Raw genomic sequence first — 72,089 nt, 5'->3', positions numbered from 1 at the left:
TTGTATCCTGCATGTGTGTTGTGCATGTATTGTAATAAATTATATTTATTTATATTTTAGTATTCCGCTATGCATGTTTACAAAACGTATTTTAGCACACACTTAATCCGACATATCCCAACACTGGTATTAGAGCCAGGTTGTGCTTTGATATGATCATAAAATAGTTTATGAATGTTTATAGTTATAGTCTTATTTATTTTTGGATGATTAGGAAAAAATAGATTGGAAAAATTATTTTATGGTCTAAATTGAAAAACAGAACATTGTTGGGGTTGCAAGGTTGCAAACATAGTCCCATATTGAAAACACATGGAAAAGATCATGGGTTTATAAGAAAAAGATATCTCTATTGGCATGAGGCCTTTTGGGTAGAGCCCAAGAGCAAAACCATGAGGGCTTAGGCCCAAAGTGGACAATATCATGTCATTGTGGAGATATCTAAATTCTTTTCGATCCTACAATTGGTATCAGAGCCCGGACTGCCAGAAGGTTTAACCGTCGACTGTGCACAAGAGCTATGGTCTGATTGAACCATGTGAGTACAATATTGACCTCGAACAAAGAAAGTGGGGGCTCCTATGTTCGGATTAAGAGGACCAGACACCAGGCAGGAAGTCCTAGTAGGTCGGGTGGACCGAGGGGCAGGAAGTCCTAGTTGCGGCTAGGCAAGGAAGTCCTAGTAGGTCGGGTAGACCGAGGGGCAGGAAGTCCTAGTAGGTCGGGTAGATCGAGGGGCAGGAAGTCCTAGTAGGTCGAGTAGACCGAGGGGCAGGAAGACCTGGTGGGTCGAGGATCGGACGTGGGAAGCCCATGGTCCTTTGTTTGAGGGGGGATTGTTGGGGTTGCAAGGTTGCAAACATAGTCCCATATTGAAAACACATGGAAAAGATCATGGGTTTATAAGAAAAAGATATCTCTATTGGCATGAGGCCTTTTGGGTAGAGCCCAAGAGCAAAACCATGAGGGCTTAGGCCCAAAGTGGACAATATCATGTCATTGTGGAGATATCTAAATTCTTTTCGATCCTACAAACATAACTAATTTTAATCGATCAACCAATCGATCAAGATCATCTTGATCGATTAGCTGATCGATCCACATCAAATCACGTCAAAAATTTCCACCTGGATCGATCAATTAATTGATCCAGGAAGATAATTTGTGAACAGAAGAGAGATAGATTGATCGGCTGATCAATTGAAGTTGGCTTGATCGATCCGCTGATCGATCCAGAGACGAGAAAAATTTCCTTCATCTCTATTTGCTTCTGGATCAATCAGTCGATCAATCCAGATGCCTTGGATTGATCGATCAATCGATTCAGGCGGTGTATTTTCAACAGAGAGCTTTTGGATCGATCAGCTAATCGATTTAAATGCCTGAGATCAATCAATTGATTGATCCAGCTAATGTTTCTAAAATAGTAAGTTGAAAATTCTAATTTTGGTAATTCTGAGTTAATTAAAATAATTCTAATTATTTCTTAATTTGTTAGAAAATTATAATTAGGGAATTTATTCCCAAAATTATATTTAGGGAATTTATTTCTTAAAATTATGATTAGGGAATTTGTTTCCTAATTTAGAATTGCCTAATTAGGAATTATTTCTCTAAAGAAAATATGTAATTAGTTTTGAAAAATTTGTTTCCAAATCTAAAATTAAAAGATTCTTAATTTATGAAATCAAATCTTTTATAGGAATTTTATAATTTATAATTAAGGATTTTTTATTTATGAAATCAAATCTTTAAAATATATATTTTATAAAAATCTATAAATAATGGATCATAATTTATAAAATCAAAACCTTATACATATTTTTATATATCCAAATAAAATAATGATAACTATAAAATTAGGTATGCATCTCATGTCATGTGTATATCATATAATTGCATTTTTGTCATGCGTGTGATGTGATTGGATTATGCCATGCGTGTGATATGTCATACTATGCCATGCGTGTGACGTGCCTTGCCATCATTTATGTCATGCGTGTAATGTCATGTAGATAGAATATTTGCATGATATAGTAGATGAGACCAAAATCCCTTACACAATATTAAAATCTACACCTTTCGTTAATATAGTAAGAACCATAGTTTAAATTTTTGTTTGAGTTGTTGGCCAAAGTCAAGTTCAACTTGAAATTAAATATGTTCAAGCCATAGAGATGCAATCTCATGATTATCGGGTTTTAAACTTGAAGTGTTGATTTGTTGTGCCAAAGCCAGATCAATATGGATAGAGGTGAAGTTGGGTGATATGAATTTGATGTATACTTGTGAATGTGTAAACAATCTGATGTTTATGCGAAAATTAATTAGTTGCTAGCATAATGTGATAGTTGCGTATAACCAATATGCAATCAGTAAACTTGTTACCTACTTCTATAGCTAAAAATGACTTGTTGGCCAAAGTCAAGGTCGCTCTTATCTATAGTGGATATCAACCCACATGGAGAAAACCTACAATCATTCAAATTCAAAATAAGGTATTTGAATTTGATAAATAAGCGGACTTTTATTACATGTAAATTGTTTATATAAATAAAATCATGTCTCTTATACATTCTCATTGTAGTATTTTCAGGTTAATCATTTAATTATGACTTCTGTTAATCTACATTCAATTTTGGATTCAAACAAACTGACTGGGCTGAACTTCTTGAACTGGTTTCGAAGTTTGAGAATTGTTCTCAAAGCTGAGAAGATAGCTTATGTCCTTGAACAATCTCTTTCCACAATTCTTGATGCCGATGCAACTGCGGACCAATTGTTGACCTATCAGAAATATAAGGATGATTCTGTACTTGCTAGTTGCATCATGCTAGCTGTTATTGTAAATACGACAACAAAATAATAATTAAATAATAAGATTATTAGAAAAATAATCTTATTAGAATTTTTAGAAATTTGCTGGGAATTAATCGGAGCTCGTATGATATATTTTAAGGGGGATCAACTATTGGGCTGTAAGAAAGCCTATTTGGAATACCCAATTAAGTGGGTGTTGATTGGGAACTCAACTTAGGGTTTAATGAAATTAAACCTAAGTATAAAGCAAAACTAAACTTATTCCTCGCCGATTTCCATCTTCTTTCCCCGATCCCTAACGCCCTTTCCCCTCTCGATTCCCTTTCACGTGCCGAATCTTTCTCTTCTTCCCCTAATCTCGCCGAACTCCTCCTTCCTCTCCCCGCTCATGTTCTTCTTCCCAATTTCCTCTCCTCCACTGTGTCTCCGCCAACCTTGGTGGTGTTGGCCTCCCTGTGCCCTAGCTGTTGTCCCCTTGCCACGGGCTACGCCGCCGCCGATCAGGAGGCACACTCAGCAACGTTGGTGTTCTCTCGTGCCCTGATTCCCACTCTCCCTTCCACCTCTGCCGACCCTTGCGGCCCGACCCCGACCATCCGAGCCCTATCTCCGACACCACCATTCCCTCTTGTTGTGGTATTCTCTCTAGATTTGGAGAAGAGGGGAGCTCTAATTCCACCATTGTAGCATTTGGATTTCCGATAGAGAGGAAGCTACAAATCTAGATTAAGGTAAGGCATGTTAATCTCATATTGGTAGCAATCTGAATTCTGGTATTGGGAGGTTTGATTTGTTGCATGTAGCCATCTTCATACGCTGCTCCAGTCGATCCTTGCCTTAGCCCGAGCCTTATTTCGATTAGTTGGAATTTGACGAGCAGTGCCGTACATAGAGTCTCCTTGCTGCCACACTTAAGGTAATCAGCTAACTCTAGCTCGATGTGAGGGTTTGATTTATATCTACTACTGATTTGTGGTGTTTGTGTTAGAGATCAGCAACTCAACTGTGGGGCCAAGCATCACTGTTTGAGGATGATCCACATCTTTGGCCATAAATTCCAACAGCAAGATCTTTGGTCATGAGTTGACAGAAGGATACTTAGATTTAGGTAAGTTGTGGTTTGCTTCATACATAAGTTTAAATCAAGATTGGTTGGTGACATGGTTGGAATTGCTAATCTATGTTGAATAAGGATTTATTGGTGGTTGGTTACTGATCATGTGATGAATTATGCATGTAGGAGTCATGATGCTTAGTAGTTGGTTCAATGGATTAAACGATTGATTCATGGTTGTTATTTGGTAGTTGATTTATTTCGATGGATGCATGGTTGATGTTAGGATCATTGAATTGTTAAGTGTGTATTGATCTTAGGAAATGACCATGATTAAATTAATTAACTCATGAGTAGGATTGAAGTAAAGGAATTATGGATTGAGTTAAACCTAATTGGATTCATGAATTAGGTTAATTATTTTGATTAGGATTTTCCCTAATTAGGTTGGGAATTTTATTTAGCTATTGCTACATATGTATTAACTAAATACATTATGTGATCGCAGGAGTTTGATTCGAGGCGAGCGTCTCGACATGGGATTGGTTGGATACAATATTCATTTTGAGGCGCGTACCTTTTGACTTATCTCTTTTGATATGCATAGTAGGTTATAACAATGAACATATTTATATTTGCCTTGGTATGTAACTACTAGATCCTGTAGCTTATTTTTATTGTTGTCTGATATGCATTCATGTTTATATACTCTTGATTATTACCATGTGTGTTTTGTTCCTAGAGGTAGTGGCATACTATGCTTTACTGTGTTTAGGACTAGCTTTCTAGATTTTTATTATTTGCATAGGCCTGTTCAATCGGTCGGTTACCTGATTTATCGGTTTACCAATTCTGGTTAATTTCGATTTACCGTCGGTTATATAGAACCGGTTAACTGACCAGTATCCTTATCGGTTTACCGGTTCCGGTTGAATCGGTTTTGGTCGGTTAATCGGTTCGAACCGAGAACCGATGGGTTGAGGCCCAATGTCCAACCCATCCATCTGACTGTGCCCGATTGGTCACAACCAAACCACGCCCACAAGGACCACAAACCCAACAAGGCAACAAATCGATATATAATAATATATATTGTAAAATACCGAAAAATGACGAATAACGATAAGGGAATTTTTCAGAATTTTTAGAAATTTTCTAGGAATTTTTCGGAGACCGTATGGACAAGTTTGCGGGGGATAAAATTTGGGTCCCGGAAAAGCCTGTTTAGGCTACCCCACCGAACGAGGAAAAGTTTTATTTTTCTTTTCTTTTTATTTCCTTTATTTTCTCCGCCATTTCCTTTTCCTCTCCCGCGTGCCTGACGCCGTCTCCTCCGTGCCCTAACCGGCGACGGTTTTTTCCTTCTCCCTCGCGATTTAAGCGTGGCCGAGGGTTCTTGGCATTCCCTTCTCTTCTCCTCTGCCCGACGCAGACCTGATCCGTTCTTCATCGCGTACCCTAGATTTTTTTACCGCCGGCTGAGCCTTATTCCCGCACGAAACCAGTCCAGTGATGCCAGTCGATCGCCGGCCGCCTCCTCTGTGCTCGCGCCCTAGCTAGCCACTGGCGCCCGTCGCCCTTCGCCGTGGAGATCCCAGTGGCGCCGCCGACCTCCCCTGTTCCCTAGCGCTACTGTTTCCCTCTGATCTAGTGACGACAGCCGGCCGCAACCCACAGTGCGCCCTCTGACCATCGCCGACCATCTATTTTCTCTTCCTTTACTGTGCCGTGCCCTAGTTTTGGGTTCACAACCGCCACCGCACCTCTGCATCTTCACTGTCGCCGGCCACCAGGTTCTGCCGAGCCTCCCACTTTGACCTAGTGCCCTCACAGCCTCTGATTTACTTGCTGCCATCATCGGTGAAGAGGAAGTAGGTAAAGACTCTTGTTCACTTCCACCAGAGATGTGGATTTAGGTCAATTAGTGCTAGAATCCCTAACTAGATGGATTTGGGATTGGTATGTGCTAACTGTTTCTGGTTTCCAGCAGCAGTCACTTCATTTAGCAGCACTTTCATTGCCTGTGGATTAACAGGAGCGGCTGAGAAATAGGTAAGGTGTAGACAATTGTTTCTTTTGTTGTAGCGTGTACCGATTTGTAAGAAAATATAAGAAATGAATAGTACAGAAAATTTATTTTAGTTTAAGTTGTTTATGTGTAAATGGATTAGGTTGGAATTAATCTAATGGTGTAATTAGGGTTAATAAAGCTAACCCTAGATGGTCGGTGGATTAGGAATTTGTTTAGCTATTTGTTTATAATTAACTTAGCTAAATTGTACGATTTACTACAGGACTTTAATGCGAGACGAGTATCTCGACGTCAGATTTGGACCGGATACGATCCTTTCAATTGGAGGCGGGTACTTTGACTTTATGTCATTTGATATGCATAGAAATATTTTTAACAAATAGCAATGATTGTGTTTCTTATCTGCTTCGGTTGGTCATTACCTGATCTGTTACATGCTTGTTTGTTTATTTGTTATGCATTTCATGTTAGTACCTACCTGATTATATATGCTTATAGGGGTAGTGATACAACCATATTTTTATTATGTTCAGGACCTAGGTTTTATACCTTATCTGATCTGTATACCTTTGATTTGGTTCATTGTCCTATGGTACGCATTTTACATATATATGGATATTGCTATGCTGCTCAAGATTTTGCCATGCTTAGTGTCATCCACCATTCGCATGATTGCACATTGCATGATAGTCTGCTCCATTATTGTTGAGCACATCGCCAGTTTCATCTCTATCGGTGTTCCGCTGGTCCGCTCATGGGTAGCGTGATGCAGTGTGGTAGCACGTCAGTTTGCTTGGTGGTGCTCCGTTGGGACGCTCATGGGTAGTGTACTGCAGCGTGGTAGCACGCCGATATCCCTCCCCGTCATTGTGTATCGGGAGATGAGAGCATTGAGCTCTCCCATTTATGATTTGAGGTAGGAGGATAGGTGTACTCCTACAGCATCCCACTCGGTCACTCATCAGGAGTAGTGATATCAAAGTGCACGGTTGTCACAGCTCTATCCACTCGGTCTCACCATCGTGTGTGAGATGGCTGATTGGCGTCAGGGGTGACCAGGACCCATCATTGTCATCATATGCATTTATGCATTTTCTGATTGTGTTTGCTGCACTTATATGTTGCATTTGGATGGATGCATATATTTGACATGCATACAGGATTTTGATACCTCTCGGTCTGACGACCTTGTTATACTTATACCCTGGTCCTAGTTAGTACAGTTTTTTCCTGCTTGTTTTAGTTGCATTTATCCTTCTTGTATCAGGAGACTGCATGCATAATTAGTGCTAGTTGTTATTTTCTTTATTATGCATATCAGTTGTTACCCGCTGAGTATTGGGCTCACACCCTCCTCCGTTGCTATTTTCAGGTTGATGCTGTCCAGAGAGTTCCAGTCGCTAGTCCCCTGCAGTCCACGAGGACGTTTGTTGGTCTTTTGGTTTTTTTTATTAGACTATGTTTAGACTTGTTCTATTTTAATACTTTGGATCTTGTATGAATTTTTACTTGTCGATGGATTTTTATTCGATATGATCTTCTACATGCCTGCTTGGACGGCAGAAGAGGTAAGTTGATTTTATTTGCGTCGTTGAGTTTTTGTGCTTTATGAGTGTAGTTGAAATAGGATATCGGTTTTGTGCTTTATGAGTGTAGTTGAGTAGGATGATTTGAGATGTTTACTTATCATTTGTTTTAGTTCACTATTTAACTGTGTGGATGGTGTGATTGTTTGCTTATTTATTTGTTGTTATATACATATGTTCCGGCCGTGTATGACTATGGATGTAGAAAAGTTTCAGATTGTTACCTGTACAGGGGAGATGTTGCTGAAATTTCTTCGGACAGGGACTCCCCTGGGGCGTGACATATATACTATATTCCAGGTTGGCCCGCACTTCAAAATTGAAATCGTAATCTCATTTAGTCATTTATTTCTTACTCACAGCTCACTCTTCTGGGTAAATCATAAATGGTATTGGGTTTTTTTTAATGCAAATTAATTACCTCAACTCAAAACTCCTCCCGTGACCCTCTCTAGTCTCTCGTGACCGCGTCTCCGCCGATTCGGCAATTTCTGCCCTAGCCGACTTGGAGGCATCGCCGCACTCCAGCACACGTCGAGTCACCGATGTTGTCCAAGAGCAGTCTCTGCTACGACGCCACTCTCCATTTAGTGCTACTGTGTTGATCGGTGCGGGCGTGGGCGTGCTGCTGTGTCGCCGACATACGATGGTTGGACCTTCTTCCAAGGAGAAGGAGCAAGAAGCTCTAATCGCATCAAATCATAGGCCACCCCGCTACTGCCGGTCATCGTCACCAACTCCGTTAGAGCGCGTAGAAGCAGTCCTAGCCACACAGGTAGCACCGTTATCACTGTCTCACTGATTCACCGTAGTAGAAGAATTGAAAAAGTTGTTGCTTTCTCTTTCTGAAATTTGGACTTCAAAACAGAAGCAATGTGAAGAATTAATTGTGCTTGATATATTGCAGAATGCCCCAATGACAACTGAAGAATCTGTAACACCCCTAGAAAGCCTAGATAAGAAAGTAAGGATAATGAGAGTTTGAAGGTAGTGAAAAGAAGGTGTAAATATTCTAAGTTGAATATTAAGATGGGAAGGATTTAGATGATTAAAAACTTTATGAAAGAAAATAAAGTTGAGAATATAAAGTTCTATACATGATTTATAATGCAAGGAATTAATGTAAACAAAAGAGATATGAGATATTATATATGCATGTATGAAATATTTATGCATAATGCATATACATGAATTATTTTGTACAAAAATATGTTAGGAGAAGGATTTGATCCTTGGTTCTCTTGTGGATGCATGCATGTGTTAACTAAGTGTGATAGGAGTGAATATTGTAAAAGGAGAGATGAGAATTATAATTAAAGGAAAGAAAGGAGAGAAATTAAGAGAAAGAAAAGAGAGAAACTCAAGAAGCATTTCTCTAGCATATTCTTTCTCATTAAGAGGAGAAGTAAATGAGGAGGATGAATCAAGTCAAGTTTTCCTCCCCTCACTTTAGTATAAATAGGCATGGAGGGGGGGGCTTCATCCTCAACTCACTCTCCTCCTCTCCTCCATTTGTGCCGAGCACTCTCCCTCCCTCTTTCCTCTTGTTGCCGAGAGCAACAACTCTCCCCCTTCTTTCTTTCTTTTGTTGCCGAGCAACACAAGAGGAAGAAGCCTCCTCTTCTTCCTCCTCCTCTCCACCAAAAGACCTAGCCACTTCTTCCTCCATTGGTGCCGAGCAAAGCAAGCAAGGAAGAAAGGTCCACAAGCAAGTTCTCAACTCTAGGAAACTTAAGCAAAGAAGGTAAGCTTCCTCACCTGCGGTACAAGGCTTTCATGTGATTTTCGGATTCTTTTTCTATGCCTTGAAAGAAAGTTTTCCCTATGTTTGTATACATATATGATGCATGATCAGAGGTGTATGTAACCCTAGAATTTCAATCAAAAATATTGTAAATAGGTTAGGAAAATTATTGTCTAACCAAACTAGTGCAAGTTTCCCTCTATGAAATGCTAAGGACCTTCCTATGGTTTTCTTGCTTGGAAGTTGATTGGAACCAAAAGAACCCCACTCTCATGTTTCGGCCAAGAAAGAATTTAGGGTTAGGAGGACCTTGAATTTAAAATAACTATGCTTATATGACATGATATAAAGTTCTTAAGAGTTGTATACTTGTATGTTGAAAGAAACTCATGAACCTTACTCTTAATATTTCGGCCATGGTAAGGTGATAGTTTAGAGAAGCTTAAACAAAATTCTAATATGCTCAATGACCTCTGTGATATTATGTTATGAAAGATGATTAATGCTCTCATGTTTAATTGGAATGTAGAAAATTAGTTACATGATTTATGACATGTAAGATCACAAGAGTCCTAGCTTGTTTATGATCCAACCTTGTGTATGATGTTCTTAGTAAATCTTGCTATGAAATTTACTTAGGTTTCCCATGCTTTAGGCCACTTAAAGGAAGTTTATATTCTATGAATTTCGGCCAAGTAAGGTTTGAAGGACCTAGAGGCCTTGGAAATGAAACCTAAGGGGTTAAAAGTACTTCTTATGAAAACTTGATAATGTGAATGTGATACATGTTTGTATGACCTAAATGAATCATTATGTGTTCGGCCATGAAGGGATAGATGCCCTAGAAACCCTAGAACAAAAATTAAATATGTCTATGCCATGCTGTATGAAAATGATATGATAATAAGTTGGAATGCATGATTGCTTTAGTTACGAAATGATATGCATAATGAAGTTATATTATGAAATATGCCATGATGTGTTATAGCATAGAAAATGCTATACATAATGAAAAGAAATGAAGTTATGTTATGATATGTGATAGCATAGAAAATGCTATACATAATGAAAAGAAATGAAAAGAATAAATGCATGAAAGATTGTTAAGGACATGATATGATAGTTATGCATGATAAGTTATTTTTATGGTTTGTACCAAGGGTGGGCTCCGTAAACGCCCCGGGGTCGATGGAGTAAGACTCGGGCCTCGTCAGAATGAGCCTTTGAGTGCCCTAGGTCGATGGAGTAAGACTCGGGCCTAGTATGTATGCATGGTAGGGCTCAAGACTTGCTACCTTGGACCTACGCATTATGTATGTGGTACAAACCGGGATCCCAAATGATGATGATATTAATTTCAAGTACTATTAAGTATAAGTTTTCAAATTCACGATGCATTGCCTACATTCATATGTGCTTGAATTATATGATGATATGATATAATGTCATGTGATATTATGATATGAATATGATGCCTTGTATGTCTCATGCTTGTGATTTATTTGTTTTATGATATGATATTCATGCTTCTATGAAATGATATGTGAATAAGAAATATGCATGATATGTTTGAATAGAATGATATGTTATGTTATGATTAGTTGAGACAATGATATGTTGATCCATTCTTGATATACGATGATTCTCGGTTTTAGTGAGTAGGAAAGGAACTTACTGAGCCATGAGTGCTCATAGCTTACTTTCCTTGTACCGCAGATAAAAGAGAAAGCTGGATGTACAACGGAGCAGCAGGAGGAGCAGATAGTGATGTGTGTGGTGGTGGCTCGGCAAGAACGATTCGGACAAATTAATATTTTTAGTTATAAGTTCAATATATGCACATTTGAACAAATCAGAATATGTGATATTATGTTTAATAAATTAAATTCTTTAAAGTTTTTATTCTTCCGCTGTTATAACTAAAGCATGTACGTAAGTAGTATAAGAACGTAGCGCCACCTTTGGTTGGGTAAGAAGGGTGGGCGTTACAGAATCTAACAAGAACACTGAGAGTGATGGTAGCTCTGGCTCGCGATCGACTGAAGATATCAGAAGCAAATGAAAAAGAGCTGGAGGTGGTGTTGGTTCTCGAAAGAAGCATTTAGTCGTCTAGGAGCATTTTTATACTTATATTGATAAAGATGATGGAATTCAAAGGGCAAGGTGTTTGCATTGCAGTCACATTTACTATGCAGACCCAAGCAAAAATGGCACTACATCTCTGAGGCAACATATTCCTAAGTGTCCAAACAATCCTCTCAACAGAAAGTGATGTATGCCCAAGGGCTAAAGAAAGGAGAGATCAATTATCACTTCCGGAAGACCCAATTACAAGACTACGGGCAAAGCGTTTCAAGGAAACACTAAATGGGCTAATCAAAAAACATTGGGAGGACCATGAGCAAGGAGAAACCAACATAATCACAACTACTAGTTGTGGCCTAATCCACGTAATCGGGCATAACCATCTATGACTGGCCGCGCTTAACGGAAGAACGCTAATAAGTATGCAAAGCATGGGAATTCGTTCATGCATGAAGATTTAAGTATTTTAGATTGTTTAATGAAGCATGCAACTTGGGACTCTAATTGTGCATGCATTTATTTTGTTTTGGGTTTCTAGATAGCTTGCATGAGGCATGCAACATTGGGACTCTAATTGTGCATGTACGTATCTTGTATTTTTCCTTGTTCACTCCCATTATATAAGGGAGAGACATCTTAGTATGAAGGAACTTAGTTTTTGGTGAGATTGTGTGCTCTCTTAGTTCTTGAAAGAACTTGCTGAACTTATCGAGTCTAGTCTCGTGGCGTTCAACCCATCGAAACTTATCACCCGTAGGTGTGGCGTTTCTTTCCTTCGTAGGCTTGGTTCGTGCCAATTCTTGGTTACGGGTCAAGGCTCACACTCTTGTCGTTTAGTTCTTGGGGTTCCATCCACCTTTGTCTCGGATTCCATCACATTTTTTGGTGGGGTTCGTATCATCTGGTATCAGAGCTTCAGTTCAAAGGCAAGTGCAAATCTATCTTTACTTGTTGTTCAGCTAAAAGCAAAAAAAAAAATTGTGGAAAAAAAATTAAAAAAAGAGTGCAATGAAAAGACAAAAAAAAAAGAAGAAGAAGAAGAAAGTGCAAAAAAAAAAAAAAACCTGCTTGTGTGAATCGAAGTAAATTGTCTTCAACAATTCTTTTCTTGTTTTCCTTATTCTCAAACTTCTACTCTTTCATTTTCTCTTAAAATTCTGCCATCATAAGTTTCGGTGGTATCTTTTGAATTGCTACGTGATATTCTGATTTGTTCTAGAGTTTGATCAAGAACTGAGAGATATCATCAATTGAGAGCTACCACCCAAATGTGAGTTGAGTGCTTGTGAGGTTTTCTTTCATTTTGCAGCCATGTCCAACAACCAGGAGGATGGAGCAAATGAGGGGGGCTAGGCCACTTCCGAACCTGCAATTACAAACATTAATGGGGGAGATGCAGCGGATAATGAGGGCGGAATTAGAATCTATCCATGAGAGGTTGGATCGGGTGGAGGATGGGACACCAAGAAGACATCAACAAGACCGTATTACTAGACCACAACGAAGACATGCCCAAGGGATTGATGCCGAAGAAGATGAAGAGGTTATTGTGGAAGACTTTGATGAGAAAAACTACAATCGGGGCAGGATTGGACATCGAGGAGATAGAAACGGAACTAGAAGAAATAATGATTTAGGAGGGATTAAGATGAAAATTCCAACCTTCAAGGAAGAAATGACCCAGAAGCTTACTTGGAATGGGAAACTAAGATGGAAATGGTGTTTGACTGTCATGAATTCTCAGAGTTTAAAAAGGTGAAGTTAGCTGCCATTGAATTCGCTGATTATACTATTGTTTGGTGGGATCAAGTGGTGATGACTCGGAGAAGGAATAGAGAGCAACCTGTGTCCACTTGGGAGGAGATGAAAGTGCTCAAGAGAAGGAGGTTTGTACCCAGCCATTATTATAGAAGCTTATATCAGCGGCTTCAAAGGTTATCTCAAGGCTCCAAAAGTGTGGATGAATATTTCAAGGAGATGGAGTTGTCCATGATCCGAGCTAATATCGATGAAGATCGGGAAGCCACCATGGCCAGATTTTTACATGGTTTAAACCCAGAAATTGCTGATATTGTTGAATTACAGCATTATGTTGAGTTGTCAGACATGGTCCACCAAGCACAAAAAGTGGAAGAACAACTCAAGAGGAGAGGATTGGCTAGGAGGGGACAACCAATGACTACTCATGGCACATGGAGGACAGCTCCAAGAAAGGAGGAACAACCTCAAAATAAGCCAAAGTTTGAACCCTTCAAGAAGCCCAAACCTACACCATCTACTACTCAAGGTAATCGCGAGCCCATTTCCTCCAAAACTCATGATATCAAGTGTTTTAAATGTCAAGGGCATGGTCATATAGCTAGTCAATGTGTGAACAAAAGGGTGATGGTAATAAACGCCCAAGGTGAACTTGAGTCGGAAGATGAGGATGAGATAGTTGAAGAAGTGCCACAAAAAGAGGACAGTGATGATGAACAACATGCTGTTATCGGAGACTTATTGGTGGCCCGACGAGTTCTCAATTTACAAGATAAGGAGGAAGGAGGTAATCAAAGGGAAAACTTGTTTCATACCCGTTGCTTTGTCAATAACAAGGTTTGTAGTGTTTGTTGGGTTTTTCGGGCAGCGAAAATCGCGTTTTCGCATCACGGAAACCCTGAAAGCCCCAGCCACTGGATCCGTGCAAAGAAAAATAAAATAAAATACGAGTACGAGTTTACAAACTCTAGATCTACAATAGATAAGAGTATTACCCTCGATGCGATGCCCTTCACTATCCCGCTAGTCCAACGGCTTGCCGGATCTCAAGATCGTCAACGTAGACAATCCTCTACACGTATCCACATGAACACACTAGATGGAGAAGGACCAAACAAGGTGTGCTAGCACCTAAGGTGTTCGGCCAAGATAGGACACGGAGAGCAAGAAGAGAGAGCTCAAGGAGGAAGAAGAAGTGAATAGCCTTGAATGAGGAAAAATGAATTTCCTTCACTATGTGTGGTCGGCCACAATTGTAACTCCTATACAATTAATGTGGCCGACCACATTAAAAGGAAAGGAGGCTTGTAACCTCTATGATGTGGCACACACTTAAGTAACCATGATGATGTGGAGCATCATCATTGGTCCACATCTTGCTAACTCACCAATGAGGTGGCATAAAGTCAAGTCAAACTTGACTCTTCATCTTCCTCTCAAGTCAAGTCAAACTTGACTTAATCTCTCTCATGGTTGATCTAATCCAACCATTTAATTCAAGTCAATTTAATATAATGAATCTAATTTATTTAATTAAAATGATTCAATGAGTCATAATCTAAATTAGACTGATTGAACACATGAATTAACTTGAGTCCAACTCAATTAGCCCAATTAGGATTACTCTTAATCCAATTTGATTCATCAAATGAATCTAATCCTCTTGGTTCATCATATGAACCTAATCTCCATCTAATTGTCCTTAGTGTGTGACCCTATAGGTTCTTGTAACGTTGGCAATGCCCCTAAACCCATTTAGGAGCATAAGTAATGAGCGGTATCTAGTAACACATCATTACTACCCAAGTTACAAGAATGTTGAGATCCAACATCACCTTGTGACTATTAATTGTGACTCCTCACAATATATAACAAGTGTCCTTCTATCCTAGATATCTAGATTGATCAATGTGAGGCATAGACCGTGTCATCCTCGGATCAAACTAAATCTTGAACTCCAAGTAGACTCACTAAATCAAATGAGCTCAATATCTCATATTGACTCATTTGGGCATGGCCATGCACTTCATGGTCACACTCTATCAAGAATATCGATGTATCTCCCGTCATATAGGAGGGATAGATCCCATCTACATTACTCACATCCCTCTGCATAATTCGTTACATACCCAGTAATCGCCTTTATAGTCCACATAGTTACTGGTGATGTTTGACGAAACCAAAGTACATAACTCCTAATGTAGGGATCCATGGTGACTTCAGGTCTAAGGACTAGTAGTCATACTAATAGCCACATGAGAAAGTATATGACACTCATATAATGATCCATGATACTTTCTCATGGCGGGTCATTCAGTATACATTCTCTAATGCATACCCATGTGTCAACTTGATATCTCTATATCCATGACTTGTGAGATCAAGTCATCGAGTTGACCTACATGCTAGTCTTATTGCTTTAACATTGTCCCTGAATGTTAATACTCGACTAGGAATGATTAAGAGTAGTGTTCCCTATATCATCTTACTATCGGTTCAACTAACCGATTGATATAGGTGAGAACCTTCTACTCAAGGACGCTATTATACTTAGTTTATTTGGCACCAATACAAGTAAGTATAATAACCAAAACATATGCCTTTATTTATATAAGAATATGAAACAATAAGTCTATAATACAATCATCAAATGATTGGCTCTAGGGCTCTAACTAACAATCTCCCACTAGTACTAGTGCCAATCAGTGTAGGCTCTAAGCCCCAATGACCTAGTGTGACCATCATGCTTCCTCTGTGCCAAAGCCTTGGTCAAGGGATCTGTGATGTTAGCCTCTGTAGGTACTCTGCATATCTTCACATATCCTCTCTCGATAATCTCTCGAATGAGATGGAAGCGCCGTAGTATGTGTTTGGTCCGCTGGTGTGAGCGAGGTTCCTTCGCTTGTGCTATAGCTCCATTGTTATCACAATAGAGCTCAATAGGGTCAGCGATACTGAGAACCACCCCAAGTTCAGTGATGAACTTGAGGATCCAAACTGCCTCCTTTTCTGCCTCTGATGCAGCAATGTAATCGACCTCTGTCGTAGAATCAACTACTGTGTCCTGCTTCGAACTCTTCCAGCTCACAACACCACCATTAATGCAAAATACGAACCCTAACTGCGATCGATAATCATCCTGGTCGGTCTGGAAGCTAGCATCACTGTAACCCTTTACAGCTAGCTCTCATTGTCTCCATATATCAAGAAATATTCTTTAGTCCTTCTTAAGTACTTAAGAATATTCTTGACCGCTATTCAGTGACTTTCACCTGGATCTGACTGGTATCTGCTCGTCATGCTCAAAGCATACGAGACATCAGGTCGAGTACATAGCATGACGTACATGATAGATCCTATGGCTGAGGCATAAGGGATCTGATCCATGCGGTCTCTCTCCTCTCTAGAAGAGGGACCTTGAGTCTTCGAAAGACTCATGCCATGTGACATCGACAGAAATCCCTTCTTGGAGTTCTGAATGGCAAACTGAAGGAGTACCTTGTCAATATATGTACTCTGACTTAGGCCTAGAAATCTCTTAGATCTATCTCTATAGATCTGTATCCCTAGAATGCGGGATGGCTCACCTAAGTCCTTCATTGAGAAGCAGCTCCCTAGCAAGGTCTTGACAGACTGAAGCATAGGGATGTTCTTCCCAATGAGCAGTATGTCATCCACATACAATATGAGGAAGACAACTATATCCCCTACAACCTTCTTGTAGACACAAGGCTCATCTTCGTTCTTGATGAAACCAAACTGTTTGATAGCATCATTGAATCGAAGATTCTAGCTTCGAGAAGCTTGCTTTAGTCCATAAATGGACCTATGCAGCTTGCATACTCTGCTAGTATGCTGTGGATCTACAAAACCCTCAGGTTGTGTCATGTACACATCCTTGAGTAGGTTTCCATTCAGAAACGCGGTTTTGACATCCATCTACCATATCTTATAGTCATGGTAAGCTGTAATTGCAAGCATGATCCGAATGGACTTAAACATCGCTACTGGAGAAAAGGTTTCATCATAGTCAATACCATGAATCTGCTTGAAACCTTTAGCTACCAAGCCACCCTTATAGATAAGTCCATCCATGTCAGTCTTTCTCTTAAAGACCCACTTACACCCAATGGGTTTTACCCCTTCAGGTGGATCAACCAAAGTCCATACTTGGTTGGTGTACATGGATTCCATCTCGGATCTCATGGCCTCTAGCCATTTCTCGAAATTTCTGGTCTCATCACAACTTCCTGATAGGTGGTAGGTTCATCCTTTATGAGCACAACGTCATCATGGTCAGACAAGAGAAATGAGTATCTCTCAGGCTGACGACGTACCCTATCATACCTGCAAAGAGGTATGACTTCTTGAACTGGTTGTTCCTCAACTCTTTGTGGAACAACATTATCCACAACACTTTGTGGTTCCAGTTCAACTTCCATCGAGGCTTCAGTGCTATTGTTCGCATCTTGAACTTCTTCAAGATCGAACGTGCTCCCACTAGTCTTTCTAGAAACAAAGTTTCTTTCTAGAAAGACCCCAGTCTTTACCACAACTACCTTGTGCTGACTGGGAATGTAGAAGTAATATCCCTTAGTTTCCTTGGGATATCCAATAAAGTAGCACTTGTCGGATTTGGGTCCTAACTTGTTTGAGACTTGACGTCGAACGTAAGCCTCACAACCCCAAATCCTCATGAAAGACACCTGGGCATCTCTCCCAGTCCATATCCTATATGGTGTCTTTATCACGGCCTTGGATGGAACTCGGTTGAGTATAAAAGCTGCCGTGTCTAGAGCATAGCCCCAAAGGTATGTCGGAAGATCTGTGTGACTCATCATAGATCGTACCATATCTAATAGGGTATGATTCCTCTTTTCGGATACACCATTCCACTGTGGTGTTCCAAGAGGAGTGAGTTGGGATAGAATCCCACACTCAGCTAGGTAGTCACTAAACTCATGGCTAAGGTATTCTCCACCTCGATCTGATCGAAGTATTTTAATACTCTTGCCAAGCTGGTTCTGTACTTCATTCTTGAATTCTCTGAACTTTTCAAAGGATTCTGACTTATGTGTCATAAAGTACAAATAACCATATCTACTGAAGTCATCAGTAAATGTGATGAAGTACCTATAACCGCCTCTAGCAGCGACATTGAAAGTGCCATATACATCACTATGTATGAGTCCTAACAAATCAGTCGCTCTTTCGCTGTGCCCACTAAAGGGAGTCTTGGTCATCTTGCCTAGTAGGCATGACTCGCATGTCTCATAAGATTCAAAATCAAATGAGTCCAGCAAACCATCCTTATGGAGCTGGGATAAGCGCTTGTCATTTATATGAACTAAGCGACAGTGCCAGAGATAGGTTTGGTTCAGGTCATTTGACTTGAACCTCTTGGTATTTATGTTATAGATAGGGCTTTCAAGATCTAGAATGTAGAGTCCGTTCATCAGAGGTGCACTACAATAGAACATATCTTTTAAATAAACAGAACAACATTTGCCCATTATAATAAATGAGAAACCTATCTTGTCCAAACAAGAAACTGAAATTATGTTCTTAGTTAATGCAGGCACATAACAACATTCATCTAATTCTAATACAAGCCCAGAGGGCAGAGATAGATGATTAGTCCCTACAGCAACAGCAACAACCCGTGCTCCATTGCCTACGCGTAGGTCCACCTCGCCCTTCGCCAATGCCCTGCTATTTCTCAGCGCCTGCACATTAGTACAAATGTGAGATGCACATCCGGTATCTAATATCCATGATGAAGAAATAGATAGATTGACTTCTATAACATATATACCTGAAGTGGAAGTCTCACTTCGCTTCTTCTTAAGATCTTCTAGGTACACCTTGCAGTTCCTCTTCCAATGCCCGGTCTGACCGCAGTGGAAGCAGGTAGCATCCTTGGCGACCCCTCCTTTAGGCTTCAGTGCCTTGCCTTTGCCCTTGGCTTGGGACTTTCCTTTTCCTTAGGGCTTGCCCTTGTCCTTATGTTTCTGAACCATCAGAACAGAGTGGGCTTTGCCTTCTTAAGGTTCAGCTCAGCAGTTCTCAACATGCTAAGCAGCTCGGGCAATGGCTTGTCAATTTCGTTCATATTGACTATAGCTATCCGGCAAGGATTGCAAGATCAGGTCAGTGGCCAGCTCTTGGCCAAGCGGGAATCCCAACCTCTGTAGGTTTTCAATGTACCCAATCATTTTGAGTACATATGGGCCTACGGGAGCCCCATCTGACATCTTGCACTGAAATAGTACCCTTGAAATCTCAAATCTCTCATGCCTCGCTTGTCCTTGATACAGTTGACGAAGATGTTCTACCATATCGTAAGCGCCCATTAACTCGTGTTGCTTCTGAAGCTCAGAGTTCATGGTCGCGAACATTAGACAGGACACATCTAATGCGTCATCTTGATGCTTCTTGTAAGCATCTTTGTCTGCTCGCGTGGCATTGGCAGGAGGAGCCTCCGGAATGGGCTGCTCCAGAACGTACAGTTTACGTTCCTGGGTGAGAACTATTCTCAAGTTCCTGTACCAGTCCAGGAAATTTGCTCCGTTGAGCTTGTCCTTCTCAAGGACAGAACGCAGAGAGAAGGTGTTCATATTCGACGTTATGGTTTATCTACAACAGAAAAATACAGAAAATAAATATCATATTCTTTAAATCATTTAATTAGGCCTTTAACTAAATGATGCTCCCACTGAATTCTATAATTCATGTGGGACAAGATCCACATCATACTAACCCTTGAGTTAGCTTTGGCTAATACGCCCAAGACTTAGTATGATCGGTAGGTAATGATTTACCAATTACATCTCTATGCAAATCTTGTTTATAGGATCATTATCCGCAGTTATATTAAAACTTGAGTTAGCTTTGGCTAATACGCCCATGAATTAATATAAATGTGATTTATGTCCTATCTTTCCAACCATTGGATGAATGCCTATAGTTGTACTCGATCCAACCGAGTTAACTAGGAATACTCAATCTAATTGAGTTTGTATTTGTCCATGCGTTGATAAGCGGGACCAAGATTGTCCCTCCGTACCCTACCAAGATAATATGTATTGCTCTGCTTTGGCAGATTCAACAACACATGTGATCGAGGTAGTGATAGGTATCACGGCACGGTAGGCATTAGAGTTGACGTGATTTAGATCTAATCTAAACGATGATGCATATCATATACTCGATAGATCTAATCTAATCGAAAGGGTGCATCATGTGTACGACTTAGATCTAATCTAATCGTTAGGCACTAATTAATTACTTAATCATGCATCACATATACACAAGCAATTAATTAAACTAATTTGTGATTAGTCATGGCCTTACTATGATCTTCTCAAGCCAATGAGAAGATCGGATGGTCAACCTAGGGTCAACAACTTCTCAAGCTCCTCCCTTTGACCACCTTGTGTTGCTCGCGCCTTCCTCGTAACGTCTCGAGTGGACCTTCCACGGCTTCAATTTTGTACATTACAATTTTTGAAACTTGAGTTACATTCGAGTCTAAACTAATTTACAACAAGAATATAAAATAGAGAAAGGCACGACGCACAGGTCGCGAATAAAATACAACACACACATCAGATCACGGCACGCAGGCCGTATTATGAATTACAACACATTTATTCCAATCCAATTGAGTCTTTTGGGCCATGACTATCACAAATTATACATAATTCTAAATTATGTAATTTCCATAATTTTCTGTAATTTTAATACTATTTTTTTACAATTTTACGAGTAAAATTTCCCGACGGTCCCGTTTAGCGGTTTTCGGGCGCAATCGCGGAACGAATCCCCTTGCGGGGCTAGGGGCAGTCCCCCTACCCGCGATCTAACCATCGTGAGGGTTCCATAGCGATCCTACAGCGCCTTAGCCTGCTGTCCCAAAAAGTTTTGGGGCGAAACCAAGTCATTTTGGAAAAATCTTCCCGGTAGCCGAAGCCTACAAGTGCCGAAACACTTGTGTTTCGCTTCTACGAGAAAATTACCCATAAAAACCATAAAAAACCTAAATTTACAGAAAATCACAGAAGCTATATTTTTCATAAAAATCAAAAACAAACTCGTACAAGTCTTTGCACGTGGCTCTGATACCACTGTTGGGTTTTTCGGGCCGCGAAAACCGCGTTTTCGTGTCACGGAAACCCCGAAAGCCCCAGCCACTGGATCCGTGCAAAGAAAAATAAAATAAAATATGAGTACGAGTTTACAAACTCTAGATCGACAATAGATAAGAGTATTACCCTTGATGCGATGCCCTTTGCTATCCCGCTAGTCCAACGGCTTGCCGGATCTCAAGATTGTCAACGTAGACAATCCTCTACACGTATCCACACGAACACACTAGATGGAGAAGGACCAAACAAGGTGTGCTAGCACCTAAGGTGTTCGACCAAGATAGGAGAGGGAGAGCAAGAAGAGAGAGCTCAAGGAGGAAGAAGAAGTGAATAGCCTTGAATGAGGAAAAATGAATTTCCTTCACTATGTGTGGCCGACCACAATTGTAACTCCTCTACAATTAATGTGGCCGGCCACATTAAAAGGAAAGGAGGCTTGTAACCTCCATGATGTGGCACACACTTAAGTAACCATGATGATGTGGAGCATCATCATTGGTCCACATCTTGCAACTCACCAATGAGGTGACATAAAGTCAAGTCAAACTTGATTCTTCATCTTCCTCTCAAGTCAAGTCAAACTTGACTTAATCTCTCTCATGGTTGATCTAATCCAACCATTTAATTCAAGCCAATTTAACATAATGAATCTAATTAATTTATTTAAATTGATTCAATGAGTCATAATCTAAATTAGACTGATTGAACACATGAATTAACTTGAGTCCAACTCAATTAGCCCAATTAGGATTACTCTTAATCCAATTTGATTCATCAAATGAATCTAATTCTCTTGGTTCATCATATGAACCTAATCTCCATCTAATTATCCTTAGTGTGTGACCCTATAGGATCTTGTAATGTTGGCAATGCCCCTAAACTCATTTAGGAGCATAAGTAATGAGCGGTATCTAGCAACACATCATTACTACCCAAGTTACAAGAATGTTGAGATCCAACATCACCTTGTGACTACTAATTGTGACTCCTCACAATATATGACAAGTGTCCTTCTATCCTAGACATCTAGATTGATCAATGTGAGGCATAGACCGTGTCATCCTCTGATCAAACTAAATCTTGAACTCCAAGTAGACTCACTAAATCAAATGAGCTCAATATCTCATATTGACTCATTTGGGCATGGCCATGCACTTCGTGGTCTCACTCTATCAAGAATATCGATGTCTCTCCCGTCATATAGGAGGGATAGATCCCATCTACATCACTCACATCCCTCTACATATTTTGTTACATACCCAGTAATCGCCTTTATAGTCCACCTAGTTACGGGTGACGTTTGACGAAACCAAAGTACATAACTCCTTATGTAGGGATCCATGGTGACTTCAGGTCTAAGGACTAGTAGTCATACTAATAGCCACATGAGAAAGTATATGACACTCATATAATGATCCATGATACTTTCTCATGGCGGGTCATTCAGTATACATTCTCTAATGCATACCCATGTGTCAACTTGATATCTCTATATCCATGACTTGTGAGATCAAGTCATCGAGTTGACCTACATGCTAGTCTTATTACATTAACATTGTCCCTGAATGTTAATACTCGACTAGGATTGATTAAGAGTAGTGTTCCCTATATCATCTCACTATCGGTTCAACTAACCGATTGATATAGGTGAGAACCTTCTACTTAAGGACGCTATTATACATAGTTCATTTGACACTAATACAAGTAAGTATAATAATGAAAACACATTCCTTTATTTATATAAGAATATGATACAATAAGTCCATAATACAATCATCAAATGATTGGCTCTAGGGCTCTAACTAACAGTGTTATTATTTGTTGGGTTTTTTGGGCCGCAAAAACCGCTTTTTGCGTTGCGAAAACCCCGAAATTCCCATGCCACGGATTCGTGCAAAGATTAAAATTTCATAAAACTTCAAGTATGAGTTTTCTAACCTAGATCTAAACTAGATCTATAAAGGAGAAGAGCTTTACCCTTGATGCGAAGGCCTTCGCTTAATCCCGCTCGTCCAAAATTCGCCGGATCTCGAGAGTGTCAAAGTAGACACTCCTCTATGTGTATCGACACAAGCAAGAGATGGAGAGACCAAACAAAAGGTGTGCTAGCACCTTTTTAAGGTTCGGCCAAGGGAGGAGAGGGAGAGAAGAGAAGAGCTTGAGGAAGAAGATGACTTGAATGAAAAAAACAATTCAAGCTTGTAACTCCACCATAAGTGGCCAGCCACCTTTCAAAAAGGTTTATATACTCCATGGGATTTCAAGAGTCACTACTCTTGATCTCCCTCATGAGGTGGCACACACATGTGCTAGCCTTGATGATGTGGCATATCATAATTGGCCCACTTAATGCCAACTCACAAATGAGGTGGCAAATGGTCAAGTTAAACTTAACCCTTCATCTTCCTCTCAAGTCAAGTCAAACTTGACCACTTCTCTCCCATGGTTGATCTAATCTAACCATTGATTCAAGTCAATTTTAATTTAATGAATCTCTATTCATTGAATTAAATTGATTCAATGAGTCTAAGTCCAAATTAGACTCATCTTACACATGAACCAAATTGAGTCCAACTCAATTAGCCTAATTTGGATGACTCTTAATCCAATTTGATTCATCACATGGACCTAATCCTTTAGGTTCATCAAATGAATCTAATCTCCATCTAATTGCCCTTTGTGTGTGACCCTATAGGTTCTTGTAACGTTGGCAATGCTACTAAACCCATTTAGAAGCATAAGTAATGAGCGGTATCTAGCAACACATTATTACTACCCAAGTTACAAGAATGTTGAGATCCAACATCACCTTGTGACTACTAATTGTGTCTCCTCACAATATATGACAATGTCCTTCTATCCTAGACATCTAGATTGATCAATGTGAGGCATAGACCATGCCATCCTCTAATCAATATAAATCTTGAACTCCAAGTAGACTCACTCAATCAAATGAGCTCAATATCTCATATTGACTCATTTGGGCATGGCCATGCACTTAGTGGTCTCACTCTATCAAGAATATCAATGTCACTCCCGTCATATAGGAGGGATAGATCCCATCTACATCACTCACATCCCTCCGCATAATTTGTTACATACCCAGTAATCCCCTTTATAGTCCACCCAGTTACGGGTGACGTTTGACGAAGCCAAAGTATGAAACTCTTTATGTAGGGAACCATAGTGACTTCAGGTCCAAGGACTAGTAGTCATACTATTAGCCACATGAGAAAGTATATGACACTCATATAACGATCCATGATACTTTCTCATGGCGGGTCATTTAGTATACATTCTCCAATGCATACCCATGTGTCAACTTGATATCTCCATATCCATGACTTGTGAGATCAAGTCATCGAGTTGACCTACATGCTAGTCTCGTCGCATTAACATTGTCCCTGAATGTTAATACTCGACTAGGAATAATTAAGAGTAGTGTTCCCTATATCATCTCGCTATCGATTCAACTAATCGATTGATATAGGTAAGAACCTTCTACCCAAGGACGCTATTATACTTAGTTATTTGACACTAATACAAGTAAGTATAATAACCATAAACAAATGCCTTTATTAATATATAAGAATATAATACAATGAGTCGATACAACAATCATCAAATGATTGGCTCTAAGGCTCTAACTAACATTATTGATGGGGGGGAGTTGCACCAATGTGGTAAGTATTGATTTGGTGGAGAATTTGTCACTACCAACTCGGAAACATCCGCCACCTTATCGACTCTAATGGCTAAACGATTGCGGAGAAATCAAGGTAACAAAACAAGTCTTGGTAGCAATCTCCATTGGCAACTATGAATATGAGCTTTTGTGTGACGTGGTTCCCATGCATGCATGCCATCTATTGTTGGGAAGACCTTGGTAATTCGATCGAAAGGTAACACATGATGGCCTCACAAATAAGTATAGTTTTACTTTGAAAGGGCAACCTATTATTCTTGTACCGTTGACTCCAAGACAAGTAATGGAGGACCAGTTGAGACTACAAAAAGCAAATAAAAAGAAGAAAGAAAAAGAAATTGAGAGAAAAAAAATTGAGAAAAAAGAAGTAGAGGGAAAGAAAAATGAGAGGAAAGAAGATGAGAAGAAAGAGACAAAAGGAGTGGGCAAGGAAAAAAAAGGAGGGAGAAAGAAAAATATTTTTTATGCAAAAAAAGTGAGATTAAGCGAGCTTTGTTTTCAAATCAGCTACCCCTTATCCTTTTGTATAAGGAGGCACTCTTGAGCACTAACAACCTTAACAATTCTTTGACTAGTGTTATTGTTTCTCTCTTACAGGAATTCGAGGAGGTCTTTCCTGAAGAGGTTCCGCATGGTTTACCTCCCATTAGAGGAATTGAGCACCAAATTGACTTCATACCTGGTGCCTCCATTCCAAATCGACCTGCCTATAGAAGCAATTCAGAGGAAGCAAAGGAACTTCGGAGGCAAGTTAATGAATTATTAGAAAAGGGGTATGTTCAAGAAAGCATGAGTCCTTGCGCCGTGCCTGTGTTACTAGTTCCCAAGAAGGACGGAACATCGAGGATGTGTGTGGATTGTGGAGCCATCAACAACATCACGGTAAAGTATCGCCATCCAATTCCTAGGATTGATGATATACTTGATGAATTGCATGATTCTTGTGTGTTCACAAAAATTGATCTTAGGAATGGATATCATCAGATTAGGATGAAGGAAGGTGATGAATGGAAAACTAGTTTTAAAACTAAGCATGGCTTATATGAATGGTTAGTAATACCTTTTGGCTTAACTAATGCTCCTAGGACTTTTATGTGTTTGATGAACCAAGTTTTGAGTGCTTTCTTAGGGAAATTTGTAGTTGTGTATTTTGATGATATTTTGATTTATAGCAGAAGCTTAGAAGAGCATGTTATACATTTAAGGTTAGTTTTGAGTGTGCTAAAAGAAGAAAAGTTTTTTGCTAACCTTGTTAAATGCTCCTTTTGTACGGAGAAAGTCGTGTTTCTTGGTTTTGTTGTTAGTACTAAAGGCGTTGAGATGGATGAGGAAAATGTGAAAGCAATCCAAGAGTGGCCAACACCGACAACAATTAGCCAAGTGAGGAGTTTTCATGGTTTGGCTAGCTTCTATCGACGGTTTGTTCATGATTTTAGCAATATTGCAGCTCCTCTTACTAAAGTCATCAAGAAAAATAAGTCATTCAAGTGGGGAGAGGAGCAAGAGAGGGCCTTCAACACTTTGAAAGAAAAGCTAAGTTCTGCTCCTTTACTAATCCTACCAGATTTTTCTAAAACCTTTGAAATCGAATGTGATGCTTCTGGTGTTGGTATAGGTGCTGTGCTTATGCAGGAAATGAGACCCATTGCTTATTTCAGTGAGAAGTTGAGTGGAGTCACTCTCAACTATCCCACATATGACAAGGAAATGTATGCATTGGTGAGAGCATTGGAGACATGACAACATTACCTATGGCCAAAAGAATTCATGATTCACACAGATCATCAATCTCTAAAGCATTTGAAGAGCCAACATAAGTTGAACTGACACCATGCTAAATGGGTAGAATTCATTGAGACATTTCCTTATGTGATCAAATACAAGCAAGGAAAGGAGAACGTAGTTGCTGATGCACTATCTCGAAGGTATGCTTTACTGTCCACTTTAGATACGATATATCAAGGATTTGAATATATCAAGGATTTATATACTAACGATATTGATTTTTCTGAGGTGTTCAAAGCATGTGATAAGGTTACATTTGGTAAGTTCTATAGGCATGATGGGTTTTTATTTCGTGAAAATAGATTGTGTGTGCCTATGTGTTCGTTATGTGAATTATTCACTAGGGAAGCCCATGGTGGTGGATTGATGGGTCATTTTGGCGTTACTAAGACTTTAGGGGTTTTACAGGATCATTTCTTTTGGCCTCATATGAAACGCGACGTGGAAAGAATTTGTGAGAAGTGTATCACTTGCAAACAAGCTAAATCTAAATTGAAACCCCATGACTTGTATACTCCTTTGCCTATACCTAGTGAACCTTGGACTGATATTTCAATGGACTTTGTTTTGGTATTACCTCGGACCAAGAGGGGGAGAGATTCAATTTTTGTTGTGGTAAACAGATTCTCTAAAATGGCGCATTTCATTCCATGTCATAATACCGATGATGCATCGCATATAGCTGAATTGTTCTTTAAAGAGGTTATTAGGTTGCATGGCATGCCTAGGACCATTGTCTCTGATAGAGATGCAAAATTTTTGAGTTATTTTTGGAAGACTTTGTGGGGGAAATTAGGAACTAAATTGTTGTTCTCTACTACTTGTCACCCCCAAACTGATGGGCAAACTGAAGTGGTCAATCGAACGTTGTCCTTTTACTTTGTGCGGTCATTAATAAGAATTTGAGAATATGGGAAGATTGTCTACCTCATGTGGAATTTGCTTACAATGGGAGAATACATTCTGCGACTAAATTTTCTCCATTTGAAATTGTTTATGGTTTCAATCCTTTATCACCATTAGATTTGATTCCTTTAGCTGTAAGTGAGCATATAAAATTAGATGGTAAGCAGAAGGCCGAATTCGTAAAGAAGATTCATGAACAAGCACGACTGAATATTGAGAAAAGAACTCAGCAATACATGCAACAAGCTAACAAGGGGCACAAGAAAATTGTGTTTGAACTAGGAGAATGGGTTTCGTTGCACCTCCGAAAGGAGCGATTTCCAGACAAAACGTCGTTCTAAACTTCTACCTCGAGGGGATGCCCATTTCAAGTATTAGAGCACATCAATGATAATGCCTACAAACATGAACTACCAGGTGAGTATGGTGTACATTCTACTTTTAATGTTGCTGACTTATCCCCGTTTGATGCATGTAATGATTTGAGGACAAATCCTTTTCACGAAGGGGAGAATGATGTATGCCCAAGGGCTGAAGATAGGAGAGATCAGTTATCACTTCCGAAAGGCCCAATTACAAGACTATGGGCAAAGCGTTTCAAGGAAGCACTAAATGGGCTAATAAAAAAACATTGGGAGGACCATGAGCAAGGAGAAACCAAGATAATCGCAACTGCTAGTCGTGGCCTAATCCACGTAATCGGGCATAACCATCCATGACTAACCGCACTTAACGGAAGAACGCTAATAAGCATGCAAAGTATGAGAATTCGTTCATGCATGAAGACTTAAGTATTTTAGATTGTTTAATGATGCATGTAACTTGGGACTCTAATTGTGCATGCATTTATTTTGTTTTGCGTTTCTAGATAGCTTGCATGAGCCAAGCAACATTGGGACTCTAATTGTGCATGTACTTATCTTGTATTTTTCCTTGTTCACTCCCATTATATAAGGGAGGGACATCTTAGTATGAAGGAACTTAGTTTTTGGTGAGATTGTGTGCTCTCTTAGTTCTTGAAAGAACTTGCTGAACTTATCGAGTCTACTCTCGTGGCGTTCAACCCATCGAAACTTATCACCCCTAGGTGTGGCGTTTCTTTCCTTTGTAGGCTTGGTTCGTGCCAATTCTTGGTTATGGGTCAATGCTCACACTCTTGTCATTTAGTTCTTGGGGTTCCATCCACCTTTGTCTCAGGTTCCATCACATTTGTTGGTGGGGTTCGTATCAGAAGGGACTTAAAGATAATACAAAGTCAATTAACTTTTGTTGTAAGACAAGTTGATGAGGTGTCTGGCAAAGTAAAAGCCAATTTATAGGCTTGGAAATTTGATCAAACTACAATTAGAAATGTTGTTTCTTATATGATCATAGTAGATGAGTTGCCTTTTAGATTTGTGGAGGGTAAGGGTTTTCAATACTTAATGAGTGTGGCTTGCCCTTCATTTTTTGTTCCATCTCAGTCTACTGTTACTAGGGATTGTTATAAGTTATATATGGATGAAAAGGCTAAATTGAAGTCCTTTATTAAAAATGAAAGTGGTAGGATTTGTTTGATAACTGATACTTGGACTTCAAAACAAAAGGAATGCTATATGTGCCTAACTACCCATTTTATTGATACTGACTTTAAGATGCATAAGCGAATTTTGAATTTTTGTCCTGTCTCTAGTCATAAAGGCAATGATATTGGTGAATTGATTTATAAATGCTTGCTAGATTGGGACATTAATAATGTATTCACCGTGACAGTTGACAATGCAAGTTCAAATGACACAACAATTCTGTATTTGAAAAGAAAATTTATGAATTAGCCTAATTGCATATTAGGGGGGCAGATGTCTCATGTTTGGTGTTTAGCACATATTCTTAATTTGATTGTCAAAGATGGGTTGAAAATAACAGATGAATCAGTTGAGAACATAAGGGCAACCATAAAGTATATTAAAATGTCTCCTGCTAGGATTGGAAAATTCAAAGAAATAGCTTTACTTGAAAAGATTGAGTGCAAGAAGCACCTTGCTTTGGATGTTCCAACTAGATGGAACTCCACATACATCATGCTTTCCTCATCTTTAAATTATATTCGAGTTTTTCAATCTTATGCTGAGAAGCATGGTGATATGGTAGTAGCTCTAAAAGCAGATGATCATAATATGCATTCTAATAAGGATTGGGATAATGCAAAGAACTTATGTGATTATTTGGAATGTTTTTATCATGTCACTAATGAAGTTTCTGCCAGCAAGTATGTCACTTCAAATGATTTTGTGTCTCATATTAGTGAAATTGATGGTTTGATAAAAGAGTTGAAGAAGAGTCTTGATCTTAACACAAGTGCAATGACATATTGTATGGGTGAGAAATTTGACAAGTATTGGGGGGATGTATCAAAGATGAACAAAGTTGTTTTTATGACTGTTGTTATGGATCTAAGACGAAAGTTGGGATACTTTTCTTTCATGCTTACAAATATGTATGAGAAGGATATAGGTGGAACCTTATTTGATAGTGTAAAACGAGCCATGGAGGAGATGTATGATGATTACAAGAGATTGGATGGGTCAGGAGATTCTTCTATGATTTCATCATCACCTTCTGTTTTTTCAAGTTCACGAGATGTTCCTGTTTCAGATGCAATATATTCTTATATTTGTGAAAGGAATAGAGAAAATGTCAGACATTGATTGGAAATGCAGTATCAGAAATCGAAAGTCAATGTTGTAACTGAATCAACTTCAGAATTGCAAAGGTATTTAGCTGAGCCAGACCATCCATATACAAAAGTATTTGATATCTTATCTTGGTGGAGGAATAATAAGGCAAGATTTCCTATACTTTCTGAGATGGCTCGCGATTTGCTTGCAATACCAATTTCTACGGTAGCCTCAGAATCAACATTTAGCACTTGAGGTAGGGTATTAGATTTTTTTAGGAGTTCTTTAACTCCTAGAATCATGCAAGCGTTGATTTGTGCTCAAGATTGGTTTCGGGCTACTAGGTCTCCAATGACAGTTGAGGAAAATATATTAGAGTTACAAAAATTTGAAGCAGGTATTATGTTTGACTATTTTAGTTTTTGTAATATTTGATTTAAATGAAATAAAGTGTTAACACATATTTTTGATTGTAGAATTGAACCCATCAGAAAAGGATTGTACTTTCTTCGATAATTTGTAGCAGCTTCTCTCTATCAAGATCATTATGCAGAATTGAGAAGTGATTAAGCGAATCAAGTGAAAGGCAAGTTTTATCTAAAAATGCTTATTTTACGTATTCTATTGTCAATCATTGCTTATCGTCAATTCATTGAAGGTTTTGTAGTATCTATCAACACTTAAAAAATTCTAAATTTGTGATGCTCAAGTTTAGATGATAGTTTGCTTACTTTAATCAATCAACGAGTTGTGGTTTACACTTCATAAATTTTTAACCAAGAGTTCCTTTATAAATTATAAATTGTGTAGGAAGAAGGGTTTTAATTTATGTGACTAGATAAATATTGGTACTGGGTTATATATGTTTTGGACAATTAATTTCATTTTGTGTAGCTGGAATATTGACTTTTCCAACAAATATATAAGTTGGTTTGCTATTGAACTTGCAGTACACCCTTGCTATCGATATTTGGAGCATTGGCTACATCTTTGCTGAGGTGCTGACCTGGAAGCCACTTTGCATGTGGTTCATCATTGAAGAGTGCAGAGTTCAATTTTAAATCCTTTAGAAATTTTGAATTTGTGTTAGACAAAAACTCAAAAAGACAATGTTTGATGTGTAGCATGTGTTGTGTTGAACTATTGATGTATTTTTAAGATATTTTTAAATGGATAAATTTTAGTTATGATGGTTAATGGTTATGTGGTAGATGAACTGTTGTGTTGAACTGAGATTTCCGCTTCCTTCTCATCGATCTGAATTCTCCTTTAGGGTTTGGACTTTGCTGTAATTTTTTCGTTAAACTTGGATTTTTTAGCCTTTAAACTCCTGGATCTTTCTAGAGAAGTGCTTCCCTGGAGGGGGTCCTGTGTACCATGTGCGGGTTTAAAGGGTTTGGTAGATTGGTCTTCTGAGTTCTGATGATGCTGATTTGCATTTCATTCTTGGCCAAGTACTCTATGATCTTTTGAAAGCATGTTTAATACAGAAACTATTTTAATTTGTGAGTTGGTTGTATACACTGTCGATAGATAAGAGGGTATTTTCTGTCTATAGATAATGTTCTATACTATAAATGGAGAGAAGTGAGCCTGCATTGGTTCCACAATGGTACAAGTTAGCAAATGGGAGCAGTTCAAACAACACCCTGCGGATCAGCACTTCCAAACGTCCAGGTACTTCTTTTTCTACATTGTTTGTGATTCTCATTGTTATTTCTTTCAAGTGTTGAGACAACAAATTTTTATCATAGTCATCCATCATTCCTGTAGGTTATAATTGTATGGCGTTTGGATAAAGGATAAATTAATCAGAGACCAAGATAGGAATTTAAGGAGTTTGACTGTTTGAGTTCTAACAGCTTCTACTATTAATCGGGATAGAACTTAGAAGTGGCTTTATTAAACCACAGACTTACCTAAAACTAAAAGAGAGGAATTTCCATAACTTCAAATTAAAAGGAGGCAGAGCTTTTCAGATGCAGATGCCGAACTATCTATGGGTCCTAAAACTACTATCCACAGTCTTCAGGTTGCCACTCCTCTCATACTTGGAACCTCAGCTCTAGCAGAAGCACCTGTAAAATTTGAAAGTTGAAATTAATGAAATTAACGTAGCATCTGCAACTAAAAGCACTATGGCAGAGACATTAGCACATACTCCATCACTAGTTGCCAGCTTTTGCAAGATAAAAGACGATTTTAAAGTTTGATTCGAAATAGCTAGACCGGTTAACCGGTTTTAAACGGTTCCGGTTAATCGGTTAATCGATTTACTGGTTAAATCAGTAAAAAAAAACTCAGACCGGAATCGGAACCGGAATCGATAAATCGATGGAAACCGATTAACCCGAACTGTTTAAAATCGGTTAACCGGTTAACCGGAACCGGTAAGCTACCGGTTCCGGTCCAATTTTCAGTTTCCTGATTTTTTTGCACAACCCTAATCTGGCATGTGTATCTAGGTTTGTGATACCTAGATCATTGTTATGGGATTCCTTTTCCTTTTTGGTACATATTATTTAGAAATGGTTATGATCATGATTTACATGCTTAGTGTCATGCACCATCTTATATGATTGTATGCTATGCGATTATCTACTCTATCATTGTTGAACACATCGCCAGTTACATGATTTGCACACACATCCACTCATGGGTTAGTGGCACATCAGTCAGGGTGTGTGCAGTTGCTCTGTCAGGCTCTGTTGGTTCGCTCATGGGTAGTGTGATGCAGCGTGGTAGCGGACAGGGATCCCTCATCTTGACTATAATACAGGGAGATGAGAGCATTGCACTCCCCCACTTTGTTTGGGGTAGGAGGATAGGTGTACTCCAACAACATCTTGTCCACTCGGTCAATCAGGAGCAGTGATGGCAGAGTGCACAGTTATCATAGCCCTTACCCACTCGGTCTCACCATCGCGTGTGAGATGGTTGACTAGCGTCAGGGGTGACACATGTCATTTTTACATCATATGCATTGGATTGCATTTATGGTTTATGTTTGCTGCACTTTGTTTGCTGCATTTTGGTGGTTACATATGCTTAACATGCATACAGGAGACATGAGGTGTTTGGTCTGACGACCGTATGTTCGGATAGGAGGTTATGGTGAGTACAACTTCTTCTGTTGTCCTTCAGTTCGTATTTCCTTTTATTGAACAGGAGACTATTTCCATGATTATTACTAGTATTGTTGAACTCACACCGTTGATATTTTTTTTATTTCAGACATCAGGTAGATATATGTGGAGTCGCTTGGAGTATCCTTTCTGCCGGTTCCCACGTCACATCCGAAGACCTATTTTTTGGTTTCGTTTGTACTTATTTGGTTTATGTATTTGGTGTACCTAGCATTGTATATTCCGGTTTTGTTTTTGGATTGTTGTGATGTGGTGTCATGTATTGTTTTGTTGTGTGGTGTAAGTCTAGCCAGCTAGCAGTCCTTGCTTTTGGTTTGTGATGGTTTCTATCATTTTCCGTTGTGTTCTTGTTTTTGTAAGGAATGTTAGTTAGAGCCCTAGAGCCAATCATATGATGATTGTTGTATGGACTCGATGTATCATATTCCTATATATTTATAAAGACATTTCTGTATGGTTATTATACTTACTTGTATTGGTACCAAATAACTAAGTATAATAGCGTCCTTGAGTAGAAGGTTCTTATCTATATCAATCGATTGGTTGAATTGATAGTGAGATGATATAGAGAACACTACTCTTAATCATTACTAGTCAAGTATTAACATTCAGGGACAATGTTAATGCGATGAGACTAGCATGTAGGTCAACTCGATGACTTGATCTCACAAGTCATGGATATAGAGATATCAAGTAGACACATGGGTATGCATTGGAGAATGTATACTGAATGACCCGCCATGAGAAAGTATCATGGATCGTTATATGAGTGTCATATACTTTTTCATGTGACTATTAGTATGACTATCAGTCCTTGGACCTGAAGTCACCATGGTTCCCTACATAAAGAGTTGCATACTTTGGCTTTGTTAAACGTCACCCGTAACTGGGTGGACTATAAAGGCGATTACTGGGTATGTAACAAATTATGAGGAGGGATGTGAGTGATGTAGATGGGATCTATCCCTCCTATATGACGGGAGAGACATCATGATTCTTGATAGAGTAAGACCACTAAGTGCATGGTCATGCCCAAATGAGTTAATATGAGATATTGAGCTCATTTGATTAGAGTGAGTCTACTTGGAGTTCAAGATATAAATTGATTAGAGGATGACACGGTCTATGCCTCATTTGATCAATTTAGATGTCAACGATAGAAGGATATTGTCACATATTGTGAGAGTCACAATTAGTAGTCACAAAGGTGATGTTGGATCTCAACATTCTTGTAACTTCAGTAGTAATGATGTGTTGCTAGATACTGCTCATTACTTATGCTCCTAATGGGTTTAGGAGCATTGCCAATGTTACAAGAACCTATAGGTCACACACAAAGGGAAATTAGATAGAGAATAGGTTCATATGATGGACTAAGAGGATTAGGTTCATATGACGAACCAAATTGGATTAAGAGTAATCCAAATTAGACTAATTGAGTTGGACTCAATTTGATTCATGTATTGAATGAGTCTAATTTAGATTATGACTCATTGAATCAATTTAATTTAATGAATAGAGATTCATTAAATCCCTAAGCCATGACTCTTAGTATTACATGGAGTTATATAGCACTCAATGTGTGGCCGACCAAATTAAGTGTTGCATTCACTCTTTCTTCTTCCTCCTCTCTTCTTTCTTGATCTCCCTCTCCTCCATTGCCATGACTCCTTTGGGGTGCTATCACACTCTAAGGTGTTTTCTCCATTTTCTTATCCGTGTGGATACGTATAGAGGAGTGTACGCTTGACACTCTTGAGATTCGGCAACCTTTTGGACGAGTGGGATAAGCGAAGGGCTTCGCAACAAGGGTAACACTTCTTGTTCATGTAGATCTAAGGTAGATCTAGGTTAGAAACATGTACATGATTTATTTTATATATCTTTACATGGATCTGTGGCAAGACTTCAAGGTTTCCGCAACGCAAAAAGCGGTTTTTGCGGCTCAAAAGTCTCAACAGTGGTATCAGAGCCACGTGCGAAGCATGTACAAGTTTATATTTTAGTTTTATGAAAATATTTTAGATCTGTAAGTTTCTATAAGTTTGCTATTTTTTTAGATTTTGTGAGTATTTTTCTCGTAGAAGCGAAGCAACAAGTGCTTGGACACTTGTAGGCTTTGACTACCGAGAAAAACCTTCCGAAATGGCAAGGTCTCGTCCAAATTGTTTTGGGACAGCAGCTTAAGGCGCTGTTAGATCAAGATGGGACACTCGCGATATTCATTTCATGAGAAGGGGCACTGCCCCTAACCCCGCAAGGGGCATTGTCCCATGATCACGCTCTAAATACTGCTAAACGGGACCGCCGGGAAGTTGTGACTCATAAAATCAATAAAATTAGTAGTAAAATTATAGAAATTTATGTAAAATACATAATTTAGAATTATGTGTGATTTTGTGATGGTCATGACCCAAAAACCCCAATATGATTGGTTAAAATGTATTGTAATTCATAATATGGCCTGCGTGCCATTTTTGTATTGTGCGTGTTGTATATGTTGTATGCGATGTAACACCCCGCCCCTTCCTGCTTAAGCTGACGGGGGTTACTTATCATTTCTTCTTAAAACAGCGGAAGTCTTATCTATAGTATATATTTTTTTTCTTTAAACTTTTCCTTTACTTTTCAAATCATCATCACTAACTACCTATCATATGAGTCACATAACATGCTTAACATAAATTTTAAACTATAATACTAAAGAGCATGATGAAGGGTCGTAGAGTCATAAAAGAACAACATGAACATAATTCTTATTAACTAGAAGCAGGTCTTTCTCTTTAGCCGAGTCACTACTACACATGTCCTCCTTGCCCCCCTCCTGCTGCTCCCTTAGTACATCCATTCCTTGCCCTTATCTGTGGTACAAGGAAAGTAAGCTGTGAGCACTCAAGGCTCAGTAAGATCCTTTCCTACTCACAAAAACCATATAGCATAAATAAAACTCCAAGGCATAAAGCGTAAAGACAACTCATCATATCATGTATAGAAGCATCATAACATAACATAATCGTAAAGTTCATCCTAACATAACATAACATAATCATAAGCATTATGACATATCATGATAAAACCATAAGGTGCATTCTAACATAACATAATCATGATCATAACATATCATAACATAATCATAAAGTTCATCCTAACATAACATAACATAATCATAGGCATTATGACATATCATGATAAAATCATAAGGTGCATTCTAACATAACATAATCATGAACATAACATATCATAACATAATCATAAAGTTCATCCTAACATAACATATCATAATCATAAGCATCATGGTATATCGTAACATAATCATAAAGTGTTATGCGAGATGACTTTCAAAAACATGATTCATGCAATAATATATGCAACATGTCCTTTGAAAACTTATTACTTACATACTTAAACATAATCATAACATGATTGGGGGCCCCGGCTTGTACCACATACATAAATGCGCGCGTCCTATGTAGGTCCAAGGTAGCAAGTCTTGAACCCTACAAGGCATACATACTAGGCCCGTTTCTTAGTCCATCGACCTAGGGGCACTTAGGAGCCCATCCCTAACGAGGCCCGTTTCTTAGTCCATCGACCCCGGGGCGCTTATGGAGAGCCCACCCTTGGTACAAGCCATACAAAATAAAGTAGCATGTCTTACATATCATGGTTCTTATTATTTCATGCACATCATATTTCTTATCATATCATACCATATAGAATTTGGGCACACAACTCATCATAATGGTATGTAAAATTTGGGCACACAGCACATCATAAATACATACATAGTTTGGGTACACAGCTCATCATAAATCGCATGCATAATTTGGGCACACAGCTCATCATAAATAGCATGCATAAATTGGGCACACAACTCATCATAAATAGCATGCATAACTTGGGCACATAGCACAACATAAGGGTTACTATCATACATAGATCATAAGTTCACATAATTAAACATAGAAACATAGCAAGTTCTTACCACATCTTAAAACATTGCATGTGAGATACATGGAAATCATATTTAGATTTCTAACCCTAATGTCATATGGTAGCCGAAACATATAGTTGTGATTTAGGTAAAAAAACCACATACAAGCATGTGAACCCTAAGCCAATATCATATCATATACCATAAGGAAACATCATGAGCATGTTTAGGTAGGGTTCTAGGTTTCCTAAGCTTATATACTCATCTTGGCTGAAACTTAACAAGCATTACATTGGGTTAAAAATTATCATTCAGCATGTGAACCCTAAACCAATTCCGTAGTAAATATTACAAGGAACATCATGAGCATATTTAGGTTAGGTTCTAAGTTTCCTAAGCCCTTAAACATGTTGTGGCCGAGACTTATAAGGCTTGAATCTAGGGTTCAAGTGTCATAAAAGCATGAGAACCCTAAACAAAATTTCATAGCATTTATTTCAAGGAACAACATGAGCATAATTAGATTGGGTTCTAAGTTTCCTAAGCCCTTAAACATGATTGTGGCCGAAACTTGTAAGGCTTGAATCTAGGGTTCAAGTGTCATAAAAGCATGAGAACCCTAACAAATTTCATAGCAATTATTTCAAGGAACAACATGAGCATAATTAGATTAGGTTCTAAGTTTCCTAAGCCCTTAAACATGATTGTGGCCGAAACTTGTAAGGCTTGAATCTAGGGTTCAAGTGTCATAAAAGCATGAGAACCCTAAACAAATTTCATAGCAATTATTTCAAGGAACAACATAAGCATAATTAGGTTAGATTCTAAGTTTTCTAGGCCCTTAAACATGTTGTGGCCGAAAGTTCATGGAGCATGAAAACAAGTTCTAACCTCACTACAACATGAGTATGTCATATTAATTTCATAACTTGTCTTAAGGAGGATCATGGCATGGTTAGTTTAGGTTTAACAATTTTTCTAGGCCCCTAATCTTACCATGGCTGAATACTTAGGAGCATGGAATAAAATTTATTCATCATATAGGCATGAGCATATCATGTTAACAACTTTCTCATCATGAAGTACTTATCATAAAACAAAAAGGAGCATGCTTGGTTTGAGTCTCAATTTACCTATCTCCTTTGTTCATGTTTGGCCGAGAGTCTAAAGGTATGACTCTAAGTTCCAATCAAACATTCTAGCATATGAACATTAAATAAATCCCTACCTTAAGATACATGTTACAAGAAACATATTGAGCATGTTAAAATTTAGGTCTTTATATTCCTAGGTCCTTCTTTTTGGTCTTGTCTTGGACGAAATTTTTCATGAAGTTAACTTGGGTTTTTATGTAACCAAATCTCATAGAAAACACACAAGCTATTGTACCACAGGTGAGGGAAACTTACATCCTTTCGCTTGTGATTTTTCTTAAGAAGAAAAGTATCCTAAGTGCCAAGGAAGGAGAAAGCTTCTTCTTCTTGTACCTCCTTTTGCTTCTCTTGCTTGGAAGGGATAGATCTTGAAGGTTTCCTCTCTAAATTTAGTTTTCTTGAAGAGGAACTTAGCTTAGCTTTTGGAATGAGGAGAGGGAAGGGGTCCTTGGTTCGGTGAAGAATGAAGAAGAAGAAGGAAGGAGGAAGAAAAGAAATTTAATCTCTTGTTTTTATTCTCCCAATCTATTTATTCCTTTGCCAATGAAACATGTCTTCATTCATTCCCTCAACTCCTCTTTTCCCCCACTCCTTTAATTCCCATGAAAAATAGAGAGAGGGAGGGAAGTAGGCAATTTACCTTTTGCTTGCTTCTTCTCTTAACCAAGAGGAAGAGGAGCTAAGCCACTTGGTTTTCTCTTGCTCTTTTGCTTAGTTTCCTTTTATTTTCTTCTCACCTTTAACTAAATTTTCATTCCTTTCTATCCAAATATTATTCATTATCCTAGTGGTTATCATACATCAATTTATCTCTATTATTTGTGGGAGGTTCAAGGTTCAATCCTTGACCTCACCTCTTCTTATTCTATTTTTATTTCTATTTTCCCTTTTTCTCTTATTCTTCTTATTTCTATGCTCTAAAGAAAATAATACTCATATACTTATTCTTTTTTGTGCGACCTGTGCGTTGTACCTTTCTTTTTTATTCTTGTTGTAAATAGATTTTAGACTCGAATGTAACTCGAGTTTCACATTTGTAATGTACAAAATAAAGCGGTGGAAGGTCCACTCAAGAAGGAGTTACGAGGAGGGTGATTTCAACACATGGTGGTCAAAGGGAGGCGCTTGAAGAAGTCGTTGACCCTAGGTTGACCATCCGATCTTTTCATTGGCTTGAAAAGATCGTTGTAGGGCCATGACCTCATCACAAAATAATTAATTATCTATCATTGCTTATATATGTGATGCATGATAATGTAGGGTAATTAGTGGCTTGATGCGTATATGATACACATTCACGATTAGATTAGATCTTAATCATGTCAACTCGAAATGCCTACCAAGTTTTGATACCCATCACTACCTCGATTATTTGTTGTTGTTGTTGAATCTGCCAAAGCAGAGTAACTCATATTATCTTGGTAGGGTGCGGAGGGACAACCTTGGTCCCGCCTATCAACGCTTGGGTGAGTACAAACTCAATTAGATTGAGCATAACTAGTTAACTCAATTGGATCAGGTAAAACTATAGACATTTTCCAACGATTGGACGATAGGATAAAAATCACATTTATACTAAATCTTGGGCGATTTAGCCAAATTTAACTCAAGTTGTAATATAAATGAGAGTTTTGATCCTATATACAAGAGTTGCATAGAGATGTAATTGATAAATTCATTATCTACTGATCATACTAAGTCTTGGGCGATTTAGCCAAAGCTAGCTCAAGTCATAGTATGATGTGGATCTTGTCCCATGAAAATTATAGCTAATTGGTATGAATCTAGTAGTGTGCTTTGACCACATTCATGACTTGATTCTACAAAAGCTCTATAATTCAGTGGGAGTATCATTTAGTTAAAGACCTAATTAAATGATAAATGGAATATGATATTTACTTTCTGCATTATTTCTGTTGTAGATTGCCATGTCGACAAACACGAACACCTTCTCCCTGCATTCTGTCCTTGACAAGGACAAGCTCAATGGAGCTAATTCCTGGACTGGTACAGGAATCTGAGAATCGTTCTCACACAAGAAAGAAAATTATACGTCCTGGAGCAACCCATTCCCGAGGCACCTCCTGCCACTGCCACGCGAGCTGACAGAGATGCTTATAAGAAGTATCAAGATGATGCATTAGATGTGTCATGTCTCATGCTCGCGACCATGAACTCTGAGCTTTAGAAGCAACACGAGTTGATGTCTGCTTATGATATGGTTGAACATCTTCGTCAACTATATCAAGGAGAAGCGAGGCACGAGAGATTCGAGATCTCCAAGGCACTGTTTCAGTGCAAGATGCAAGATGGGACCCCCGTAGGTCCGTATGTGCTCAAAATGATTGGGTACATAGAAAACCTACAGAGGTTGGGATTCCCACTTGGCCAAGAGCTAGCCACAGACTTAATCTTGCAATCCTTGCCAGAGAGCTACAATCAATTTGTCATGAATTATAACATGAACAAAATTGACAAGCCAATGCCTGAGCTGCTAAGCATGTTGAGAACTGCTGAGGTCAACCTTAAGAAGGTAAAGCCCAACTCCATTTTGATGGTGCAAAAGTATAAAGGTAAGGGCAAGCCTAAAGGTAAGGGAAAGTCTCAAGCCAAGGGTAAAGGCAAGATAATGAAACCGACAGGAGGGGTTGCCAAGGATGCTACCTGCTTCCGCTGCGGTCAGACCGGGCATTGGAAGAGGAACTACAAAGTTTATCTGGAAGATCTTAAGAAAAAATAAAGTGAGACTTCTACTTCAGGTATATATGTTATAGAAGTCAATTTATCTATTTCTGCATCGTGGGTATTGGATACCGGATGTGCTTCTCATATTTGTACTAATGTGCAGGCGTTGAGAAATAGCAGGGCATTGACGAAGGGTGAGGTGGATCTACGAGTAGGCAATGGAGCACGGGTTGCTGCTGTTGCTGTAGGAACTTACTATCTATCTCTGCCCTCTGGGCTTGTACTAGAATTAGATGAATGTTGTTATGTGCCTGCTCTTACAAAGAACATCATTTCAGTCTCTTGTTTGGACAAGAAAGGCTTTTCTTTTGTAATAAAGAACAAATGTTGTACTGTTTATTTAAAAGATATGTTCGACTGTAGTGCACCTCTGATGAAGGGACTCTATATTCTAGACTTAGAGAACCCCATCTATAACATAAATACCAAAAGATTCAAGTCAAATGATATGAACCAAACCTATCTTTGGCATTGTCGCTTAGGTCATATAAATGAGAATCGCTTATCCCAGCTCCATAAAGATGGTTTGCTGGACTCATTTGATTTTGAATCATATGAGACATGCAACTCATGCCTATTAGGCAAGATGACCAAGACTCCCTTTAGTGGACACAGCGAAAGAGCGACTGACTTGATAGGACTTATATATAGTGATGTATGTGACCCTTTCAATGTCGCTGCCAGAGGTGGTTATAGGTACTTCATCACATTTACTGATAATTTCAGTAGATATGGTTATGTGTATCTGATGACACATAAATCACAATCCTTTGAAAAGTTCAAAGACTTCATGAATGAAGTACAAAACCAGCTAGGCAAGTGTATTAAAATACTTCGATCAGATCTAGGTGGTGAATACCTTAACCATGAGTTTCGTGACTATCTAACTGAGTGTGGGATCCTATCCCAACTCACTCCTCCTGGAACACCACAATGGAATGGTGTGTCCGAAAGGAGGAATCGTACCCTATTAGATATGGTACGGTCTATGATGAGTCACACAGATCTTCCTATGTCTTTTTGGGGATATGCTCTAGACACAGCAGCCTTCACACTTAACCGTGTTCCATCTAAGGCGGTGATAAAGACACCATATAGGATATGGACTGGGAGAGATGCCCAGATGTCTTTTATGAGGATTTGGGGTTGTGAGGCTTATGTTCGACGTCATGTCTCGGACAAACTGAGACCCAAATCCAATAAGTGCTATTTTAGAGGATATCCTAAGGAAATGAAGGGATATTACTTCTACATTCCCAGTCAACACAAATTGTTGTGGCTAAGAATGGGGTATTTCTAAAAAGGGACTATGTTTCTAGAAAAACTAGTGGAAGTACGTTCGATCTTAAAGAAGTTCAAGATATGGACCATAGCACTGAAGCCTTGATGGAAGTTGAACTGGAACCACAAAGTGTTGTGGATGATGAGATTGTTCCACAAGGAGTTGAGGAACAACAACCAGTTCAAGTAGACCTACCTCTTCGTAGGTCTGATAGGGTACGTCGTCAGCCTGAGAGATACTCATTTCTCTTATCTAACCATGATGATGTTATGCTCGTTGAGAATGAGCCTACCTCCTATCAGGATGCTGTAATGAAACCAGATTCTGAGTCATGGCTAGAGGCCATGAGATTCGAGATGGAATCCATGTACACCAACCAAGTATGGACTTCAGTTGATCAACCTGAAGGCGTCAAACCCATTGGGTGTAAGTGGGTCTTTAAGAGAAAGACTAACATGGATGGACTTATTACCTATAAGGGTCGCTTGGTAGCTAAAGGTTTCAAGCAAATTCATGGTATTGACTATGATGAAACTGTAACGCCCGCCCCTCCTGCAAGTAGGGTGCGGGGTTACGCACTTAACCATTTCTATTTCTATTTGTGGAAGCATACATGCATATTAAAATTTCTTTCGAAATAAAACACTTTAGAATATCTTGAAGTCATATGGACAATAACAGAACACACTAGTCCATGTTAACATAACCAAATAACTTAAGCAGGTCTTCATTTGCCTTAGCCGAGCCACCACCACACACATCTCCTTGCCTCTCCTGCAGCTCCCTTAGGTCATCCATTCTTTGCCCTTATCTGTGGTACAAGGAAAGTAAGCTATAAGCACACAGGCTTAATAAGATCCTTTCCTAATCACAAAATCCATATATCAATGCATAAACACATAAGCATACAACCATAAAAATATGATCATCTAACATCATAAGGGCATAGCATGTTATATCACAAATCATAAGGAACATCATGCTAAATCATATCATAAATCCAAATATCATAAGAGCATAGCATGTCATATCGTAAATCATATCATATCAGCTCATAAATAACATCATGCTATATCATATCATAAATCCAAATATCATAAGAGCATAGCATGTCATATCATAAATCATATCATATCAGCTCATAAATAACATCATGCTATATCATATCATAAATCATCATGTCCTATAAATCATAAATCGTATCATGTAAGATGTCTCTTAAAACATATGTCATGTCATATGCAAAATGTTTTAAAACATAACATATAGTACTTGAACATAATATCATCATGAGGGCCCGACTTGTACCACATACATACATAAATACGCGCAATACCTAGGACAGGGTAGCTATCCCCGAACCTACTAGGGATCTAGGTCCGTTCATAGTCCGTCGACCTAGGGGCATACTAAGGAGCCCATCCCTTTACTAGACCCGTTCATAGTCCGTCGGCCTAGGGGCGCTTATGGAGCCCACCCTTGGTACAAGCCATACAAAGTAAAATATCATTTCATGGTTCATATCATAACATAACACATCTTATCTTATCATATCATGAGGAGTAAAGCATGCATATTTGGGCACACAGCACATGCATGGATCATAAACATACTTAATGAACATGTCATTTATCATATCATAAAGCATGCATAATTGGGCACACAGCACATGCATGGATCATAAGCATACATAATCAACATGTCATTTATCATATCATAAACATGCATAATTGGGCACAAAGCACATGCATGGATCATAAGCATACATAATCAACATGTCATTTATCATATCATAAAACATGCATAATTGGGCATAAAGCACATGCATGGATCATAAGCATACATAATGAACACGTCATTTATCATATCATAAACATGCATAATTGGGCACAAAGCACATCATAAAAAAACACAATCATGCATAGCATCTGTAAATAGCATTTCTTAATTCATAACGCATCATGTGAGGCATATCTAAGCTTTTAAACTCATAATGGCCGAACCACTCATAAGGAGAAAACCAAGCTATAGGCAACATGCAAGTGTGAACACCTAGCTAAATTCATATCATATTATCAAGAGGCACATGAGTATGCTAGGTTAACATTTTAGCTTCTCTAAGTCCTAGTTTTGTTCTTGGCCGAAACATACATGAAGGGAAAGCTAACTTTAAAACAACATATAAGCATGAACACCTAACTACATTCATATCACATTATCAAGAGATACATGAGCATGCTAGGTTAACTTTTAGCTTCTCTAAACCCTAACTTTGGGTTCTTGGCCGAACCATCCATGAAGAGGAAACTAGGTTTTTAAACAACATGTAAGCATGATCACCTAGCTAAATTCATATCATATTATTAAGAAACACATGAGCATGCTAGGTTAACTTTTGGCTTCTTTAAAACCCTAATTTTTGGTCTTGGCCGAAACACACATGAAGGGAAACTAGGTTTTAAATCTACATATGAGCATAATCACCTAGCTAAAATTCATATCATATTATTAAGAGATACATGAGCATGCTAGGTTAACCTTTAGCTTCTTTAAAACCCTAATTTTTGGTCTTGGCCGAAACACACATGAAGGGAAGCTAGGTTTTAAATCAACATATAAGCATAATCACCTAGCTAAATTCATATCATATTATTAAAAGATACATGAGCATGCTAGGTTAACTTTTTAGCTTCTCTAAGCCTGTAACACCCACGAAATTATAAGATAAGTATATGGGTGTTATTTGCTTTAGAGCATAAAAGTAAGAAGAATCAAAAGAAAAAGAAATAAGAGAAATAAAAAGAGAGGTGAAGGTTTGAACCTTGGACCTCTCACAAAGGATAGAAATAAAATTGTATGATAACCACTAGGATAATGAATAACATATGAATGGAAAATGATGGGAATTGTAGTTAAAAGTGAGGATATAATTAAGGGAACAAGAGAAAATCAAGTAGCTTTCTTCCTCTTGTTTACCTCTATTTTTCGTGGGAATTAAGAGAGTGAGGATGAGAAGAATTAAGGGAGATGAATGGGGACATATTCTCATTAGGAAAGGATATAAATGAATTAAAGAGAAAGGGAAGCAAAGTTCATCTTTGTTTCTTCCACCTACTTTGCATAAAAAGGAAAGAGAGGAAAGGATTTCATTTTCTTCCTTCTTCCTCACCATTGCCGAAACTAGAGCTCTCCTCCCTCATCTCCAAAAGCAAGTTTAGGTTTTCTCTCTAAGAGAAAACTAAATTTCAAGAAGGAGTCTTCAAGGTGTACCCTTCCAAGCAAGAGAAATCAAAAGGAGTGCTAGAAGAAGAAGCTCTCTTCTTCCTCTTCACCAAGGGTACCATTTCCTTATGGATCTACAAGTGAACACTAGGTAAGCTTCTCCTCACCTATGGTACAATAGCTCATATGGTTTTCATGAAGATAGATTGCTTAAAAACCTAGGGTTGCTTCATGGAAATTTCGGCCAAGACAAAAGGAAGAGTCTAAGAAATTTTAAACTAGATATGCTTATTATATTTCTTGTGACATGTATCTTATGTAGGAGGTTAATCTAATGTTTCCATGCTAGAATGATTAATGAGAACTTAGATCCATGAACCTTAGACTCTCGGCCAAGCATGAACAAGAGGACTAGGTAAGCTTAAGACTCAAACTAAACATGCTCCCTTGTTCTTGTATTATGTACCCTATGATAATGGTGTTGTTAACTTTTTCTCTTACTTGTATGTTGATTGAAACTCCATTTTCATGCTCATGAATATTCGGCCATGGAAGAACTAAAGGCCTAGGAGAGCTTTAAACCTAAAACTAAGCATGCAATGATTTTTCCTAAGACAAGATATGAAGCTAAAATGTTATGCCCATGATTGTATGTTGGTTTGAACTCTATTTCATGCTTATGAAGATTCGGCCATGTTGAGATTTGAGGCCTAGGAAAGTTTAAACAAGTCTAAGATGCTCATGACCTTCTTGATGAAATGATATGAAACTAGTTTGATGTTCTTATGTTTGTTTGTTACATAGAAATTTGGTTACATATGACTTTCGGCCACACAAAGTTTTAAGGCTAGGATGCTTAGATTTTAAACTAAGTTTACTCATGTTGTTTCTTGTAATGATGCCATGAAAATTGTGTAGGGTTTCCATGCTTTTAGGCCACATGAAAAACAAATCTATGCCTCACATGTTTCGGCCACTATTGGTCTAAAGGCCTAGGGAAACTTAGAACCCAACTTAGATATGCTCATGATGTTTCTTGTAATAAATGCTATGAAATGTGTTTGTGGTTTCCATGCTCTTATGCCACTAGAAACCTAGTTTCCATGCTTAACATGTTTTGGCCACCTTAAATTAATGGGCTTAGGAAGTTTGGAACTTGAACCAAATGTGCTTATGATGTTCCTCAAGAAATGTGTAGGATATTGGCTTAAGGTTCAACACTTTCATGCTACTTGTAACCTAGAATGAGGCTTGCTAGGGTTCGGCCATGATAAGGTTAGAAGCTTAGGGAACTTAGAACCCAAACTAAACATGCTCAAGTTGTTCCTTATGAAATATGATATGATATAAGTTTAGGGTTTACATGTTTGCATGTTGCTTAGAACTTGTTTGCTCTTCATGAAGGTTTCTGCCATGAAAGAATTAGAAACCTAGGAGGGCTTAAAATTTAGGTTAACATGCTTATGATCTTTCTTATGATAGGATGTGAAGTTATCATGAGATTATTATGTTTGTATGTTGTCTAGAGTTCATGTCCCTACTCTTGAACTTTCTGCCATAATAGGTTTAGTGACCTAGATGTGCCTCACATGCTATGTTATGAATTAAGAGATGTTATTTACTGATTTCATGTATGATTATGACTTTCTATGATAGGTGATATGTTCATTATGTATGCTTATGATCCATGCATGTGCTATGTGCCAAATTATGCATGCTTTATGATATGATAAATGACATGTTCATTATGTATGCTTATGATCCATGCATGTGCTGTGTGCCCAAATATGCATGCTTTATGATATGATAAATGACATGTTCATTATGTATTCTTATGATCCATGCATGTGCTGTGTGCCCAAATATGCATGTTTTATGATATGTTAAGAAATATGATATGCATGAAATGATAAGAACTATGATATGTATGACATGCTACTTTACTTTATGTATGGCTTGTACCAAGGGTGAGCTCCATAAGCGCCCCGGGGTCGATGGACTAAGAAACGGGTCTCGTTAGGGATGGGCTCCTAAGTGCCCCTAGGTCGATGGACTAAGAAACGGGCCTAGTATGTATGCCTTGTAGGGTTCAAAACTTGCTACCTTGGACCTACATAGGACGCGCACATTTATGTATGTGGTACAAGCCGGGGCCCTAATCATGTTGAGATTATGTTTAAGTATGTATATTATAAGTTTTCAAAAGACATGTTGCATATGTTTCATGATACATGTTTAGGAATTCACCTTGCATATACTTTATGATTATGCCATGATATTTATGATGATGTTATGCTATGTTAGGATACATTTGATGTTCATGTTAGAATATTCCATGATACTTTATGATGATTATGTTACGATATGCCATGATATACTGCTTGATATGATAAATTTGTCTCCATGCATTTTGACTTGTGATTTTGATAGGCTATACGATTTTTGTGAGTAGGAAAGGAACTTACTGAGCCATGAGTGCTCACAGCTTACTTTCTTGTACCACAGATAAAGGCAAGGAATGGATGAACTAGGGGAGCAGCAGGATGGGCTAGAAGGATGTGTGTGGTAGTGGCTTGGCTAAAGGGAAAGACCTGCTTTTGTTAATAAGAAATATACCATGTTTATGTTATTACTTTATGACTCCATGACATTAAGTATGTGATTGGGTATTATGACTCAAAAATCATGTTAAGTATGCTAGAAGGGAGCACTTTTGTTTTGGTCATGCTGCTGGAATGGTGTCTGGGACTGGGTAGGGCAATCTCTGGCCAGGTGTCCTTCCCGTCCGCAACTGTAACATTTTCTCGTACCCTTGCGGCATACTCCGGAATGCTACTTTCCACAAATGGTACACTGAGGGTACTTAGGTTGCTTATTTGCTGGATCTCCTTTGGCGTTGTCCCATTGTTTCCTTTTTCCATTAGAGTTTCCTTTCCAGCTGTGTTTGGTACTCTGAGATTTCTGCCCTTGCATCTGTGCCTGATTCTTATTCTCGTTCATCGCCTCTGATAATGCTCAGTGATCAGGGCACTGCTGACCAGTTCTTTTGTAGTCTGTGGTCTATTAATTCCGCCGGCCACATTCAGTGCTATCTCGGGTCAGAGCATCTTCAGCATCAGTCTAACCCTTTCTCTTTCCGTGCTGACTAGATCTGGGCAGAGGCGTGCAAGACGATTGAAGCGCTTTACTGCTTCGTTTACTGATAAATCACCTTGCCGAAACTCGGTGAACTCGTCATAATGTCGGTTCATCACTTGCATATGGAAGAATTCTTCGAAGAACTCTGTCTCGAAGTCCGTCCAGTTCATCAGATTAATTTGTCTTTTAGCCTTAACTCTTTCCCACCACATTCTTGCGTCACCGAAAAATCAGGATGATACGCATTTGATCTTTTCCATTACAGGCCAGTCCAGCAATTCCATAATATTTTCCATTGTCTTGAACCAGGCTTGAGCATCCCATGGCTCACAAGTACCTGAGAAGTTCTCCGGCTTCAGCCTTAGCCACTGTATCAAGTAAGTCTCCTGTCGGACCACTGGGGCAGGGGCTACCGGGGGTATTGGTGCCGCTATTGGTATGACTGGCACTGCATTCTGATTTCCTTGCTGATTCATCAGAGCAGTGATTACTTGCTGTTGTTCCATGATCTGACGCTGGAGATCTGCGACTACTTGGGTCAGATCTGGTGGGGTCACTATCTCATCGGCCCTGTTACCACATCTTCTAGCCATATCTATTTCATAATAACAATAACCCTACTTATATTCGTGCATATTAAATGTTTCTTATCATATATAAAGGAAATCCATATTAGTCACACTTAGGTTTATGGTCACTAAAACATTTCTTATCATGCATAAATAACATAGAGTAAGTACAGAAAGTCTTACTTGGAGCGGCAGGATGGAGGCTTGATGTGTGTGTAGCGGAAGGGCTAAACTTGGCTCTGATACCAACCTGTAACGCCCGCCCCTCCTGCTAGTAGGGTGCAGGGTTACGTACTTAACCATTTCTATTTCTATTTGTGGAAGCATACATGCATATTAAAATTTCTTTCGAAATAAAACACTTAAGAATATCTTGAAGTCATACGGACAATAACATAACACACTAGTCCATGTTAACATAACCAAATAACTTAAGCAGGTCTTCATTTGCCTTAGCCGAGCCACCATCACACACATCTCCTTTCCTCTCCTGCAACTCCCTTAGGTCATCCATTCTTTGCCCTTATCTGTGGTACAAGGAAAGTAAGCTATAAGCACACAGGCTTAGTAAGATGCTTTCCTACTCACAAAATCCATATATCAATGCATAAACACATAAGCATACAACCATAAAAATATGATCATCTAACATCATAAGGGCATAACATGTTATATCATAAATCATAAGGAACATCATGCTAAATCATATCATAAATCCAAATATCATAAGAGCATAGCATGTCATATCGTAAATCATATCATATCAGCTCATAAATAACATCATGCTATATCATATCATAAATCCAAAAATCATAAGAGCATAGCATGTCATATCGTAAATCATATCATATCAGCTCATAAATAACATCTTGCTATATCATATCATAAATCATCATGTCCTATAAATCATAAATCGTATCATGCAAGATGTCTTTTAAAACATATGTCATGTCATATGCAAAATGTTTTAAAACATAGCATATAGTACTTGAACATAATATCATCATGAGGGCTCGGCTTGTACCACATACATACATAAATGCGCGCAATCCCTAGGACAGGGCAGCTAGCCCCGAACCTACTAGGGATCTAGGTCCGTTCATAGTCCGTCGACCTAGGGGCGTACTAAGGAGCCCATCCCTTTACTAGACCCGTTCATAGTCCGTCGGCCTAGGGGCGCTTATGGAGCCCACCCTTAGTATAAGCCATACAAAGTAAAATATCATTTCATGGTTCATATCATAACATAACACATCTTATCTTATCATATAATGAGGAGTAAAGCATGCATATTTGGACACACAGCATATGCATGGATCATAAACATACATAATCAACATGTCATTTATCATATCATAAACATGCATAATTGGGCACAAAGCACATGCATGGATCATAAGCATACATAATCAACATGTCATTTATCATATCATAAAACATGCATAATTGGGCACAAAGCACATGCATGGATCATAAGCATACATAATCAACATGTCATTTATCATATCATAAACATGCATAATTGGGCACAAAGCACATCATAAAAAAAAACACAATCATGCATAGCATCTGTAAATAACATTCCTAATTCATAACGCATCATGTGAGGCATATCTAAGCTTTTAAACTCATAATGGCGGAACCACTCATAAGGAGAAAACCAAGCTATAGGCAACATGCAAGTGTGAACACCTAGCTAAATTCATATCATATTATCAAGAGGCACATGAGTATGCTAGGTTAACTTTTTAGCTTCTCTAAGCCTTAGTTTTGTTCTTGGCCGAAACATACATGAAGGGAAAGCTAACTTTAAAACAACATATAAGCATGAACACCTAACTACATTCATATCACATTATCAAGAGATACATGAGCATGCTAGGTTAACTTTTAGCTTCTCTAAACCCTAACTTTGGGTTCTTGCCGAACCATCCATGAAGAGGAAACTATGTTTTTAAACAACATGTAAGCATGATCACCTAGCTAAATTCATATCATATTATTAAGAAACACATGAGCATGCTAGGTTAACTTTTGGCTTCTTTAAAACCCAAATTTTTGGTCTTGGCCGAAACACACATGAAGGGAAACTAGGTTTTAAATCTACATATGAGCATAATCACCTAGCTAAAATTCATATCATATTATTAAGAGATACATGAGCATGCTAGGTTAACCTTTAGCTTCTTTAAAACCCTAATTTTTGGTCTTGGCCGAAACACACATGAAGGGAAGCTAGGTTTTAAATCAACATAAGCATAATCACCTAGCTAAATTCATATCATATTATTAAAAGATACATGAGCATGCTAGGTTAACTTTTTAGCTTCTCTAAGCCCTAGTTTTTATTCTTGGCCGAAACATACATGAAGGGAAAACTAGGTTTTAAATCAACATATAAGCATAATCACCTAGCTAAATTCATATCATATTATTAAGAGATACATGAGCATGCTAGGTTAACTTTTTAGCTTCTCTAAGCCCTAGTTTTTGTTCTTGGCTGAAACATACATAAGGGAAAGCTAACTTTAAGCAACATTCAAGCATAATAAAAACCGACCCAATCCCTTAACATAGCATACAAATCATAAGGATGTAGTAACCATGGTGAGTTTAGGTCTTAAGCTTTCCTAGGTCCTGTTAGTTAGAGCCCTAGAGCCAATCATTTGATGATTGTATGGACTCATTGTATCATATTCTTGTATATTAATAAAGGCATTTGTTTGGTTATTATACTTATTTGTATTAGTGCCAAATAGACTAAGTATAATAGCGTCCTTGAGTAGAAGGTTCATACCTATATCAATCGATTAGTTGAATCGATAGTGAGATGATATAGGGAACACTACTCTAAATCATTCCTAGTCGAGTATTAACATTCAGGGATAATGTTAATGCAATAAGACTAGCATGTAGGTCAACTCGATGACTTGATCTCACAAGTCATGGATATGGAGATATCAAGTTGACACATGGGTATGCATTGGAGAATGTATACTGAATGACCCGCCATGAGAAAGTATCATGGATCGTTATATGAGTGTCATATACTTTCTCATGTGGCTATTAGTATGACTATTAGTCCTTGGACCTGAAGTCACCATGGATCCCTACATAAGGAGTTATGTACTTTGGTTTTGTCAACCGTCACCCGTAACTGGGTGGACTATAAAGGCGATTACTGGGTATATAACGAATTATGTAGAGGGATGTGAGTGATGTAGATGGGATCTATCCCTCCCATATGACGGGAGCGACATCGGTATTCTTGATAGAGTGAGACCACTAAGTGCATGGCCATGCCCAAATGAGTTAACATTAGATGTTGAGCTCATTTGATCGAGTGAGTCTACTTGGAGTTCAAGATTTAGATTGATTAGAGGATGACACGGTCTATGCCTCATATTGATCAATCTAGATGTCTAGGATAGAAGGACAATGTCACATATTGTGAGGAGTCACAATTAGTAGTCACAAGGTGATGTCGGATCTCGACATTCTTGTAACTTGGGTAGTAATGATGTGTTGCTAGATACCGCTCATTACTTATGCTCCTAAATGGATTTAGGGCATTGCCAATGTTACAAGAACCTATAGGGTCACACACTTAGGACAATTAGATGGAGATTAGGTTCATATGATGAACCAAGAGGATTAGATTCATTTGATGAATCAAATTGGATTAAGAGTAATCATAATTGGGCTAACTTGAGTTCGACTCAAGTTGATTCATGTGTTCAATGAGTCTAATTTAGATTTTGGCTCATTGAATCAATTTAATTAAATGAATTAGATTCATTATATTAAGTTGGCTCTAATCAAATGGTTGGATTCGATCAACCATGGAAGAGATTTGGTCAAGTTTGACTTGACTTGAGAGGAAGATTAAAAGTCAAGTTTGACTTGACTTTATGCCACCTCATTGGTGAGTTGGCATTGAAGTGGACCAATGATATTACTCCACATCATCATGGGTGCCACCTCATGGAAGTTACAAAGCCATTTTCTTAATAACTTCACATTAATTGCATTTAATGGGGAGTTACACAAAGGAGAAGTGGCCGACCACTTTTGAATGTGAATTGAATTTTTCCATTCATTTTTCATTCAAGTGATTATTCTTCCTTCTTCCTCTTGAAGCTCTTCCTCTCCCTCTCCTCCTTGCCTTGGCCGAATCTTACCAAGGTGCTAGCACACCTTTGTGTAAGGTTTTCTCCACCTACGTGTCCGTGTGGATACTTCTAGAGGACCGACGCTTGACGGTCTAGAGATCCGGCAACTCCTTGGACGAGCGGGAACGCGAAAGGCACGCAACAAGGGTAAAGTTCTTAACATGTAGATCTAGGAGTAGATCTAAATGGTTTTTCAAACTTGTACTCGTATCTATCGTTTGGTTTTCCTTGCACGGATCCGTTGGCCTTGGGTGATTCGGGGTTTCCGCGACGCGAAAAGCGATTTTCGCGGCCCGAAGAACCTAATAGTGGTATCAGAGCCAAGTTCAAGGCTTGTACGAGTTTAGTTTTATTTTTTTGAAAAATAAAAGATTCTGTGATTTTGTGCAAAATTTAAGTTTTTATAGTTTTTATGGGTAATTTTTCCGTAGAAGCGCAGCACAAGTGTCTAGGCACTTGTAGGCTTCGGCTACCGGAAAGATTTTTCCAAAACGGCTTCGTTTCGCCCCAAAATTTTTTGGGACAGCGGGCTTGGGTGCCATTAGATCGCTTAGGAGCAACTCGCGATGGTTAGATCGCGGGTAGGGGTACTGCCCGTAACCCCGCAAGGGGATTTGCTCCACGATTGCACCCGAAATCGCTAAAAACGAACCCGCCGGGAAGATTTTTCCGAAACGGCAATGTCTCGGCCCAAATCGTTTTGGGACAGCGGGTTTAGGTGCTGTTGGATTGCAAAGGAACCCTCGCGATGGTTAGATCGCGGGTAGGGGCGCTGCCCCTGGCCCCGCAAGGGGATCCATTCCGCGATTGCGCTCGAAACCGCTAAACGGGTCCGCCGAGAAATTTTACTCGTAAAATTTTAAAAATTAATTTTAAAATTACAGAAAATTATGAGAAAAATATATAATTTTGAATTATATATTAATTTTGTGATAGTCATGGCCCAAAAACCCAATATGATTGGTTGTGTTGTAATTCATAATACGGCCTGCGTGCCGTTATGTGTTTGCGCGTGTTGTAAGTTTTTATTTATTCACGACCTGCGCGTCGTGCCTTCTCTTATATTCTTGTTGTAAATTAGATTTAGACTCGAATGTAACTCGAGTTTCAAATTGTAATGTTCAAATTGGAGCGGTGGAGGGTCCACACGAGACGGAGTTCCAAGGCGGGCACGAGCAACACAAGGTGGTCAAAGGGAGGAGCTTGGAGAAGCTGTTGACCCTAGGTTGACCATTCGATCTTCTCATTGGCTTGAGAAGATCGTAGTAGGGCCATGACTAAATCACAAATAGATTAATTAGTTAATTGCTTATGTATATGATGCATGTTTAATAAGTGATTAATTAATTAGTGCCTTACGATTAGATTAGATCTAAGTCGTGCACATGATGCACCCTTGCGATTAGATTAGATCTAAGTCATGCACAAGATGCATCCTTTTCGATTAGATTAGATCTCGATCGAACCAACTCTAAATGCCTAACCGTGCCGTGATACCTATCACTACCTCGATCACATGTATTGTTGAATCTGCCAAAGCAGAGCAATACATATTATCTTGGTAGGGTACGGAGGGACAATCTTGGTCCCGCCTATCAACGCATGGGTGAATATAAACTCAATTAGATTGAGTATTCCTAGTTACTCGGTTGGATCGAGTCAACTATAGGCATTCTTCCAATGGTTGGAAAGGTAGGACAAAATCATGTTTATATTAATTCTCGGGCATATTAGCCAAAGCTAACTCGAGTTTTAATATAAATGCGGATTTTATTCTATAAACAAGAGTTGCATAGAGATGTAATTGGTAATCGTTACCTACCGATCATACTAAGCCTTGGGCGTATTAGCCAAAGCTAACTCAAGGGTTAGTATGATGTGGATCTTGTCCCACAAGAATTATAGTATTCAGTGGTAGCATCATTTAGTTAAAGGCCTAATTAAATGATTTTAAAAGAATATGATATTTATTTCTGCAAATTTTCTGTTGTAGATAACCATGACGTCGAACACGAATTCCTTCTCCCTACAATCTGTCCTTGGGAAGGACAAGCTCAACGGAGCGAATTTCCTGGATTGGTACAGGAACTTGAGAATAGTTCTCACCCAGGAACGTAAACTGTACGTTCTGGAGCAGCCCATTCAGGAGGCTCCTCCTGCCAATGCCCCGCGAGCAGACAAAGATGCTTACAAGAAGCATCAAGATGACGCATTAGATGTGTCCTGTCTAATGCTCGCGACCATGAACTCTGAGCTTCAGAAGCAACACGAGTTGATGGGCGCTTACGATATGGTTGAGCATCTTCGCCAACTATATCAGGGACAAGCGAGACATGAGAGATTTGAGATCTCTAAGGCACTGTTTCAGTGCAAGATGTCAGACGGGGCTCCCATAGGTCCTTATGTACTCAAGATGATTGGGTACATAGAGAACCTACAAAGACTGGGGTTCCCACTTGGCCAAGAGCTGGCCACTGACTTGATCTTGCAGTCCTTGCTGGATAGCTATAGTCAATTCGTTCTCAACTATAACATGAACGAGATTGACAAGCCACTGCCCGAGCTACTTAGTATGTTACGAACTACTGAGATTAACCTTAAGAAGGTTAAGCCCATTCTGATGGTCCAGAAGCACAAGGGCAAGGGCAAGCCCAAAGGTAAGGGAAAGTCCCAAACCAAGGGCAAAGGTAAGGCACTGAAGCCTAAAGTAGGGGTCACCAAGGATGCTACCTGCTTCCACTGCGGTCAGACCGGGCACTGGAAGAGGAACTGCAAGGTATACTTGGAGGATCTTAAGAAGAAGCGAAGTGAGACTTCCACTTCAGGTATATATGTTATAGAAGTCAATCTATCTATTTCTACATCATGGGTATTAGATACTGGATGTGCTTCTCACATTTGTACTGATGTGCGAGAAATAGCAGAGCATTGGCAAAGGGCGAGGTGGACCTACGAGTAGGCAATGGAGCACGGGTTGCTGCTGTTGCTGTAGGAACTTATCAGCTATCTCTGCCCTCTGGGCTTGTACTAGATTTAGATGATTGTTGTTATGTGTCTGCTCTTACTAAGAACATAGTTTCAGTTTCTTGTTTAGACAAGAAAGGATACTCTTTTATAATAAAAGACAAATGTTGTTTTGTTTATTTAAAAGATATGTTCTATTGTAGTGCACCACTAATAAACAGACTCTATATTCTAGACCTTGAGAGCCCTATCTATAACATTAGTACCAAGAGGTTCAAGTCAAATGACATGAACCAAACCTACCTCTGGCACTGTCGCTTAGGTCATATAAATGACAAGCGCTTATCCCAACTCCATAAGGATGGTTTGCTGGACTCATTTGATTTTGAATCATATGAGATATGCGAGTCATGCCTACGAGGCAAGATGACCAAGACTCCCTTTAGTGGGCACAGCGAGAGAGCGACTGATTTGTTAGGACTCATACATAGTGATGTATGTGGCCCTTTCAATGTCGCTGCTAGAGGCGGTTATAGGTACTTCATCACATTTACTGATGACTTCAGTTGATATGGTTATGTGTACTTGATGACACATAAGTCTGAATCCTTTGAAAAGTTCAAAGAATTCAAGAATGAAGTACAGAACCAGCTTGGCAGGAGTATTAAGATACTTCGATCAGATCGAGGTGGTGAATACTTAAGCCATGAGTTTTGTGACTACTTAGCTGAGTGTGGGATTCTATCCCAACTCACGCCTCCTGGAACACCACAGTGGAATGATGTATCCGAAAGGAGGAATCGTACTCTATTAGATATGGTATGATCTATGATGAGTCACACAGATCTTCCGACATACCTTTGGGGTTATGCTCTAGACACGACAGCTTTTATACTCAACCGAGTTCCATCCAAGGTCGTGATAAATACACCATATATGATATGGACTGGGAGAGATGCCCAGGTGTCTTTCATGAGGATTTGGGGTTGTGAGGCTTACGTTAGACGTCAAGTCTCAGACAAATTAGTGTTAGTTAGAGCCTAGAGCCAATCATTTGATGATTGTATAGACTCATGTATATCATATTCTTGTATATTAATAAAGGCATTTGTTTGGTTATTATACTTATTTATATTAGTTCCAAATAGACTAAGTATAATAGCGGCCTTGAGTAGAAGGTTCATAACTATATCAATCGATTAGTTGAATCGATAGTGAGAAGATATAGGGAACACTACTCTAAATCATTCCTAGTCGAGTATTAGCATTCAGGGACAATGTTAATACAATAAAACTAGCATGTAGGTCAGCTCGATGACTTGATCTCACAAGTCATGGATATAGAGATATCAAGCTGACACATGGGTATGTATTAGAGAATGTATACTGAATGACCCGCCATGAGAAAGTATCATGGATCGTTATATGAGTGTCATATACTTTCTCATGTGGCTATTAGTATGACTATTAGTCCTTAGACCTGAAGTCACCATGGATCCCTACATAAGGAGTTATGTACTTTGGTTTCGTCAAACGTCACCCGTAACTGGGTGGACTATAAAGGCGATTACTGGGTATATAACGAATTATGTAGAGGGATGTGAGTGATGTAGATGGGATCTATCCCTCCCATATGACGGGAGCGACATCGGTATTCTTGATAGAGTGAGACCACTAAGTGCATGGCCATGCCCAAATGAGTCAACATTAGATGTTGAGCTCATTTGATCGAGTGAATCTACTTGGAGTTCAAGATTTAGATTGATTAGAGGATGACACGGTCTATGCCTCATATTGATCAATCTAGATGTCTAGGATAGAAGGACACTTGTCATTATTTTTGAGTAGTCACAATTGGTAGTCACAAGGTGATGTCGGATCTCGACATTCTTGTAACTTGGGTAGTAATGATGTGTTGCTAGATACCGCTCATTACTTATGCTCCTAAATGGGTTTAGGGCATTGCCAACGTTACAAGAACCTATAGGGTCACACACTTAGGACAATTAGATGGAGATTAGGTTCATATGATGAACCAAGAGGATTAGATTCATTTGATGAATCAAATTGGATTAAGAGTAATCCTAATTGGGCTAACTTGAGTTCGACTCAAGTTGATTCATGTATTTAATGAGTCTAATTTAGATTATGACTTATTAAATCAATTTAATTTAATGAATTAGATTCATTATATTAAATTAGCTCGAATCAAATGGTTGGATTAGATCAACCATGGTAGAGATTGAGTCAAGTTTGACTTGACTAGAGAAGGAAGACCAAAGGTCAATTTTGACTTGACCTTTTGCCACCTCATTGGTGAATTGGCATTAGGTGGACCAATGATGATATTCCACATCATCATGGATGCCACCTCATGGAAGTTACAAAGCCATTTTCTTATTAACTTCACATTAATTGCATTTAATCGGGAGTTACACTAGAAGAAAGTGGCCGGCCACTTTGTGAATGAATGTGAATTCATTTTTCATTCAAGTGTGGTGAATCTTCCTCCTTCTTCCTCTCAAGCTCTCCCTCTCCCTCTCCTCCTTGCTTGGCCGAATCTCACCAAGGTGCTAGCACACCTTTGTGTGAGGTTTTCTCCACCTACGTGTCCATGTGGATACTTCTAGAGGACCGGCGGTTGACGGTCTAGAGATCCGGCAACTCCTTGGACGAGCGGGATAAGCGAAAGGCACGCTTCGAAGGTATAACCCTTATCTAGTGTAGATCTAAAGGTTTTTACAAACTCGTACAAGAAAAAGGTTTTTCGAAAAGTTTTTGTTTACGAATCTTTGCACGGATCTACGGCTTTGGGTGACTCGGGGTTTCCGCGACGCGAAAAAGCGGTTTTCGCGGCCCGTGCAAAGACTTGTACGAGTTCGTTTGTATTTTTATGAAAAATATACCTTCTGTGATTTTCTGTAAAAATTGAGTTTTTAGAGTTTTTATGAGTAATTTTTCCGTAGAAGCAAAGCACAAGTGTCTTGGCACTTGTAGGCTTCGTCTACCAGAAAGTTTTCTTTTAAACGGCTTCGTTTTGCCCCAAATTCGTTTGGGACAGCGGGGTCGGGTGCCATTAGATCGCAAAGGAGCAACTCACGATGGTTAGATCGTGGGTAGGGGTACTGCCCCTAACCCCGCAAGGGGATTTGCTCCGCGATTGCACCCGAAATCGCTAAAAACGAACCCGCTGGGAAGATTTTTCCGAAACGGCAATGTCTCGGCCCAAATCGTTTTGGGACAGCCGGTTTAGGCGCTGTTGGATCGCAAAGGAACCCTCGCGATGGTTAGATCGCGGGTAGGGGCGCTGCCCCTGGGCCCCGCAAGGGGATCCGTTCCGCGATTGCGCCCGAAACCGCTAAACGGGACCGCCGGGAAATTTTACTCGTAAAAATTTTAAAAATTAATTTTAAAATTATAGAAAATTATGAAAATATATAATTTTAAATTATATATAAATTTTGTGATAGTCATGGCCCAAAACCAATATGATTGGTTGTGTTGTAATTCATAATACGGCTTGCGTGCCGTTATGTGTTTGCGCGTGCTGTATGTTTTTATTTATTCGCGACCTGTGCGTCGTGCCTTCTCTTATGTTCTTGTTGTAAATTAGATTTAGACTCGAATGTAACTCGAGTTTCAAATTGTAATGTACAAATTGGAGCGGTGGAGGGTCCACACGAGACGGAGTTCCGAGGCGGGCACGAGCAACACAAAGTGGTCAAAGGGAGGAGCTTGGAGAAGCTGTTGACCCTAGGTTGACCATTCGATCTTCTCATTGGCTTGAGAAGATCGTAGTAGGGCCATGACTAAATCACAAATAGATTAATTAATTAATTGTTATGTATTTGATGCATGTTTAATAATTAATTAATTAATTAGTGCCTTAACGATTAGATTAGATCTAAGTCGTGCACATGATGCACCCTTGCGATTAGATTAGATCTAAGTCGTGCACAAGATGCATCCTTCTCGATTAGATTAGATCTAGATCGAACCAACTCTAAATGCCTAACCGTGTCGTGATACCTATAACTACCTCGATCACATGTATTGTTGAATCTGCCAAAGCAGAGCAATACAAATTATCTTGGTAGGGTACGGAGGGACAATCTTGGTCCCGCCTATCAACGCATGGGTGAATACAAACTCAATTAGATTGAGTATTCCTAGTTACTCGGTTGGATCGAGTCAACTATAGGCATTATTCCAACGGTTGGAAAAGATAGGTCAAAATCACATCTATATTAACTCTCGGGCGTATTAGCCAAAGCTAACTCGAGTTTTAATATAAATGCGGATATTGATTTTATAAACAAGAGTTGCATAGAGATGTAATTGGTAATCGTTACCTACCGATCATACTAAGCCTTGGGCGTATTAGCCAAAGCTAACTCAAGGGTTAGTATGATGTGGATCTTGTCCCACAAGAATTATAGAATTCAGTGGGAGCATCATTTAATTAAATGCCTAGTTAAATGATTTTAGAAGAATATGATATTTATTTCTGGAGCAGCCCATTCCGGAGGCTCCTCCTGCCACTGCCACGCGAGCTGACCGGGATGCTTACAAGAAGCATCAAGATGACGCATTAGATGTGTCCTATCTTATGCTCGCGACCATGAACTCTGAGCTTCAGAAGCAACATGAGTTGATGGGTGCTTACGACATGGTTGCACATCTTCGTCAACTATATCAAGGACAAGCAGGGCACTGGAAGAGGAACTTCACAGGATACCTGGAAGATCTTAAGAAGAAGAGAAATAAGATTTCTACTTCAGGTATAAATGTTATAGAAGTCAACCTCTCTATTTCTTCGTCGTGGGTATTAGATACCGGATGTGCTTCGCACATTTGTACTAATGTACAAGCATTGAGAAATAGCAGAGCATTGACAAAGGGCGAGATAGACCTACGAGTAGGCAATGGAGCACGGGTTGCTGCTGTTGCTGTAGGGACTTATTTTCTATCTCTGCCCTCTGGGCTTATACTAGAGTTAGACGATTGTTGTTATGTGCCTGCATTGACTAAGAACATTATATCAGTTTCTTGTTTGGACAAGAAAGGATTCTCGTTTATAATAAGGAACAAATGTTGTTCTGTCTATTTAAACGATATGTTCTATTGTAGTGCACCTCTGATGAACGGACTCTATATTCTAGACCTTGAGAGCCCTATCTATAACATTAGTACCAAGAGGTTCAAATCGAACGATATGAACCACACCTATCTCTGACACTGTCGCTTAGGTCATATAAATGACAAGCGCTTATCCCAGCTCCATAAGGATGGTTTGCTGGACTCATTTGATTTTGAATCATATGAGATATGCGAGTCATGCCTACGAGGCAAGATGACCAAGATTCCCTTTAGTGGGCACAGCGAGAGAGCAACTGATTTGTTAGGACTCATACATAGTGATGTATGTGGCCCTTTCAATGTTGCTGCTAGAGGTGGTTATAGATACTTCATCACATTTACTGATGACTTCAGTAGATATGGTTATGTGTACTTGATGACACATAAGTCTGAATCCTTTGAAAAGTTCAAAGAATTCAAGAATGAAGTACAGAACCAGCTTGGTAAGATTATTAAAATACTTCGATCAGATCGAGGTGGTGAATACTTAAGCCATGAGTTTCTTGACTATTTAGCTGAGTGTGGGATTCTATCCCAACTCACTCCTCCTGGAACACCACAGTGGAATGGTGTGTCCGAAAGGAGGAATCGTACCTTATTAGATATGGTACGGTCTATGATGAGTCACACATATCTTCCGACATACCTCTGGGGTTATGCTCTAGACACGGCAGCTTTCATTCTCAACCGAGTTCCATCCAAGGCCGTGATAAAGACACCATATAGGATATGGACTGGGAGAGATGCCCAGGCGTCTTTCATGACGATTTGGGGTTGTGAGGCTTACGTACGACGTCAAGTCTCAGACAAATTAGGACCCAAATCCAACAAGTGCTATTTCATCGGATATCCCAAGGAAACTAAGGGATATTACTTCTACATTCCCAGTCAGTGTGGCAAAGAGTGGGGTCTTTCTAGAAAGGGACTTTGTTTCTATAAAGACTAGTGGGAGCGCGTTCGATCTTGAAGAAGTTCAAGATGCGAACAATACCTGGATGCCTCGATGGAAGTTGAACTGGAACCACAAAGTGTTGTGGATGATGTTGTTCCACAAAGAGTTGAGGAACAACAACCGATTCAAGTAGACATACCTCTTCGCAGTCCCGATAGGACGTCGTCAGCCTGAGAGATACTCATTTCTCTTGTCTGACCATGATGACATTGTGCTCATAGAGGATGAGCCTACCACCTATCAGGAAGCTGTGATGAGACCAGATTCCGAGAAATGGCTAGAAGCCATGAGATCCGAAATGGAATCCATGTACACTAACCAAGTATGGACTTTGGTTGATCCACCTGAAGGAGTAAAACTCATTGGGTGTAAGTGGGTCTTTAAGAGAAAGACTGACATGGATGGCTTATTTATAAGGGTCGCTTGGTAGCTAAAGGTTTCAAGCAGATTCATGGTATTGACTATGACGAAACCTTTTCTCCAGTAGCGATGTTTAAGTCCATTCGGATCATGCTTGCTATTGCAGCCTACCATGACTATGAGATATGGCAGATGGATGTCAAAACCGCGTTTCTGAATGGAAATCTACTCGAGGATGTGTACATGACACAACCTGAGAGTTTTGTAGATCCACAGCATACTAGCAGAGTATGCAAGCTGCATAGGTCCATTTATGGACTAAAGCAAGCTTCTCGGAGCTGGAATCTTCGTTTTGATGATGCAATCAAACAGTTTGGTTTCATCAAGAATGAAGATGAGCCTTGTGTCTACAAGAAGGTTGTAGGGGATATAGTTGTCTTCCTCATATTGTATGTGGATGACATACTACTCATTGAAAAGGACATCCCTATGCTTCAGTCCGTCAAGACCTGGCTAGGGAGTTGCTTCTCAATGAAGGACTTAGGTGAGGCATCCCGCATTCTAGGGATTCAGATCTATAGAGATAGATCTAAGAGATTGCTTGGCCTAAGTCAGAGTACATACATTGACAAGGTACTCCTTCGGTTTGCCATGCAGAACTCCAAGAAGGGATTTCTGCCGATGTCACATGGCGTGAGTCTTTCGAAGACTCAAAGTCCCTCTTCTAGAGAGGAGAGAGACCGCATGGATCAGATCCCTTATGCCTCAGCCATAGGATCGATCATGTACGCCATGCTATGTACTCGACCAGATGTCTCGTATGCTTTGAGCATGACGAGCAGATACCAGTCAGATCCAGGTGAAATTCACTGGATAGCGGTCAAGAATATTCTTAAGTACTTAAGAAGGACTAAAGAATATTTCTTGATATTTGGAGGCAATGATGAGCTAGCTGTAAAGGGTTACAGTGATGCTAGCTTCCAGACCAACCAAGATGACTATAGATTGCAGTCGGGGTTCGTATTTTGAATTAATGGTGGTGCTTTCAGCTGGAAGAGGTCGAAGCAGGATACAGTAGCTGATTCTACAACAGAAGCCGAGTACATTGCTGCATCAGAGGCAGCAAAGGAGGCAGTTTGGATCCACAAGTTCATCACTGAACTTGGGGTGGTTCCCAGCATTGCTGACCCCATTGAGGTCTATTGTGACAACAATGGAGCTATGACACAAGCGAAGGAACCTCGCTCACACCAGCGGACCAAGCATATACTACGGCGCTTCCATCTCATTCGAGAGATTATCGATAGAGGAGATGTGAAGATTTGCAGAGAACCTACAGAGGCTAACATCGCAGATCCCTTGACCAAGGCTTTGACACAGAGGAAGCATGATGGTCACACTAGGTCATTAGGCCTTAGAGCCTATACTGATTGGCACTAGTGCTAGTGGGAGATTGTTAGTTAGAGCCCTAGAGCCAATCATTTGATGATTGTATGGACTCATTGTATCATATTCTTGTATATTAATAAAGGCATTTGTTTGGTTATTATACTTATTTGTATTAGTGCCAAATAGACTAAGTATAATAGCGTCCTTGAGTAGAAGGTTCATACCTATATCAATCGATTAGTTGAATCGATAGTGAGATGATATAGGGAACACTACTCTAAATCATTCCTAGTCGAGTATTAACATTCAGGGACAATGTTAATGCAATAAGACTAGCATGTAGGTTAACTCGATGACTTGATCTCACAAGTCATGGATATGGAGATATCAAGTTGACACATGGGTATGCATTGGAGAATGTTTACTGAATGACCCGCCATGAGAAAGTATCATGGATCGTTATATGAGTGTCATATACTTTCTCATGTGGCTATTAGTATGACTATTAGTCCTTGGACCTGAAGTCACCATGGATCCCTACATAAGGAGTTATGTACTTTGGTTTTGTCAACCGTCACCCGTAATTGGGTGGATTATAAAGGCGATTACTGGGTATATAACGAATTATGTAGAGGGATGTGAGTGATGTAGATGGGATCTATCCCTCCCATATGACGGGAGCGACATCAGTATTCTTGATAGAGTGAGACCACTAAGTGCATGGCCATGCCCAAATGAGTCAACATTAGATGTTGAGCTCATTTGATCGAGTGAGTCTACTTGGAGTTCAAGATTTAGATTGATTAGAGGATGACACGGTCTATGCCTCATATTGATCAATCTAGATGTGTAGGATAGATGGACACTTGTCATTATTTTGTGAGTAGTCACAATTGGTAGTCACAAGGTGATGTCGGATCTCGACATTCTTGTAACTTGGGTAGTAATGATGTGTTGCTAGATACCGCTCATTACTTATGCTCCTAAATGGGTTTAGGGCATTGCCAACGTTACAAGAACTTATAGGGTCACACACTTAGGACAATTAGATGGAGATTAAGTTCATATGATGAACCAAGAGGATTAGATTCATTTGATGAATCAAATTGGATTAAGAGTAATCCCAATTGGGCTAACTTGAGTTCGACTCAAGTTGATTCATGTGTTCAATGAGTCTAATTTAGATTTTGGCTCATTGAATCAATTTAATTAAATGAATTAGATTCATTATATTAAGTTGGCTTGAATCAAATGGTTGGATTCGATCAACCATGGAAGAGATTTAGTCAAGTTTGACTTGACTTGAGAGGAAGATTAAAAGTCAAGTTTGACTTGACTTTATGCCACCTCATTGGTGAGTTGGCATTGAAGTGGACCAATGATGTTACTCCACATCATCATGGGTGCCACCTCATGGAAGTTACAAAGCCATTTTCTTAATAACTTTACATTAATTGCATTTAATGGGGAGTTACACAAAGGAGAAGTGGTCGACCACTTTTGAATGTGAATTGAATTTTTCCATTCATTTTTCATTCAAGTGATTATTCTTCCTTCTTCCTCTTGAAGCTCTTCCTCTCCCTCTCCTCCTTGCCTTGGCCGAATCTTACCAAGGTGCTAGAACACCTTTGTGTAAGGTTTTCTCCACCTACGTGTCCGTGTGGATACTTCTAGAGGACCGACGCTTGACGGTCTAGAGATCCGACAACTCCTTGGATGAGCGGGAACGCGAAAGGCACGCAACAAGGGTAAAGTTCTTAACATGTAGATCTAGGAGTAGATCTAAAAGGTTTTTCAAACTCGTACTCGTATCTATCGTTCGGTTTTCCTTGCACGGATCCGTTGGCCTTGGGTGATTCGGGGTTTCCGCGACGCGAAAAGCGGTTTTCACGGCCCGAAGAACCTAACAGGTCCTTCATCTATACTTGGCCGAAAGTTCATGTTTAAAGATCTAGGTTTTAAGTCAGCATAAAACATGAGAACATTAACTAGCTTCTTATACTAGGGTACTTATCATAAGAACATAATGAGCATGCTTTATTTAGATCTTGATCTACCCAAATCTTTCCTTCTATTTTATACTTGGCCGAAAGTTCCAACTTGTAACCCTAGGTTTTAAGCATTCCACTCCTATGTAAATACAAAAGCAACTTGTACCACAGGTGAGGGGATACTTACATCCTTTCGCTTGTGATTTTTATTAAGGAAAGATACTCTAGGTGAAGAGGAAGAAGAGAGCTTCTTCTTCTAGCACTCCCTTTGATTTCTCTTGCTTGGAAGGGGTAGACCTTGAAGGCTCCTTCTTATAAATTAGTTTTCTTGGAGAGGAACCTTAACTTAGCTTTTGGAAATGAGGAGAAGGAGAGCTTTTGGTTTCGGTGGAGAATGAGGAAGGAGAAGGAAGGAGGAAGAGGAAGAAGGAAGGATTAATCTCTTGCTTTTCTTCTCTTAATCCTATTTATTTCCATGTAATGAACATACCTTCATTCATCCCCCTTAGCCCTCCTATTTTCTCTTCTCTTTTAATTCCACGAAAATAGAGAGAAGGAGGGAAGCAAGCAACTTGTCTTTTGCTTGCTTCTTCTCTTAACCAAGAGGAAGAGAAAGTAAGCTACTTGATTTTCTCTTGTTCCTTTACTTAACCATTCTCTCACCTTTAACTAATATTTCTATTCTTTTCTATTTACATATCATTCTTGTCTCTAGTGGTTATCATACACCAATTTAATTCAATCATTTGTGGGAGGTTCAAGGTTCAATCCTTGACCTCACCTCTTTTTATTTTGGTTTCTATTTTTCCCTTTTTCTCTTTCTTTCTTTTATTCTTATATTTTAACGAAAAATACTCCTAGGCATAGCTTAGCATTTCGTGGGTGTTACAGAAACCTTTTCTCCAGTAGCGATGTTTAAGTCCATTCGGATCATGCTTGCTATTGCAGCATACCACGATTATGAGATCTGGCAAATGTATGTCAAAATCATATTTCTGAATGGAAACTTGCTCGAGGATGTGTACATGACACAACCTGACGGTTTTGTAGATCCACAACATACTGGCAGAGTATGCAAGCTGCATAAGTCCATTTATGGACTAAAGCAAGCTTCTCGGAGCTGGAATCTTCGATTCGATGATGCGATCAAACAGTTTAGTTTCATCAAGAATGAAGATGAATCCTGTGTCTACAAGAAGGTTGTTGGGAACACAGTTGTCTTCCTTGTATTGTATGTGGATGACATACTAATTGGAAATGACATCCCTTTGCTACAGTTTGTAAAGACTTGGCTGGGGAATTATTTCTCAATGAAGGACTTAGGTGAAGCAGCTTGTATTCTAGGCATAAAGATCTATAGAGATAGATCTAAGAGATTGCTTGGCCTAAGTCAAAGTACATATATTGACACGGTATTACTATGGTTTGCCATGCAGAATTCCAAGAAAGGATTTCTACTGATGTCACATGGTGTGAGTCTTTCGAAGACTCAAAGTCCCTCATCTAGAGAGGAGAGAGACCGCATGGATAAGATCCCTTATGCCTCAGCCATAGGGTCTATCATGTATGTCATGCAATGTACTCATCCTGATGTTTCGTATGCTTTGAGCATTACGAGCAGATACCAGTCACATCCAGGTGAGCGTCACTAGATAGCGGTCAAAAATATTCTTAAGTACCTGAGAAGGACTAAAGACTATTTCTTGATATTTGAAGGCGATGACGAGCTAGCTGTAAAGTGTTACAGTGATGCTAGCTTCCAAACTGATCAGGATGATTATAGATCGCAGTCTAGGTTTGTGTTTTGCTTGAATGGTGGTGCTGTGAGCTGGAAGAGTTCGAAACAGGACACAGTTGTTGATTCTACAACAGAGGCCAAGTATATGTTGCATCAGAAGCAGCAAAGGAGGCAGTTTGGATCCGCAAGTTCATTACTGAGCTTGGGGTGGTTCCTAGCATAGCAGATCCTATAGAGCTCTATTGTGACAATAATGGAGCAATTGCATAGGCTAAGGAACCTTGCTCACACCAGCGGTCCAAACACATACTACGACAATTCCATCTCATTCGAGAGATCATCGATAGAGGAGATGTGAAGATTTACAGAGTACCCACAGAAGCTAACGTCATTGATCCCTTGACCACAGCTTTGGCACAAAGAAAGCATGATGGTCACACTAGGTCATTAGGCCTTAGAGTCTCACTAATTGGCACTAGTGCTAGTGGGAGATTGTTAGTTAGCACCCTAGAGCCAATCATATAATGATTGTTGTATGAACTCGATGTATCATATTCCTATATATTTATAAAGGTATTTTTCTTTATGGCTATTATACTTACTTGTATTGGTGCCAAATAACTAAGTATAATAGCATCTTTGAGTAGAAGGTTCTTATTTATATCAATCGATTGGTTGAATTGATAGTGAGATGATATAGAGAACACTACTCTTAATCATTCCTAATCAAGTATTAACATTCAGGGACAATGTTAATGTGATGAGACTAGCATGTAGGTCAACTCGATGACTTGATCTCACAAGTCATGGATATAGAGATATTAAGTTGACACATGGGTATGCATTGGAGAATGTATACTGAATGCCCCGCCATGAGAAAGTATCATGGATCCTTATATGAGTGTCATATACTTTCTCATGTGACTATTAGTATGACTATCAGTCCTTGGACCTGAAGTCACCATGGTTCCCTACATAAGGAGTTGCATACTTTGGCTTTGTCAAACGTCACCCGTAACTGGGTGGACTATAAAGGCGATTACTGGGTATGTAACAAATTATGCGGAGGGATGTGAGTGATGTAGATGGGATCTATCCCTCCTATATAACGAGAGAGACATCATGATTCTTGATAGAGTGAGACCACTAAGTGCATGACCATGCCCAAGTGAGTCAATATGAGATATTGAGCTCATTTGAATAGAGTGAGTCTACTTGGAGTTCAAGACATAAATTGATTAGAGGATAACACGGTCTATGCCTCAATTGATCAATTTAGATGTCAAGGATAGAAGGACATTGTCACATATTATAAGAGTCACAATTAGTAGTCACAAAGGTGATGTTGGATCTCAACATTCTTGTAATTTGGGTAGTAATGATGTATTGTTAGATACCTCTCATTATTTATGCTCCTAATGGGTTTAGGAGCATTGCCAACGTTACAAGAACCTATAGGGTCACACACAAAGGCAATTAGATGGAGAATAGGTTCATATGATGGACTAAGAGGATTAGGTTCATATGATGAACCAAATTGGATTAAGAGTAATCCAAATTAGACTAATTGAGTTGGACACAATTTGATTCATGTATTGAATGAGTCTAATTTAGATTATGACTCATTGAATCAATTGAATTCAATGAATAGAGATTCATTAAATCAAATTGACTTGAATCAATGGTTAGATTTGATCAACCATGGGAGATAAATGGGTCAAGTTTGACTTGACTTGAGAGGGAAGATGAAGGGTCAAGTTTGACTTGACCAAATGCCAACTCATGAGTGACTTGGCATGGGCCAGCCAATGATGGTGTTCCACATCATCAAGAGCCACCTCATTGTGTGCCACCTCATGAGGAAGACCAAGAGTCATGACTCTTGGTATTACATGGAGGTATATAGCACTCAATGTGTGGTCGGCCAAATTAAATGTTTCATTCTCTCTTTCTTCTTCCTCCTCTCTTCTTTATTGATATCCCTCTCCTCCATTGTCGTGACTCCTTTGGGGTGCTAGCACACTCTAAGGTATTTTCTCCATTTTCTTGTCCGTGTGGATACGTATAGAGGAGTGTACGCTTGACACTCTTGAGATTCGGCAACCTTTTGGACGAGCGGGATAAGCAAAGGGCTTCGCAACAAGGGTAACACTTCTTGTTCATGTAGATCTAAGGTAGATCTAGGTTAGAAACATGTAGATGATTTATTTTATATATCTTCGCATGGATCCGTGGCAAGACTTCGAGGTTTCTGCAACGCAAAAAGTGATTTTTGAGGCTCGAAAGTCCCAACAAGGAACTAGGGCGCTAAACACGCGAAAGCCAAGCGAAAAACATCTAGTTCCTTTTCAGAAGATCCATGCGAAAGGTAACCATAAACTAAGTACTAATTTTTATACATGAGTAAGTTATACCTTGATTGCGTGCCCTTCGCAATCCTGACATCAATGTTTCTTTAGATGTGGATCTTAGCGTGATCAAGTGGTTGCGCCTCTATGGTATCCACATGAACAAGTCTCGTTTGTCTCACAAACTCACCAAGTGGAGAATGAAATAGCCAAAGCTTGTGCTAGCAACCCTTCTTGGAAGTTTTGGCCAAGTGGAAGAGAGGAGGAGGAAGAAGAGCAAGAACACCAAAAACTCATCATGAAAATGAATCCAAAAACTCTCTTTTATAGATTCATGAAATTGCCTCATGCCTTAATGTCAATTGCCTTGATTGACATTAATATTTGTCTTCATCCAATGAATCCAATGCATCCTATGCGTGAGCAATTCAAATGGATCACTCTTCATCTAATGAATCCAATGCATGCAATGCATGAGCAATTCAAATTGTTCACTCTTCATCCAATGCATCCAATGTTGGATTTTTCGGGCCGCGAAAACCGCTTTTTCGCGTCGCGGAAACCCTGAAACACCCTAGCCAACGGATCCGTGCGAAGAGTATAGAGCAAAAATTTTACATGTACGAATTTACTAACTAGATCTACACTTAGATCTACATGTTTAGATGGTTACCCTTGATGCGTGCCCTTTTCGAATCCCGCTCGTCCAAGGAAGTGCCGGATCTCAAGATTGTCAACATAGACAATCCTCTAGAAGTATCCACACGAACAAGATGTGTTCTCTAACACATAAGGATGGAGAAGAGAACACCACAAGTGTGCTAGCACTTCTTGATGCTCTCGGATGGGATTGGAAGAAGAAGAAACGAAAAGAAGAGAACACACTCCTCTAAAAAATCTCTATGTGACTTTCACTAACCTTTCTTCTTGGATTAGACTCACTCTTCTTTCTTCTCCCTTGCTTGAAACCCACGACCAAGAGAAGAGAGAGAGCAAAAAGAGAGCTTGAGGAAGAAGATGATGTGAATGTGAGTGAATGAAAAATTAATTCTCATTCAAAACCAAAAAGGTAACCCCCATTCTCATTAAATGTGGCCATTAAAGAGAATAGATTTGTAACCCCCATGAGGTGGCACACTTTGATGATGTGGTACATCTGCATTAGTCCTCCTAATGCCAAATCACTAATGATGTGACAAATAGTCAAGTCAAACTTGACTCTTCCTCTTCCTCTCAAGTCAAGTCAAACTTGACTTAATCTCTCTCATGGTTGATTTAATCCAACCATTTAATTCAAGCCAATTTAATATAATGAATCTAATTCATTTAATTAAATTGATTCAATGAGTCATAATCTAAATTTGACTCATTGAACACATGAATCAACTTGAGTCCAACTCAATTAGCCCAATTAGGATTACTCTTAATCCAATTTGATTCATCACATGAATCTAATCCTTTTGGTTCATCATATGAACCTAATCTCCATCTACTTGTTCTTTGTGTGTGACCCAATAGGTTCTTGTAACGTTGGCAATGCCCCTAAACCCATTTAGGACCATAAGT

The sequence above is a fragment of the Zingiber officinale genome, chromosome 3A (assembly GCF_018446385.1).
Source record: "Zingiber officinale cultivar Zhangliang chromosome 3A, Zo_v1.1, whole genome shotgun sequence".
NCBI lineage: Eukaryota > Viridiplantae > Streptophyta > Magnoliopsida > Zingiberales > Zingiberaceae > Zingiber > Zingiber officinale.
This window is presented reverse-complemented; position numbering follows the sequence as displayed.